The 72,089-nt window shown below is 42.7% G+C and overlaps 1 protein-coding gene and 1 non-coding gene across 3 annotated transcripts; one reads left to right on the top strand and one right to left on the bottom strand.

The window, feature by feature from the left end:
• Nucleotides 1-16,165: 16,165 nt before the first annotated feature.
• Nucleotides 16,166-71,262, top strand: zeb1a (zinc finger E-box binding homeobox 1a). Of its 2 annotated transcripts, none has more exons than XM_072363041.1 (8): nucleotides 16,166-16,255; nucleotides 53,017-53,196; nucleotides 61,728-61,880; nucleotides 62,195-62,397; nucleotides 62,855-62,981; nucleotides 63,383-65,190; nucleotides 65,282-65,441; nucleotides 67,503-71,262. In XM_072363041.1, the coding sequence occupies exons 1-8, from the start codon at nucleotides 16,198-16,200 to the stop codon at nucleotides 68,204-68,206; spliced, it is 3,393 nt and encodes a 1,130-aa protein (XP_072219142.1). In that variant the 5' UTR covers nucleotides 16,166-16,197; the 3' UTR covers nucleotides 68,207-71,262. The 2 variants fall into 2 exon arrangements, with proteins under 2 accessions (XP_072219142.1, XP_072219143.1); XM_072363042.1 differs by lacking the exon at nucleotides 16,166-16,255 and adding an exon at nucleotides 17,542-17,728.
• Nucleotides 30,437-30,519, bottom strand: trnal-uaa (transfer RNA leucine (anticodon UAA)). Its single transcript has one exon. It is a non-coding gene; the product is annotated as a tRNA-Leu (tRNA).
• Nucleotides 71,263-72,089: the final 827 nt, after the last annotated feature.

Raw genomic sequence — 72,089 nt, 5'->3', positions numbered from 1 at the left:
TAGTCATGAAAGAAAGACAACGGGGCCCCAGATTTGGTTAACTGTGAAAATTATACCTCCAGCTGTTATTATTTTATTAACATGCAGGCTAAGTTAGCCTCAGAGCTTTTGGCATGGATTTCAAATTTTCTATAGTTTCTATAGTCAAAAATCTAACTTTTCATAGAGAAACTGCTTAATTTCCAGTCAATTATTCGTGCAAAATTACACACATGATATTCTCATCACAAGTCAGTTTACATCCTTGAAGTCAGCCAGTAACTTTATTTACTATGAGCAGCATAAATAATATATTTGGATTTCCATTCCTTTCTTTGAACTCTTTCCTTTCTTTTGCCCGTGGTTATTACTGTGACAAGCAGTAAGTCTGACTTTCATCTTAAATAATGTCAACTGGGATGAGTCACAGGGACGTCTTAGCAATGACTTACACTCAGCATTGCTTCCTATCCCATCATACACTGAGGCTGAGGCAGGATGAGATCATGGCTGAGACCCCAGGGGATGGGTTAAGAAAAATATCACGTTATCCTGCCGAATCCTGGAATTAAAAGGGCAAAGAAACTTAATATTGGCGTTATACAACACCTTATACAAGAATAAAAATCAGTTTCATGCATATTTGGAATATGAAGTACTAAAGCCTGTGTATCATTCAAAGTGCATCAGTAGTAAACATGTCACAGCTGTAAGAGTTATAAAGCCACAATTCCTTTGCAGGACTGCCTGTTACATAAATCTCCACTCATATGCATGGAAATTTCATGGATGTGCGTACACTCTGCGGTAGCAGGTGGTTTAATTTGATAGAATTTGCATGCCTGTTTGCAAGAATATTTTATCTTCCCACGCATATGCCCACTGAGGTTAGACTCAAAGGCAACACAACCTGCAGCAAAAGGTTCAGCACATGGTAAAAGTAAAATGCTGGCACAGCTGTCTGTGTGTATGCCTGTGGATACAACACGTCATGCATTTGATCTGGATAAAAACGAGTTTACAATAGGAATGGTAACACACAGCCAAACACTTACAGCCTGTTGGAATAAGATAAGATGACATGAAGGAGCTTATCATTAGGTGGTAAGTTTAGGGTGATCTATTGACAGAAATCCAGTGTCATTGTATTCATAACCATGTTTTCATTGGAGCAGAATGACATATTAATAAGAACTATTCTGTATTTTCTTTCTCCTTTGAATGTATATTCAGCCTAGCCTCACCACCATGTTGCACTACGATGTTGCTAAGGTAGGCCAGGACACACAAAGCAAACACTGACCGGAGCATTCTCTACAGACTCTACAGCATTCATTTAGTTACAGTGTCACTATGTCACCACAGCCTACACACTTGACCTCTAAACACAGATATGTTTTGGCAGTTTATTGATTAAAGACACTTTTTCATATCTGCCCTTCATTTGTTGCAACAAAACAACACAGAAAGAAAACAATCCTGCACAAATTGGTGCCTATGTGTACATATGTGAACTCCTTTTGAGAATGCGCCTGCCGGCTGAGCACAGCGCCACAACGCCACTGATGCTAAGGCCAAACAGGTAGCACTTAACTAGCTGAAGCTGTCACCAATTTTCCATAAGAGCATGAGCAAAATCTCAACAAGTTGATAGACATTAAATCCCACAAGTGATAGGTTTTTATTGTTTGTTTTCTCTGCATTAATCCTTTAATCCAATGAGTTATTTTGAAAACTAATGCCACCAAATGATGGTCTTGAGGGCACAACTTATACTTATACTTATATGGACAAGCATCAAACTATAAATAGGGATACGACAACAACAACAGATGAACAAAAGTGTTCTAGGAGGCTTTGGAGGTTTAGCATCAAAATTTCATGACTAACAGCCCCAAAAAAAGTAGGTTTAAGTCAGATTTAGACCTCAGATTTAGATTTTACAACAACCTCAGATTTAGATTTTACAATCTTTGTATTTAGGGCTTATCTTATCTTTAGGGCTTAAACATATCTTTATTTTATAACATACTCAATATTACAAGATCTGTTGCAGAAAAAAAGCCTTTTTTGTTTTACTTCATCACAAATCAAATATGACAATTTTCTTTCATCATTTTATCACTTTTTAACCATGAAATTGGAGCTGAATTAAATGCATCATGCAGTAGTTTAGATACTGCCTCTTGTCTCCAAGGTAAATTTGCTTTTGCACCTTATCTTGACTGACTTTGATGTGGTTTAGTACTGTATATGTCACAGTTCATCCTTCCTGTCCCCCCCCTTCCTATCCCTCTGCCTCAGTTATTTTCCACTCACCTGCCAGCCACTCCAACCTAATCAGCCCGACTACACTCACCTGCAAGCTCAGCTGCAGCTCATTCCCTGCAGCTCATCAGCCCTGCATATAAGCCTCTCCAGCACTCTCACCTTTGCCAGATTGATCTACTGCATCCGAGACTGTCTAGCATTCATGACCTGCCTGATCTCTTGTTGCCGACCCTGCCTGTCTCCGACCTGCCCTCCCCGGCTGCCTCCCGCTGAACTTACCTGCCTTCTGTCCCCGACCACGTGCTCTGCCTCAGTGTCTCTGGCGTCGACTCCTCCGCCTGGTCCCGGCTCTTCTGGCTCTGGACACCTCGCCTCGGCTACCTCATCTCCCACAAGCCGCTTTCCTTTGCTACGGGCTGCTAAAAGAACTGTTTGCCAATTTCCCTCATCTGCTTAAGTTCCTGTTTTGCTAATATGAAAATAAAAGTCAAATCTCAACTGTTCCTGATTTCCAGAGTGCTGCTTTTGGCTCCTAAATACACCCGTTTAGGTATATACCAACACCCTGACACTTAAATTAAAGCACAAAAAGCCTACTACAATGTAAAGTGTTCTAAACTTGTTTTATCCCTGTCAGTGATGTGCTCTATTAGAATTAATTCATGAAACAGTGTAAATATACTCTGACGGGATATATTTAAATTGACCATGAAAATGAGGAATGAAGTATAAGCTTTGAACATAAAATTACAAATGTATAGAACTAGAACAATAGATTGACGGTGGTAATCACTGGTTGAGGAATATATCTTGGCCAACAGTCTTTTTTCACAGTGCAACATGTGACAAGCAATCACGAGTAGAAACTGCTTAAGTGTAAAGACTCAGAGTTTAGAGGAAGTAAAGTTTCCTTGCACAGAGCTCAAAAGGGCCACTGTGATAATAAGGTCAGCAGGGTCTGCAGCAGGAGGCTCGTGCTCCATATGGAGACGGTAGGGCCTCGTCATGTGACTTCCATGTGTCCTGAGCTGCAGTGTTGCAACAAATGAGGTCAGCCTCCAGGTTTGGGCTTGAACAGCAGGCAGCGCCTCAGGACGAGCACTGCTTCACACACACACACCCAGGCATGCAATGAAAGCACATTATTCCACACATCTATGCACATATTAAAGACTAAACCGTGATGCTCACTCTAACTGACACGCATCACACAAACACACCGACACTGTGCGTCTGGCCCCGGTGAAGATGAAGTGATGCAAAATGACATCAGTCGCTGCTCTTTCTGCATGTGACTCATTACTCTGGCTGCTCACTCCCACCGTTATCTCCGAGAGCGAGCAAACAGGCCAGGTTATCGCTGCACTCATCACCTGAAGTGGACACGAGCCTATTGATCCCCGCAATGATGTGAGGGGGGGGTGGGTTCTGGTCCCTGCACAGGAAATGAATGTTGCGCAAGAGAGGTGTTGATCTATGTGTGTTTGAGCAGCTTTGTGTGTTTTTGATCCTTCCAGCTGAAAAGTACGAACACAAACATTCCCCAATTTCTCAAAGTTCTTATATAATATTTCTGTTTGTTTGGATTTTTGTTCACAGACCCTTGAGAAAATTTCCGATGTATCTGCATCTCTGCAGCTGCCCGATGGTGTTCACCATCTATTTGCCAACACCGTTGGTCCACTGTTCGTTGCTGGGCAGGTACTTGACACATGAGTAGATCCCTCTGCACAGACATTTGATGGGAGCCCTCCCTCATAGAAACTGAAAGAGAAATGAAAAGAGCAGCCAACAAGGACATGGTCAGCATCTTTTTGTGCATTTATTTGTGTTCATTATTTCTCTTTTTGTGCCATTATGATAATCCCTTGGTGTATCTTTGCAGTCATCTCTTTGTGATTGTTCTGCATCTCTTTGGAGACACTTTTTCAGTTGCTTGTAGTTGTTCAATTGTTATCCTTTTTGTGTGCCATGACTTTTTACATTCACAGCTTGTTGGAACTGAATGAACAAAATCTTCCTTAATATATTTCTAGATTATTACAAGATTGTCCCCCAGGTCCTAACCATGTAGCAACTAATCAGATGGGATTTTGTAGGATCTTTTGAACAGTTTCTACTGTAGGAGACACTTGTTGGTATTCTTGACAGCCAAATTAAAATACAAGCATTGAATACTTGAGGCATACATTAACTTACCTAGCCTAATTTGGAAAGTGACTGTGACTGTGTTGAATTATCACAGGCTTGTGCAAAGTTTTATCACTATATAGATACTGAAGTGGCACTACAAGAGTTTCCCATAATTACAATTTTTACATTGACATGGGTTGTTCAAGGTATTTTGATGGAAATGACAGCAGCTGAGACGGAAACTTAAGTTGTCCACAAATGACAGGCTGCCCTTTCAGTCATGTTGCACACAACATGAGGTCATCCATGTCCAAAATGTTCTAACAGGACTGGCATTACTCATTTTGCTTAAGGCTTAGGGTGGTGCCTTGGTGGTGCATGCAGTAGGCAGGACCACAAAAACATGCGGCTCTGAAGCGTCCAGTTTAAGATTAGATCATTTGACATTTGTGTTGCCGCCAACGGGGTTAATTACCTTTCCTTCTTCTTCCTCACTGTTCAAAGTTCATATTCTTCCATTTTGCACCAGTTGCATGATAGAAACCTGATGAGTTGGAGCAATCAGCAGTTAGTTACCTTCTCTATTCACAAGCGGATTCTCGTCTACCACATTCAGACGGTCTGGTGCGGCTGATTTGAACATTTGTCTTCTCACATGCAGCTCTTCCAGGTGGGGTTTATAAAGTCTTGCAATGAAGTAACTTGTAGTACATGTGAGAGGGTTCCATTGGCTGTGCTTGATGTGCACTGGTAAAAGTTATAAAAACAGATTTCTTTTCATTTGCAGTTCATACACAGTGGGGCAGATGCAAATGCCAAATGCAAGTCAAGATTTTGAGGTATCTCTACATTTAATCTGCTTTACTATGTTTGAACTGTACATGCAGTAAGATGGAAAAAGTCTTGCATAACCCCTTAGTTCTTTGCATATTGTAAGGGAAATGTGAAAAAGGTGAAGTGATTTATTTGAATGTGTTAAAACATAGATGTAAATGCAGTAAATAAGGCAAAAACAGGGTTGGATACTTAATTCTAACAAGCTTGGAAGTCAGTATTTTGGTCTGAGCTCCAACACAGCCTGAACCCTCTCAGACAAGCTTTCTGTCATTTTTTTAAGGAGTCTTCAGGAATAGTTCTCCAGGCTTCTTGAAGGACATCCCAAAGCTCTTCTTTGGATGTGGGCTGCCTTTTGTTCCGTTCTCTGTCAGATGATCCCACACTGCTTCAATAATGTTGAGGTCCGGGCTCTGGGGAGGATTCATCCCTCCATAAGACCTGTTGCCACTGATTTTCAGTCCACTTCTTGTGTCATTTGGCATAGCTCAGCCTTTTCTCCCTGTTTCCCTTCCTTAAGAACGGCTTCTTGACAGCCACCCTTCCATGGAGACCATTTCTGATGAGGCTTGGGCCAACAGTAGATGGATCAGCTGAAGGATTTTTTCCTCTTTCTTAAGGACATCACTTTCAGATCCTGTTCATCTGCTGTAGATAGTTTTTAGGCCTGACACTTCTTCTTTTGTCCTCCACTTGTCCAGTTTCCTCAAATGTTTTAAGGACACACTGCACACCATGCTGAGATATGCCAAGTTCTCAGCTAATAGCTTTTTGGGAATCACCTTGTTGCTGCAGAAATCATATTAAATGTCTAAATGTGTTGTATCTGATCTCTTTTGTAGATGCAACTGAACTAAAAGGGAACAAGTTATGTCTTTTTTACAACAGGCTGCTGGTAACAAAGTGCCTAAAGATTCAAATTCAAAATTGGTTCCTTGCTAAGTAGATATTCCTTGACAAAAAAAAGTGATCCGTCTCCCTATGATTGATAGGCCAATGTTAAATGGCAAAACAAACAAACAAACAAAAAGACCTAACTGATTTCCAAAGACTGGAAATGAGTGAAAAAACAGCCAATGTCCAAAGAAAAACTTCCTCAGAAAGCCTGGAGAATTGTTGCTCAAGACCACTTTAAAAGATAAAGATTACAAAAAAGTCTGCCTGCTTGGAAGAAAGTTATACTTTTGCACAGTACTGTAGCACACACACATGAAGTATGCACACACACGCACCTGAAAACAGTGGACACACTGACCCTGGTTTACCTGTCTACAGCCAAAACGCCCCTCAGACTTTGGCCTGTCAAACACAGCTCTTATCTCAGGTAACATGCTGCAACCTGAAATCAAAAAAACAAAAAAACAAAACTCTTTCGGAAGCTCAGAGAGAGTCGACTTAGTCAGTGAAAAATTCATACAGCATGGTCTGTTAGGAACACAAAAAAAATTTAAAAACACCCAAATTTCTCTTTAACAAACACAGAAACTGAGTCTCTAAAGAATCTGTGTTTAAAGCCATCGCAAAACAAGGTTAAAGCTGAACGAAAGCTTTTAAAAAGAACCATTTAATCAATCTGTCATGATATTTACATTTTACAGTAGATACTTTCCATTATTCTGGGTTCAAGCTGACTTTTAATAATGTAATGCAGCAACCTTCAGTGGAGAGAGGGGTAGAAGAAGAGGATGAATAATATTTGTCTTTCCTCTTACCACATAAACTCAGCATTAGGACTCACCATTATCATCCCCCCCACCCCCTGACCACTCATCCTGACAATAATTTGTATCCACATTACTCATCCTGACACAAAATTGCATTGTTCATCTTTTGGTCACTGTGCCCCTCAATACTGCTGGACTAGAGGAGAGTAGAAATGAATATAATAGATTTTCCCAGAGGAAATGTTACATGTTTGGTCAGATTATCACATCAAAGACAGAGATATGCTGTACTTTTTGTCCTCTTTTTCCACGCAATAGAAAAACGCATCACACTAACTTATGTAGCACCTGAAACACATTTAAATAGAGCAGCAACAGGTATTTAGCATGAAAGAATGGATCTGCTTCAAAGGCCAAAGCTATTAGAACAAACAGGTGACATTAGAGTGAGAACAGTAACGTGTTAGCGCGGGAAGCATCAAAGGTACCAAGGTAGGTTTATTATAGTTTTACCGCTGCTTCTGTTGGGGTCAGCATTTATTATCAGCCCACCATTAGCATTTCAAAGGTGCCTGACAACTCTTGCCCTCACCTGTTGTTTTGACATGTTTCACCTTCACTGTCAGTATAGATTATAAAGCTTTACTGAAGCTGAAGAAGAAGAAGGTATGGGACTGGCATCTTTTACAGCTAGCATTGAAACGAGTCTCTGTGCCCTTCTCCAGTGACCACTTTTTATCTGATCTCATTTGCCAGCTCTATAATCAGATGAAAACTAAGAGTGCATCAAATAGAACCAGCTCCGGGTAACAAACAGGTCTTAAAGGTCTGCTGTTTCTGCAAATTCCTGAATCTAAGACATTAACATGCTCCACGTCTACCATAGTAACAATGGCTGCAGGGTTTATAGCAGTTATACGAAAGAGGAGGTAAAGGAATCAAAAGGAAAACTCAGTGTGAGTGGACCTCTGCTTAGCTTTTGACCCGACCCTGTGCAGAAATCTGTAGGAAAATAGCTAAAACACCATAAACTGCTCTGCTTACTTTTAAATTCACTGCCTGTAATAAATCCATAGCATGGGTTGTGTGCATAATGGACTCCACATAAAAATTCCTTTCTACCTCCAACCTTTAACTTTAAGATTTTTTATTATTTTTATTTCATATTGCATCAAAACCCTGGACTGCATCTGCATATCCTGGAATTTGGTCTTAACTGTCATGGTTTTTGGAGAAAAAAGTGACCGTATTTTGAAAGGAAGGTGGACCTAGAGTGACACCTGATTGGAAGAATAAAAGTTTTAAGGCCTAATATCTATTTAACAATGGAGCTGTTTAGAAAAAGAACCCAGATCCAGAACCTGCTGGGAAACACTCTCTGCTGGCTTGGCATCAACTTGGTGTCTTCCCAGAACAGCTGGAGGAGGTGACAGGGGAGAGGGAGTTCTGGGAATCCCTGCTTAGACTGTTGCTCCTGTGACCCAGGAGCAGTAGAAGATGGATAGATGGATGAAGTGATTTATTAGAGTCGTTGATGCTGGAAGTCTGTTGGACCCAAGCAAACCTCACCCTTCGGCAGTACTGCAGTTTAAAGCGACTCTTTCTTCGTAGCCTTACGTCTCTTGTCTGGTGACTGCATCTTTCTTTTATAGACAATCAATAATTAAAATACTGGTTTTGGGGAGTATGTAAAGCTCACTTCTAAACACTTGGAGCAGGGAGCAAAAAGTGACTTGGATGACCAGCGCTAACAGCTGTGTTGTTCACTGTTGCTGCAGAAATGAACACAAACATGGTGCAGGAGGTATTCTGAGAATGATACATTGTGCTTGTTTGGACTCATTTTAACACAGAGTACATATTATAACAGACATCAGGCCATCAAAAAAGAAATAAAAAGCTAATGGGAAACTATGCCATCCACTTGGAGTCCCATCAGTATGCATATTCGTTCAATGTGACCCACAACGCTCACAATGCCACTGAAGGATTTTAGCCACGTGTATCCCAAATCATTCATAAATTTGATTTCAGTGTGCATCCTGAGTGAATCCACTAATGACCAAAGATGCATGTTAATGGAAGTTATTTTTGTTTGCCTTTTGTTTATTGAAACTCTTAAAGGCTCCTTACAATTTATTTCAATAGTTTCACAAGCTCCGCAAATTCACATCAACATTTAAGGCTAAGCAAATGCACTTGGTGTCTAAAAATGTATTATTGTAGTAACAACTAATATGGGGAACCACATTGGCTGCCCTGAGCAAACGTCTGCTACCACAAAGAACACAGCCAGCCTGACAAATCAGTCAATAATTAAGAAAGTGCTGCCAACTTTATACACCTTACATAGATATGGTTCTACAGACATATTCAACAGTAGAGAAGCCTGGATTTTTCCAGCTGTTGAAGTTCTTGGAGCTGCTGTGTGGTGAAAAGATTCCCCACAGAAAAAGCTCAAAACCACACTCAACAGCCAATTTAAAGTAAAGTTAGCTGAATGGCCATGATATAAATATGCTCATATGTAGCAAACAGTACTGAGGTGGTTCACTGAGACTCTGGCACTGAAAAGATGCAGTTTTTCTACATTCAGAAAAACACTAAGAAAATAAAGGGAATTCAGACGGATCAGACAGCTTATATTCATTAATGATAATCTAGCTGTGTGCATTCATATAATGATTTAAAGATATAAGACATTGAATTGAATACTTTATTATTCTCAAAGCAAAATTGCACTGTTGAAGTGTTGATTTAAAATCAAATATTTGTAAAAAAAAAAAAAAAAAAAAGAAGAACCAAAAAAAATGCATATCTATTTCACCTCAAAGGAGTCCCACCAACATTGCCTTAGGTCTGGGTGCCCGGCCATGTCTCTGTCTGATAGGTGCAGTGGGTCTGAGCTTGTGTGTGCGCGTGTGCATGCATGTGTGTGTGTGTCTGTTTGTCTCCGTGTCTCTCTGGGTATTTATGGGGGTGGGTGGGTTGGTATGTTCTATCATTGTTGTTGCACTTTGTGTTGCTTTTAAAGTATGAAAGGTGCCATATAAATAAAATTTGATTTGATTGATCAGACAGGTAAATCATAAATGAATCAAAATGTAAGGTAAACAGAGATTTACAACTCTAATGTGTAATACCTTAAACCACAAAACTGTGCAATAACCCTGTTTTTCTGACTCATTTCTCTAGTATAACCGCTGATGTCATAATGGAATGATGTCTCCACTGGTGACGTCAACAAAAACACTTAAAGGGCCTTTTGTGGATTGCATTTTTCTACAGATTTTCACAGAACATGTCACCAGTTTGACTCCCATCATGCTTAATGGTTGCCACAGTCCTTTCATGTCATTTCTCTACTTTGCTGTCACCAGCACTCGGTTGGGGTGGGCAGTTAAAAGAATATGGTTGGGGTTTACATGTTGCCATTGTGACTCCACTGCTTTGGACAACCGTTAAATGTTGTCTTGTGAGACTGGGCTGCTGGTCCACTTGTAATCTATTAAATCTGCTATGGAGTGCCTTCAGATGCCATACTATATGTTGTGATTTGGTGCCTTTTAAAGAAAACTGAAATCACTTGAATGGAATCAACCTGCAGTGTACGTTTTTCTTTTTAAATGAGTTTGCTGCTCTGGCATTAAAACAGTTGCCACCAAATATGCATTCTTCAATCAATATGCTCTGAGAGAGTCCATAAATAGTCAGTGCAAGGTACTCGCAATCCCCTGTATATTCCACTCAGACCCATAGATTCGTAAACCTTTACCTGATGTGTGACAAAGGAAACGGTTGATGAGGAAATAAGAGGCAGTTAGCCTGAGGGCTCAACTCCTCCTCAAAGAACAATACTCATACTGTAGTCCGCTGGCAGCATAAATACAAATGAATTCACTAAAAAGAGGATAAAAACCCTAAAGCCTTTGAGCCCAGTAGCTATTCATGTCAATACTAAATTAGCATTGAATAATGGCATCCGTTTCCCCTTTCACTTCATAGGCAGCAGGACAGCGGCGGCCTGTAGAGACGTTGTGATGTAGCAGAGCAGGGCTCCCCAGATAGCAGAGTGCTCTATAGCCCTTCATATCCTGCCAGTGGGAGATTCAATTAAAGCATTACTGATGTGGTGAAGGGGGAGCTGCTGGTTGTTTGGGGGCTTAGTTCAAAATGATGGGTAGGTCAGCTAGTCACAAAAATGAGGTTTTATGAGCTGAGGAAACAGACTGTCACACACAACCTTGCTGCCTGTTCACAAGATAATAACATTAATGATGTCGTTGCCAAGTCTTCTGATCAGTTAATATTCTGTTTGAGTCATTTAAACGCGTTTTATATGCAAAGAGGTTTAAGAATTTAAATGTCTTTATATAAATGGAGGCATATACATTTATCCTAGTTTGGGTTCTTGAGTTGTTAATAGGCAGTTGTTCTGCAAAGGTCAAATGCTCACAAAGAAAAGATAGAAACAGGCACGGAAATTCTGATTTTTGTTTTTGATATGGCTCTAGATGCGATCTAGAACGCAACATCTCAATACTTTTTTGTCCCAGAAACCCCAGTTTGCAATGTTGTGCTCATGTCTTCTACCAGAGCAGTCTATCATATGTACTGAATCCTTACCTGATGTGCAAAGTGTCATTTATCAACAGCATACAAACTCACACTGCAGCTATGCTGTCAAAAGAAATTTGGGAATTTCCACCTAGCCAAAGCAAACTTCAGCATGTGGACGGGAGGGGCGAGGAAGTGAAGCACTAACTCTTCATGCACAGTATCAGCTGAGCCATGTGTGTCCCATATGTAAAAATAATTATGTTGTTATGTTTAAGAAGTACATGGGCTTGAAAATTTGAGAACACTGTGGAAGCCCTTTCTTTTGCCATTAGATATTGAGACGAGAGGCCTCACTTACTCTGACCTTACTCATAATTTACTTGTCTTATTATTTTTAGCCTGTAAAAGAATTGATGATGTCAAAAGTGGCTGTAATTCCTTTACAGTTAAGATACAAAAAAAAAAGTTTATCTGAGCAAGTGAACTGCTCAGGTGGTAAAAGCATCCATCAATCTAAAGGCTGGCAGATTTCTAACCTCAGACCCTCAACACGTCCAAGTAACACTGGCGATGACACATAACCCCAAGCCCTTAGCATGGGAGCTCTTCTGCCACTGGTGAATGAATGGGTGAATGGAGAAAATATCTTAACCACTTAGTAGAGCTTAGCCAAGTGACTCTAAATTGTCCCCAGGTGTGAGTGTGAGGGCCCAGCCACTGGGGAGCACGAGCCAGTTTATTTCTAGTGCCGATCCCAAGCCCGAATAAATGGTGAGGGATGCGTCAGGAAGGGCATCTGGCGTAAAACATATGCCAAATCAATGATGGGAGATCGACTCGCTGTGGCGACCCCTGATAAAGGGAGAGGCCGAAAGAAGAAGAAGAAGTAGAGCTTAGCCAAGTGTAGACTATCTACCATTTAATCTCAAATCCATTTGGATGGTGTGCTAACACGGTATGACACGACAACACTTTACTCAAGCACATTTTCCACTTCCCAGTTGGGTTCCGGCATTAATGTCACAAGTCAGTTACAAATCAAAACCACTTTGGTTGTGTTTTTAAAAAAAATCATGGTTGGGGCTAAAAGACGTATTTACATTATTATTACCCTTCACATGCAGCTACTGGAATGACCCACAGAGGCTGAAAATTCTATGACACATTACATTCATTTTGGTTCACCTGGACTTTAGACATTGTTTTGTTTTGTGCTTGACTTTAGTTTTCAGGCGCTGTTTTGTTAGGTTTAGATATTAAAACACGTGGTTAGGTTTATGCATTCGGAACATAACATGGCTTATCATAAAAAACAGTTAATGTATGTTATAAATCATATGAATATGAATGTATGTGCTGAAACTATCAGGAAAAAAGATACAAAACAATGAGTGACAAGAATATTGCTGTTAATAATTGCTTTATTCTGCTCGTAAATTGGTTTTTAAATGCATAATTAACAGTTTTATCAAACACTGTAAAGAGCAGTGGATTATTTATTCAGACCAAATCCTCAGGTATTTTTAAGTTTTTTTTAATCAAAAGTAGAGAAGTTTTATGAACAAAATGTACCAAGTGACAGATGGGAAAATATGCACAGAATATGCATATATGCACTGTTATTTCTCTTTTAGTTAGTGCTCTTTAAAGTCACATCGTGTGTTTGAGCAATCCTGCAGAAAATGTCTCAGTTGACTTTAAGGATGATCATGTTAAAACAGATAAGCTGCAGAAACATCAAGACTGAAGTATTTTTGCTGCATGTTTTCACTGTTTTTTCTGGCAGCTGAGTGTAGCACACCTCCCAAGCTTTCTGTCCTCCTGTTGAGCCTCTGCAGTCTGATTTCACTCACCCATCCTCCACACAGTGCCAGGACATTTAGGGGAGCTTTGCTGGGTGAGACGCGGTGTTCAGCGGCACCTGGTATGTCCGAACTGGAAACTTGATCATCGACAGGTACAAGAATAGCTTGACTAGACCCCTCTGTAAGAGCCACTCCACTGACCTGCCATAAACTGTCTCAGAGCTTCTTTCACCTGCTTTACACATATGATCAAATCTCTCTGATCTGATTGAAAATATAACGCTTTTTTCATAAACTGTATAAATCACAGACATATTGAGTTAGAGATTTTGTGTTTAACTGGGAAGTTAAACTTTTTTTTCTTATTTTCTGTTGATTTCTATGCAGTGCAAAACAGGAGAAGTTGAATTTATTTCCGTGTAAATGGGGAGAGGAGTTTAAATGGGTACAAATAAGTTAGAAACATAAAGAACCAGATTTTAGGAGGAGATATATCGAGAGAAACCTCGTTTTTGTCGACCCTTTTTGTGCTTTATCTGTATACAAACTGAAAGGATGACAACAAAAACAGTGGGAAAATCAGTGTTATTGAATTAAAGGTCTGAGACATCTTTCTCTGATTAATGACAGATGGCTGTTTTTGTATGAAAAACATCAGTGTTCCAAGAATTGTGAAAGGATGTAATTAGCTAAATATAACCCCAAGTCCCTTAAAGTTGAGACACTGTGTAAAATGTCAATTAAAACAAAATCCAATAATCTGAAGATCTCATAAACCAATATTGTATTAATGATAGAACTGTTTCATGAAAAGTATGGACTCTTTTGACATCAGTCTGTAAACATCTGGAAACTGAAGCTGGAACCTTTGGGAGAGGAATGTTGTTCCATCCTTGTCGGATACAGGTTTCCAGCTGCTCAATGCTCCTGGGTCTTCTTTGCTGTATTTTGTGTTTGAAGATGCGCCAGCTGCTTTCAGCTGGTGAAAGGTCTTGGACTGCAGGCAGGCCAATGCAGCACCTGGACTCTTCTTCTGTGAAGCCATGCTGTTGGAATAGATGCAGTATGTGGTTTAACATTGTCTTGCTGAATTATGCAAAGCATTCCCTGAGAAAGGTGTCATCTGGGTGGGAGCACATGTTCCTCTAAAACCTGTCTATACACCTTTCAGCAATGATGGTGCCTTTCCAGATGTGCAGGTTTCCAGTTCCACAGGCACTAATGCACCTCCATACCATCAGAGATGCAGGTTTTATAGCTGAGAGCTGATAACAACCTGGATGGTCCTTCTTCTTTGGTACAAAGGACACAATTTTTCAGATTTAATTTGTCTGACCACAGAACAGTTTTCCGCTTTCCTTCAGTGAGCTTCAGCCCACAGAGGACCGTAGTGCTTGTAGATCATATTCATGCATGAGTTTTTCTTTGCATGATAGAGCTTTAAGCTGCATTTGTGATGGCATGGTGAACTGTCTTCATAGACACTGACTTCTGAAAGTGTTCATGAGCAGTGATTTCCAAGAATAATATCTGTTTTAATGCAGTTCTGCCCAAGGGGCTGAAGATCACGATTATCTCTTACTGATTTTCAGCTTTTCCTTGCATAGAGAACTGTGTATGTAAGAGACAGTTTCATATAAAATGTATTTTAAAAATGTAATAAATGACATGAAAGTTAAAGGAAATCTTCTGCTTTTTATTTATTTAAAACTTATTCAGATGAAGTTATAAAAAAAATTCAATTTAAGTGTATAAAGAAGCCTCTGTTCTATGGGAGAGGGATCTGTTTTTTTTTTTTACCTGAGTTTATTTATGGTGTTAAATACTAAGCTTACAAGACAATGTTATGAATTCAAACTTTACTTGCATAGAAGTACAAGCATCATCATTTTGATTGCGTACCAAAGGCAATAGCACCTAATAATGGCATATTGATGAGTTAACATTGTAGTTTATATAGTATATATAGTTTTGCATGTAACTGCTGAAGTAAAGCTATTAAATGAGTGGAAGCACAATATTTGCCCTTTAATTGGAGATACGATGTAGCTGAAATTGAAAATCCCCCAAAAGTATTCTAATATTTAAAAATTTTTTCAGAAGGATCTTTTCAAAACCTCATATGAATGCTAAACCGTTTCAAATAAAACAATAATCAAACATGTCTTTTATAGTTATACACGACAGAAGCAATTGACTAACAACATGAGTGAAATATCATTGTTTTTACAGCACATTTTAGTGACAATTATACCTACACATATGAAACACGTGGAGCTTATGAAACAGCTATTAACATGGTGGCAATTTAAATAATACTTGAAGTAAAAAAACACATAATTTACTTTTAATTAATAGATTTTATGTTGTGTATGTACGCTTTAATACAACCTTTGCACTTTCTCCTATTGCAAATGGCCTTTTCAGCGATTTTAGGTGTGATATTTTATTGTAGTATTCTTACAGACATGAATACTTTCTCAATCACAGTCTCTTACCAAAACACTTTGACTTGTTTTGTGTTTTTATAACGTTGTTAAGCAATTTCCCCCTTTCACTGTCTTATACAGCCACGTTTCTACATGTCCACCTGCGCTAAAACACCTTGCACATATTATTATTACTTTAAAACTGATTATATATTAAAAACTGAATATCATTAAGCAGTCAGGAGGAGCGCAGAGTGCTGATAAAGAGCCGATCCAGCCACAGTTTCAGACCTTTCCAGTGAACATTCACCCATGTGCGGCCAGTAGGAGGGGCCATGCTGAGGTGTATGAGGAGCCGTAAAAGCAGCCAGTGTGTCGCAAACCAGGTGTTTTGCTAAGGGAAGGTGATGTCGTAAAGGGGTAAGGGATGGGAGGGGTGATGAGGAGGGAGAGACAGGAGGAGGAGGTGGGAGGGAGGAGGTAACTCGCGGACGGTTGCGTTACAGACTCAGCGAGAGGATCATGGCGGATGGCCCCAGGTGTAAGCGCAGAAAACAGGCGAACCCGAAGAGGAGCAGCGGTAAGTCCAAACTCCTCTCTAACCGCCGGTGGTCGAGTCCGGTAGGCTGTTGCCGAGCTTTTTAGTCGGTAAAGTTCTCCAGGAGACTTTTGGGATAGAGTTGGACCACATTTCGGGGAGTTTTTAGGGCGTGTGAGTGTGTTCATATCCCAGTGTGGTGGTGTACCGTTATACCTGGCTGGCTTCTCTCTCTCCGCCTAGCGGTACATGGGGCCGCCTGGCTGAGTGAACCGTTATCCGTCTATTATAACAGCCCGAGGAGCGCTTCACGCTGATCTGTATTTTACACTTTCTGACACTTTCCCCATCTTTGTTTCTGCACTTTTTGCCCACTTTCTCAGCGACAGCAACACTTGGCGGCAGGTTGCGGGCTTTCACATAACAACGTGGCCCGTTGAACACAGCTTGCAGTTTAGTCTGTGTGATTTTTAGGGCGAGGTTGATGCGGGGCTTTTTGTGCCTGCGAACTTGCTGCTTAACTCGGCCGGACGGAGCTTTTGCTCTCCACCGTTAGAAATGATTCAACGTTAGGAGTCGCTTATTATGTCCGGGTGGTTAATCGCGCTGTTGTTGTGAATGCGCGATATTTTACATGGGCTTTGGTGCCGTTCAGTGCCTCTCTGCTCAGGAGATTGGATGTTTATTTTATCTCCACTTCAGCCTGCCTTGCAACAACTACAGCAACATATGCTTGCTTAGGTGAGGTAAGACTGGAAATTACCATACATTTTCTCCAAATTCCTGTTTCACTTTTTCTACTCTTGCTTTGTGCGCTTGTAAACTGTTAGCGACGCTGCAAAAAAACACTTCTGCCGCATGTTGGTCATGATAAAGCATTTCTTTTAGGTTCCAGGTTACTTTAATAATGGTTTTGTTGCCACCTTACTCGGTGGTGTGCAAATACACATTTAGCACAGCAATCCTCTAAACTCACCTGGGTTTTTAATCTTTGATATGGGTAATGAAATGACCTAAGAGTAGGTGTTTAGTCGGCTGGATTATTTCTGTTATTGAGCGTGAGGAATAGAAATATAAATAAACAGTGTGGGTGTAATAACTTCAAATTTAGACATCCTTTTTGAGCCCGACTCCCTCATTGGACGGTTCCTTACCTGTCCTCTCCCCCTGTTACATCGCACCAGCCAATAAAAAAGTAAACCCATAAATTTATATATTTTCGGACACTCTTATGAAGTGTGTGAGTCGAGCGGGCTGGAAAGCACCTTTTTTTCCTCCTCCTGCTGACGCCACGACGGTGACTCGGTGCGTCTGTACAGGAGCCATCATCATCATCACCATCATCATCATGTTTACCTGAACGCGGATAACGGGGCTGACAAATGGCCTAGAAATAAACACAAATAATACCTGCGGCTCTCGAGCGTTGACGGAACAGGATCCCCTCGCCGTTTCCTGAAGGCTCTGTGTGTCGTGAGGAGCCAGGAAAACCGTTCCAAATGTCAACTTGTGCAGGTAGAGATGATTTATTTGGTAGTTTTCACCGTTTGCTTTTGCCAGCTTCGCATGGATGCTGCCACCCTTCATTCTCGCGGGATTTATCTAACCGACACGCAGTTTTGACCCACTTGTGCATGCTTTATTTCTCCCTTTATGTTTATTATGTTTTTGTGGGCTGGTTGCCTCGTTTGGTCGAGTGCACCCCGCTGCTCTCCGTGTGTGAGTGGCTCTGTGGAAAATGAGCGGTGCACAAGGTGCTTATTCCTCCGTTATTCTCCACCGCAATATCAGCGGTTAAAAGGGCTCCCCGCCAAACATCTCGTGTCCATCTATTGTGTTGAGGTGATGTGTTACACAATGTGCCGAGCGGGAGGGAATGGCGGTCAGTCCCATTACTGCAGTGAAGGCGGGGTTGCTGCTTTTTTTCCTGGACCGGAGACAGCCAGGTACGCAAGGTGATGCAACACCTATGAAGGTGTATTTTAGCCCATTTTCCACGCGCTATTCTGACCGCGTGCGGCACCGTTTCTCGACGCGAAGGTTCTCTTGTGAGTCATTTCGTTGAATTTCCTTCCATACAACGTGAAACGAGCCTTAAATGTGAAAAGAGCGCATGCTGGACCGTGTAACGAGGCGCACAATCAAGATGGCAAAAGGTGGTGTGATTCAGTGCGCAGCGCTTTCATCTGCCTCCTCTTTCCTTTCACTTTCAACCTGCCTCGTTTTCAGACGTGCGTCTTTATTAGGGCTTTTCTTCTTCTTCTTCTTCCCCCCACGTGACACAGACAGCGTGTTCACAGCTACCTTTTTGAATTTCAAAAGAGCTGCTGTACCAAACATTAGCCCGTGCTAATGCACCATGACCCCCTGCCAGCCATCACCATGATGAGGCAAACAGCTGCTGATACCAACTCTGCCCTCACAAAAGCTTTAATTTTCAGCTTGTAATCTCCTTACTGGTTCATACGCTCCCATCACTTGATATTAATAACTTTGAATTATTTAAACCCAGCCTATTATTCTGTATGCACATTAAAATGTGGATAAATCCTATTAGAAAGTTATCAGGGGGACTGTTGCAGTGCTCCTCTTTTTACATCCCCGCTTTTGCTTATTACTGACAATCCTCAGATGATTGTGGAGTCACTGCACTGCAGTTGATTGGCTTTTTAAATGAGTCAAAAGAGGCTATTCATTGTATTTTTTCTTTATCCAGTGGTACTCCTAAATGTAAGGATAGAGCCAGAGAAAGGATGCAAATTATCCCAGTGATGACCTACATTGTAGATGGTGATTTCCATCATAGCTTTTAAATGACTTCATTAACGTGTAGATTTTTCGAATGGTTGTTCTCTTAATTTTGCATCAGTTAACTTAATCAAATTAAGAAAAAAAAGAGCTTTTTTTTAGCTCTAATGCCATCTGTCTCCCTCATTTGAATAGGCTTTTTTGTTGAGTCTACAAATCATGTGCAAATGAAGTATTAGAGCATGTTAAAGTTTAACTGATGGTACTGTTGCACAAAGATGGAATTGCCTATCGGAGCGAACGCTGTATTAGTGTTATTATTACATAATTGGCATTAAATGTTGGTTATCTTTGGCTCAAAGTAAGTTGTCAAGTTGGGCTTTTGCTGATTTGTTTATTTTGTGGTTTTGGTTTCATGTTGGGGAGAGTGCTACCCACAATGGTACGCACATTCAGCCCCAGAGCATTAAAGGAGGGTCCAAAAATCTACATCTGCCACATGTGAAGTGTTGGTGGTAACTTTTAGGCTTGGACATTAAAGAAACACCAGGGTCATCGGTCATGTTGACAATGAATTATTAAAAATTCCAGCTCAAATTCAGTTTACTGTGGCCAATGTGAGACTCACTTTCCATCACACTAAACTTAATTAGATGTCAGTAAATTAAATGCAGTTTCTCAGTTTACCCTCCATCATTATTTGATGAAAAATAAAGGAAAACGCTACATTAAACTTGAGTAAAGGAAGAGAAAGTTCTGATTTTGGTCCAGCTCCGGTTGGAGCCTGGTGGTCATGAGTGGGGGGGCATAAAAACCGTCTGTTTTGGAAGAACCTCGACATTGCAGTTACGCTTCAGTGAACCATGACTGTTAACAACAACATTAGGAGATCATTATCAGACGGAGCTGTAATCTGTCATTGTTGCTGGTTGGAGGCAGAGTTGGTGGCGACTGCTTTCAGATGTTGTAATTAAGCTAATCATTGACTGCTCTTCACTGAAGTGCCCTCTTTGAAGTTTAAACCAGTGAGGGAACGTAAGTAAAGGATGGCTTCTTTGATTTGTCCTTGGGTTCTTTTTCGTACATGTGACCAGTGTTGGCAGACACTCATCCATCCATCCATCCCCTCATACCTTGTTGTCAAGCAATTTTCTGAAGTGGTGCCCTCATTCATAACGAGCGGCGTTATAGGAGGACTCGGGCTCATTTCTGGTGCCCCTGTCGTGCCACCCAACTTCAAATGGCATTGTTCTTTCCTGTCTCGACAAACTAACCCTGACCTGCCAGCTGTTAATGATAGTTGACAGAGAACCGGCCTTGCTCTAGCACCACGGAAACGATTTCCCAGCAGGCAGCAAAGATCAACATGTTGAAGTAAAAGCCTAGCAGGGACCCCCAGCAACCTCTGTTTCCCCCTCTTATTTAAATGAAACATTTATCCCACACGGCCTTCAGTAATACATGGAGCTGTGGGAGTGTAGAGTAGATATTTTACTAGGTGTTATTTGCAGTGGAAAGAGCAGGGAGACGGTATGGAGTTGTTTCTGCCAGCTCGCCTGCATGCTAATCATCTCTGGTTCTTCTGTAAATGGCAGGTTTTGGCCTCCACGCTTCTGCTGTCCCAGTCATGGCTTCGTCATCGAGCCCCTTCCCAGTGCTCCATGTTTGTATGTGTACCAGTGCACTCTCAGCTGTGCTGTAATCTTACACTGCAATTTAGGGACTACAGGAATGCTGCCTGGTGTTAACATACCTTTACAGGATAAACACAGCGGCCTACTCCCAGGCTTGCACTGCTCATACCTACAAGCCAGCTAAAAATCTGCGCTCACCACCGTCTGTCCACAGGAAGTGAAAATCTTAGATGGAGTGGGTGTTTAAAGGGTACGTTTCTGTTTAAGTTCCCATTTTTGGTCCCACTTACAGTTCTCGAGTTGATGAAACAGTGTTAACTGTCTTCCAGTCTCTATTTCAAAGGGTATTTCACTCATATTCACATGGCAGATGTGTATGTGATGAATTTAGATGGAGGATTTCTTGCTACATTGACAGCCGATTGCAGCGTTTTCAGTGACTATTTTCAGTGACTGCTGTTAGCCATCAGGTCATCAAAGCAGAAGTGTTTTGTACCATTTTAAAATAATTCTATCTTTGGCGGCAGACTGCCTGTCTGATGAGCTTGCTGTTAGATGCTCTAGTACTCTTTTTATTGCTTCCACCATCATTCCAAGGCCACAGGCCTTTTATTCAAATCTGTGCTGCACAGTTCATCGTGAAGAACACTTTTATGTTGAGGCGGTTTCCCAGCACACTTTCTTAAAGGAAATAAAAGAGTTCAAATTAAAAGCAGCAGCGGTTTCTAAACGGCCTTTTTTGGCCTTTGTATATTAAAAAAGCCATACTCAGCCTTAGGTTATCCAGTTACAGCTGTCTTACAGTGAAGAGGTGTCATGTGAGTGTCCTTCCTCTGTGGTAACGCTAAGCATATTTTTGCTGCTAACGTGATTTAGCATAGACCGGGTTCACCTAAGTACACTCATTAGCAAATGCAATTACACAAATCCAACTTGTTATTGTGGTGTTACCCTGGATTTTTCCCCTGGTTATGCTTTCCCCAAAGCTGCTCTCATGCATTGTACGTTTTTATATAACAGAAGTGCATTATGTCAGTGTCTTTTGACGCGTCCACCTTTGCTCTTTCAGTTCCAGAGAGGGAAGCGATCTGAGCGATATTTGAGGTGGTTGTGGCTAACAGTTGTTGTTAATTGATCCATAACCAGGAGTCATTCATGTGACTTTCTTGTGCTGAAAAGCCTCAGGCTGCACGTTTGTGTGCGTTTCCCTTGCACAAATGGGCCTGTGGAATGACAAAGCACTACAGGATGTCTTTAGCAAGTCAGTATTAACCCCTCCCCCTCACCTTTTATGGTCCAGAGGGGGAGGTGCGTCAGGCCTACTGATGCTGCTGCTGTGACTAATTGAGCAGTGTGTGTGTGGAGTGGATGTTAGCATGAAGGTGGGAAACTGCTACTTTCCTCTAGGCCTTGCATAACAACACAGGCCTTCTTGTTTGGATTTACATGCATTAACATGGTCCCTGTGAGGGGAAATCTGCAGCTCCCGCTGCTGCACTTGCGTTTCAATTAGATAACTTTGGCTGATAAAAGCACCTTGACAGATCAGACAAGGAACATTAACGCAGATGAGTCAGTACAGCCTTATGAAGACAGACGCCTCTGGTTTAGACTGGTTCAAGAAATGCAAGCAAGTGCACCAAACAGAGCTGAGACAATCAGTTTATTAACGGGACCACAGACTCTGAAAGTTGCATTGATCAAATGACAGATTACCAAAAACCTTCCCCAGCGCAGACGTGTCTGCAGCCGTGCAGGTGTGATTTGCCTGGGTGGCTCATGAGGCTTATTTTTAGTCAAGGTGAAAGGGAAATGGTTGCTGCCCTCTGATTTAAAATGAAACTGAGGGGAACTAATTGTGTCATTCAGGCTGCACTGCACTGAGTTGTCTACAGAAGAACGTTTTTTTCCTCTACACACACAATGATTAGTGAATGTTTATTCACACCTGAATTAATGTATCAGGTGTAAAACAAACTAGACCTATGTTAGAATACAGGTTTACTTTAAAGTAAATGAACCATACCTGCCCACTGAAAACAACATTTTTATTTTATTTAAGTTTATTTATCCAGGCAAGTCATTAAGAACAAATTCTAGTTTTGAATGTGTGCAGGATGGGTCTGTGGATTTATTTCAGAATCATCAGTAATTTAATTTCTGTTCATTTTCTAGATAATGTTGCACCTTTCAGTTGTTGAAAAATACCAGGAAGAGCTTATGAGGTATTTATTCATGTCTGTGCTGTATGGTATTCCATGTGAAATTAATCTTACGGTGGAGCCAAAGCCCTGTAAGCTGTCAAATGCATTCAAATCGTCAGACACCTACACTGTAAACAAAGCCAAATGTGGAACCAGAACCGAAATTTACCTCGAGCTCCACCGGTGCATGAAGTCTCAGAGGAACTGCCAAACGTGTTTTCTTAAAGAAGGCCGAACCCATTTGCACAGTTAACTTACTTCTCATTCAACCACCTGAATATTCATGTGTTCAAGAAGCTCCCTGAGCTGCTTACAGCTAAAGCTTTCATCTGAAATTTGCTTCAGAGGCTGATCTGTGAAAAAAGGGCATGCTGCGTCAGACCAGCACATCAAAGAGTGAATGTGTGAGTTTAAACTTATATTTCTGAGCGCATTAGTATGTCACGTGAGCGTTTGAACACAAACACCTGCGTTTACTGGTGTGAGTTTGTGTGGGATTTGTGTGCATGCAGGCCAGTGTGTGTCAAAAGAAAGGGTCCCATTCAAAGTCATTGTGAGTGGGAGAAGGGTAGAACTCTTTCACACTCAGCCGGTGGGAAAGTCCTCTCCTTCTCCTTTGGTGGTGGTGCAATTTGCATATCCTACCAAGCTCCATTCTCTTTTTCTTTCTCCTGCAGCCTGAGAGTCAGAGAGTGGCTGCCTCAGCCCAAAGCTCTGCTGCCTGCCTCCAGGCGCCGTACAGTAGAGAAGTTCTGTTTCAGTCCCGTGCATGTTGGTCACTGAAGTGGAGTGCTGCCTGCCTGTGACTGGCAACTCACTTTGATTCACTTCCATTTAAAATCGGGACACGTCTCAAAGGTAAACCTGAAAACAAAAACAGATCAGAGCGGCTGATGTGAAGTCAGAGCGGCGTGCTGAAACTCAAGCGTTGGATCTGCCTTTGTCACACAACAGAACCGTTCTGAAGCTAAACATTCATAAGTTTAGCTTCTTGATTATGCACATTTCTTATGGTTTGAATAGGAACATTTTAAGGTTTAAAGGATGCTGAATCGAGAACTGGTAAGAGGATCCTGTGAGTGTAAACACATGACATGATTCAAAGACATTTTGCTCTATTGGTCGTACTTCAAGTACAGATCAGCCATGCTTTCTCAACCATGACCCTTCCAGAAAAGATTCTTTCCCCTTAATTGTGTTTTACTGTCTATAAAGCTGGAAAAAATGTTTCTTTAGCCGTGTACCGTGGCATCGCAATTTTTTTTCCAGGTGCACCATGCTCAATTGCTTTTTCACAGGAACCAGATTCTTTTTGCTGGAACACTTTGTGTTGAAATAACTTTCCTCACCGAGTTGTTTATTCTGATGTGACATTTTACTGCTCTAACAAAAGCAAAGCTGAATAAAACTTCAAACCGCAGAATACTGTTTATATTTCAACGTGTCTGCTATTAAAGTGAACGTTCAAAACCAACCCAAGTAAGATGTAAATCTACAGGAGGATTTGGGGAGACTTCCCAGCGGTTCTCAGGAGACATAAATCAGGAGCGATGGACAGGTGTGTTAGGAGGGGTCTGACTCACTAAAGACACTCCTGAGACTGCAGAGGGAGCAGCAGCAGGACAGGTGGGAGTGGAGGAGAATTAGATTAGAGGCACAGAGAGTGATTTATTCTCAGCCTTTTACTCTGCCATCCATTTTAGTATTTTTTTTGTCACTGAAGCAGAAAATTAAAGTGGACAGTATAGGAGCCATTTTTTATTTCTTTGCTTTTGTTGTGTTTTTTTTTTCCCTCCTGGCCACCAAGTGGTGCTTTTTTGTTCTTTTTACTGTGGAGAAATGAGAAGAAAGTGGGCAGAAAGAAGGGGACGACGTGCAGCACGGGGCCTCCTGCGACGAGGACTTTCATTCTCATTCTGTACTGAACACCATGTCTGAATCTTAATTGTGCATATTGTGGTGTGGGGCTGCACGGTGGTGCGGTGGTTAACGGCGTCGCCTCACAGGTTCGATGCCCAGCTTTCTGTGTGGAGTTTGCATGTTCTCCCTGTGTATGCGTGGGCTCTCTCCAGGTACTCCACCGTCCAAAAACATGCATGTTGGGTTAGGTGTTGTCTCTAAATTGTTTGTCTCATGATAAGCTCCAGCAGGTATAGAAAAGGGACAGCTGTGGTGTGTCGTGAAAATCCTCAAAACCTTTGAAGTGTTGTCAAAGCTAGAAAAAGGTTGAAAACCAAGGCTGAGCTATCATGGATAATAAAGGTCTGATAAAGAATGAAGAAAACCAAGGACATATTGTTAGGGATGATTAGATGAATGGATGCAGGTGAGTAATGAGGAGCAGGTGGTAACATATTGATCTAACAGAGAATCAACAACTAGAAACACAAAAATTCACAATAACTCAAAGGGACATGAACAAACAGAGCAAAGGAAACTAAATGAAATATACAGAGACACATCCACTGATTACAGATCATGGCAGGCTGCTTTTGTCCTGTTTTCTAAGCAGGTGATGTTAGAGCAAATCAGGGATTTCACTGCATTTCCCACAAAGCTGTTCATCATACAGGAATAAATCTGTGACATGTTCAGAAGTCTGGAGCTACAGCTTACACAAATACTTCGCCACATCTTCTCTCCGGGGGGCTTTTCGTGCAAGGCTTCATTGGGGAAAGTGTCTGTTCACATTTGTTTTATGATCCTGCTGTTTCTGGGTGTATTTAAACAGATAGTTGTTAATTTGCACAGCTCTGATTTATTTTTTTCCCCCATTAGTGCTTTGTACTGTGAACTGATGAGTGATGACCAGGTTTTCCATGGATTCTCATCTGTGTAGTGTGTTACTATGTTAACATATTTCATATGAATGTATTTAAGGAGTATTTAGCCTTTGTGGCCACATTGAGTTCCCTCCTTCTCTACTTTCAGCCACTACAAAGTCCCTCAGTTTCAGTTCAGTCCTTGGTTTCAGAATATTAAATGTTTTTTCAATAGTTTGAGTTTTAAAAGAATTTAAAATAAGTAATTATTTGCTCCACATAAAAACAGTGAAATTAATATCTTGATTATAGGATTTATTCAATCGACTGCTTATGAGACGATTCTTTACATTTGTGGGCTGCAGTCATTGTGGATTATTTTAGTTGTGAAGCTACATTTGTTTTCATATTTGGAGGTGATGCCCCTCTGTTTTCCTCCCCCTCCGCACAGGATGGATGCAGAATGATGTTGAGGGGGAACAGAGGATTAGATTAGAAGCTGAGTGGATATGTGCAGTGTGGATTCTCTGTGTCTCTCATTCATCCTGGGTCCTCTGGGCTTGATTTGTGCTCTCTGTTAACAGTGACATGATATATGACACCAGAATAAAGAAGGGCGATTGGGTGGAAAACGCAAAATATTCAAGTTTATTCAGATCTCCTTAACTGTCGTTGTAGATTTAGATTTGTTTGATGTTGCGGGCAATTAAGATTTGTCTTTCTTAAGTCATGCTAGCTAACTCAGGGTGGAGTGTAAGAGAGGGCTGCAAGAAAGGGAGTGTTATTGAATTACAGGTGATGGCTGCTAATTGGGCCCTCCAGAGATTCTGTGTGCATGTGCTCGGTGTGAGTGTGTGTTTGGCTCTGGGGATGCAGACTTGATGAAGCTGTTAGGGTAAAGTGCAGGGCCCCAGTGCGCTCCCAGAGTGCTGTGCTTTAGAGGCTGTCCTGTCCCCACGGAGGAGCACTAATGGAGGCCACCCAGGCCTGATGAATTACACCAGGACTGGATGGATGGAGGGACGACGGGGCCGTAGGTGATGCTGCTGTAATTGAGGCGGCTTGCTAAGTGTGAAGAGTGCTTGGTGTTGGATGTGCTGCAGGCATGAAGCAACACGTTTGTACTGAAGCTGTGATGATAACTGCTTTAGCTCTCCTATGTGGTTCATTGCTGGGTGTCAGCAGTCACACTCTACAGGCTTTTACCTGAATACATGCAATCCTGCTGTCACAGAGCCTATAGCAGTTGCATGAAATAAAAAGAAAAAGCCTGATGCCCGACGTAAAAAAGTTGGGTAGATTGTGTTCTGAGTTTCGCTGCTGCAGAAGAAGAACGGGCGGCTGACACGGCAGCTCAAAGTGCTGAAACAATTCGCTGATGAACCAAAAGGCCAATTGTTTTCTGGTTTCATCTTTGGTTTGATTCAAAAACTGCATCATGGGATTTCTCACCCAGAAGACTTTATGTTTCATGCTGCTTGTGTCGTTTTCTTTCCGTTTCTACATTTGCTTCCCACAACAGATTAGCCTTTGATTGGCTGAACACGCCAGTGTTCCAGTCATAGTATTGTTGGAGCTGGGAAAAAACGGCAAATATGCAGCAGCTGAGCCCTGGGAACCAGGAATGAGCATTAAAGGGAAAAAAACAGTTGCTGTAATCTTTGAAAACGGCAGAATGAATACAGAATAACACAAAGTCAATCTTCAATAATGCTATAATTTTTGATCTAGGGCTAAAAGAAAAGATCGTCTTATTATCTCATTCAGTTTGCTATTCCTTTGTTCTGCAGAGCATTCAGGAAATGGGGCACGCAGTCTCCTCGGCTGCCACTCAGAACGCCACCCTGCTCGCGCACCTTTGTTGATCAAAGCAGTTTTAGCATCAGCTCTGCTGAGGCGTCAGTTGTTCAGTCATCACGATATGTGGGGCAGCGACAGTGTTTTCTCATCTGTCTGTTTGTGTTCTGTCTGTCATAACTGAGGCAGACCTGTTGGTGAAGACCAGAGCATCACCGGAGTGTGCGGAGAGCATGTGGGAGCACTCTGAAGTTATCAACAGCGGCTTGTGGTTTGATTGCTGTGGAAGGATGAGAATGACACTGTCAGATGCTCCTTTAAGTGGCTGCCGTCGTGGTAGTTTGTGTCGTTGTGACGATGCTGCACACATAACCAGCCGTGATAGGTTGTCTCTGCACCCATTTTCAAACCCAGTCAGTGCAGCGCAGGATTGTGGAGGGGCTGGAGCCTATCCCGGCTGCCATTGGACGAAAGGCAGGGTTTGACCTTGTCGTAAAGTCTTGGTATCAGCCGTGTTCCACCAGATTAGCTGTTGACTTTGGGAAGGAGTGCAGTGGATGGGTAAAAAGTTTAATTTCCTGCTCTCATCAGGGATGAAACCTAAGCAGGCGTCTGCCTGAGCTGCAGATTTTCTTTTTGGGGTTATTTTGCCTCAAAAAGACACAAAAAATTTGAACTCAAGGGCCATTTTAACAGGGACACTTTAGCTGGATATATTCTTGATGTGGGATTTATTGGTTAATCCACAGAAAAATTAATAAGTAACAGCTAATTTTCTCATTAGTTAATAGTTAATGTGATTATTTATCATTTCCAGCTTCATCAAACTGTCAAGTTATTGTTTTCTTTGGCTTTTATTGTTCACTATTAACCTGGTATAAACGGTTAGTTGTTAAGTGATCTACAGATTTATCAATAATGAAACATGCTTTTCTAATCTCTGTCCAACAGAAACTATGTCAAGACTTTTCAAGTTTATTTATGTAACTACAGCCCGCTCTCATCAAACGTGTCTGAAAACAGCTTTTTATACATCCAACAACAGCTGAGAACAAGCAACCTGAAGGATTTGCTGTAAGTGTGTGTGTGTGTGTGTGTGTTTATCCCCCTGTACCAGCGTAGCAGGTGTGCCTGAGCTTCAGCGCCATTACAAGTCTCATAAATACCACCTGACACGGTTACAGCAGGCAGGCTTCGATATAAAACTCTCCTCCCGTGGCGTTCAGCCCTTCAGCACAATTATATTATACCACACTTAAGGAGAGGAAAGCTACAGCCCTGCCCTGACCATCTCGTGAGATCATGCTGATGTGAGCACACAAACTTTATCTCAAACTGTGTCTCAGGACTCCAAATTTGAGCTGTTTCTGTTTCACAGTTTAATAACTTTGCTTTTTGTTTGTTTTTAATGGCTTCACGATTTAATTTGACTTGATTTGATCTTACTTGGCTCCTTTATAGTTATTTTTAAAACGTAATCCTCTTGCAAGATATAATGTGTACTGCCACATGCTCATTGGAGACCTTGTCCAAAACACACATAGTCACCTCGGTACACTCTTCCAGAGGCATTAAGTGTACATCCAGTTTAATGGTTCTTAATGGAAAAACCCACATCAATCAGGACTAGGTGTGCTGGATTTAAATACCCCTGTATCCCTTAGGTCTCCTGCTAAATGGGGTACATTAGCAGATGTGGGATGATGTAATCATAATTTTAGCGTGGAATTCAATTTGCGCTGAAACATCTCTGCAGTGTTAGCCTCTTTGGTACCTGGTCTGGATGACATTTCACTGGAGTGGGGATCTGAACCTACTTGACATTTTACTAAACTGTGTTCGGAAGGTCCGGCCTGTCCCTGTGTTTTCCTTCCCCTCCTCCCAGTATTGTGTGACTGCGTAAACAGGCAGACACACACATACACACGCACGTCTCATGCGTATATCCTCACAGACTGCCTATACATCCAGGGAGATTGCTTTGTATCGCTGTGAGCTCAGGATTATTCCTTTGTCTTTACTGCCTTCCATGTACAGAACAGCCTGATCTGCCCATTTTGTGATGTTGTCCCTAAACGCACCTTTGAATGAAAAGTAGGGTAGCATCTCATTATGCTTTCTTAACAGGGCAGTGTTCATATTCTGTGCAGGAAGGATTTCTACGGTTCAGTCTGTCCTGTGCCCAGGCTTAAGGAGCTGCACAGAGATGCCAGATCATGTGCTGTGAGACATCCAGTATGACTGATCTATTTGCATGTAAGTTAATAGACTAAAAACCATCTAAGACACTTCATGGGAATATTCCCAGAAAGAGCTGCGAGCACAAAGCCTTTTGAATTTGCACCAAACAGTGTTGTTGTGAAACACTGCTTCTGCTCTCCATCCAACGGCTGGAAGCATATGGACATAACTCCCCAGCTCTGTTTTTGTGCCACTTAGACATGAACCCAGCCCTCGGCACTGCCAGCTCTCTGTTATCTGGGCACAGTTACTCTCCCAGCTTGACACTCCCCTCGCTGACAGCTATTGAAAGCAAGCTAGCTTGCCATCCAGCGTCCAGACGGCAACGGATGGTCTTCATTTAGCGAGGATAGGACCGCGGTGCCAGCCGAGGCTACATGCCAAAAGGCTGCCTGCAGAGCTCCTCAGGTTTGTTGCCAACTCCTGACATACAGTAGATGGGAGGTATCTTGCCAGCAGTGCCAAAATCACAGTAGTTGGATTAAGAAATATGATGTAAGATGGTGGGATGGTGCGAAGTAGCCTGCTGGATATGGAAGATGGAGATATTGTGAGTGGGGAAGGGAGGGGGGAAGGAGCAGCCTTTTCCATTCTCCATTTGTGTTCAGATTATGAAATTAGCCCGCTGACTGGATACACAGAGCCATTCATAACGGCTTGATCTTTGAGGAAGGTAGGAGCACGCAGTAACAAGGACTAATACAACTGCACTATGACAGTGATGCCACTTTGAGTATTTGCATTAAGTCAGATACGAAGAGTGATGTTGTTGACTGTGCTTTTAGATCAGATTAGATTAAATTTCCCTTTTGGAAATTCACAAAAGATGATTGACTCTACCAGGAGTGGGGTTTGAACCCACGTGGGCATTTGCCCATTGGATCTTAAGTCCAACGCCTTAACCACTCGGACATCCTGGTGGTGCAGTTCTGTGTTTTTATAGTTGACCTGATTGTTCAATATTCACATTGGGAGAGACACTGTAATGTGTCTCTAGCTTCTGTGATATGACGTGTTTGAAATAGGCTTCTATTAAACCAGTTAGGATATGTGATTTCTAAAAGAGAGAGAGAGAGAGAGAGAGAGACTACCCTCCACACATAGCTGCTAAATCTGCAGTCATGTGAAAAAGTGAAAGGTTTTATGTATGCAGGTCCTGAAATGAAGTAAGCACTACCTCAGATAAGCAGCACATTACATCATGCTGTAATTTGATTAAACAAAAATCAAGCCAAATATACAGAAAAAAATAATCCCACAATTATTGCTGCCATAGAAATTAAGAGGGTTAGTAGCAGGTAGGTGCTGCTAATCATGTCCACCTGATTAACTGATCATCTGTAAGTGTGAGCAGCTCCATAAAAGCAGAAGTTCTGTCAGTTTGTTGTTCTGTCAACATTCAGGTGTGTGTTAACACGATGCCAAGGAGGAAAGACATCAGCAATGATCTTAGAAAAGCAACTGTTGCTGCCTATTAATCTGGGAAGGGTTATAATTTCCAAACTATCTGGAGTCCATCGTTCTACAGAGAGAAAGATTATTCACAAGTGGAAAACATTCAGGACAGCTGTCAATCTTCCCAGGAGTGGACGTCCCAGCAAGTTCACCCCAAGGTCAGACCGTGCGATGCTCAGAGAAACTGCTACATGTCAGACTCTACGGACCTCAATTAGCTTGTTAAATGCTAGAAAAAGACTGAACAAGGATGGCTTGTTTGGAAGGGCTGCAGGAGAAAGCCTCTTCTCTCTAACAAGAACACAGCAGCACAGCTTAGGTTTGCAAAGCTGCATCTGAACAAACCACATTTCAAGACCCGGTAAGGACCAGTTGATTTGTCTCGAGTTGTAAAAGCTGAGGATTGAAAGAAGAAGAATGCCCATAAGTTTTTAGATAAAGAGTGAAAAGAGGAGAAAAACTACAGTTTACAAAGTTGATTCCTTTTATATCCAAACTCCCACCACAGCATCAGTCAAAATAATATGCAAAGATAACAAGGAGCTGTTGTTTTATACATAAGGACAAAAAATTAATTTTAAGGAACTCCAAATGCTTTTGACATGCATTGAACATGAGACAAGAGACGAGTTCATTCAGATACACAGGACGAGATGAAAACAACACTAAAGTACTGTCCCCTCGGGGAACGTGGTCCAGAAGGTAAAACATGCTCAAGTCGGTGTCAAGGCTCATTTATCTCAGAGAACAGTGACTGAGTATCCAATGCAAACATTTTGACTGATGTTAACCTGCTTATTCCCGGACATCAGAGGTCAGCAGAGAGGTTTGACAAGACAGCAGTTATCAGCGTGTGCATGTTCACCCTGCAGCTCAGAGCAGTCCCACATGAAGCCTTGCTTGGTTTTGTGTTAAGCTGAGCACTTACTTTTGTCTAGCTTAGTCTAGTGAAGCATAGCCAGACACAGAAACTGCTCACGGCAATACACACTTCCCCCCGCGGACTGGCTTGTGTTGCAGAGGCGGCCATCTCTATCAGAGACACGGTTAAACACACAGATGTCATGTTTTGCGCGTCACAATGTTCAGCTTTTGCCGATGCTGAGCAGCTCTTTGAAACCAGCACAGTTCCACAGTTCTCCGACCCATTTCCCAACGAGTTTTCTGCCTCTGTGTGTGTGTGTGTGTGTGTGTGATTTGAATACTGAGCAGGGGAGAATAGGAGGAAAATGTGGTGGAGCTGTTGAGAGTATGAGATCATGACCACAGCAGTGCTGCAGTACCTGCTGGGGCATAAATTAGGTGAATAGATGTTATTATTGATAAGATTGAAGTGGTTTTCTTTTTTCCTGGGAAGACTCAGGTGTAAAAGGAGTGAGGAGAATAATTCTGCAGGCGCTACTTCAACACAGCAGGGAACGCCAAAATGAGAGAGCTACCAGGAAAAGAAAGTATTTGTGGGGCTCATCACTGAGTTGAATATTCCCTTTTCTGCCCCCCCCCCCCTCAAACATGCATGCAGCCTGGAAAACAGGATTTACACCCTCAGCATCTCCAGGGGGACGGGTGAGGTAGCACATCAGTCAACTGTAGTTTATTGATCAGGTGTATGATTTAGCTCGATGCCTCTACATTACCTGATTGCCTGCAGGATATCCTTTGTTTGACACAGTGAAAGAAGAATAAGGCCTAATGGATATTACATTTGTAACTGAACGAATTAAAAATGTGGCTTCATTCCTCAGAGTCCTTTCCTCTGCACTCATCTCAGTGGCTCTGAACCTCACGTTGTAATTTTATGATAATCATGATCATTATTTTTAAGACTGTGGCACCCAGGAAGAAGAGTGCTATAACAGACGATTTAAGACCAAAACTGGCATTAACCTCCACATTCCTTGAAGGAAAGGTCAGCAGAGCCGCTAAAGTCTAAACTGTTTCTCCACACTTTGCGTATGAGGAGTCTTACAGTTGTAGCTTTTCCTCACAGCTTCATATGAGCGTCTCTCCTCACTGCTCCGAGTTGGGGGTTTTACTCTCAGGGACTCTGGGCTGGGGGGATATTAACCTCGTGGCACTGAGCAGAAATTGACAAACCCCCTGCTTGCAGTGTGGAGTGACAGCAAAGACAGAGGATAGAGAAAGGGGGTTGGGCCTTGTGTCAAAGGTCAAAAAGCACCACCTGCATGGACAGTACAAGGCACACGCATCTGTCCATTGTCCAGTTTGGACCAGTCTTTTGTATCATTTTGTTTTTATTATTGCTCAGTCTAAAACATGATTGATGCCTATCAGAGGATCCCTGCTGCCGTACATTCAGGTTTCAGGTCAGGAACAGCTGCATAACGGTGTGTGTGCAAGACGATGGGCATGCTTAGTGAGATGAAGCTGTTCTCTTCACTCCACTGACCGTCTTCCCTCTAATGTGGCACCGAAAACAGGATTACAGCAAAGTTTTATGGATTAAACATTTTCCTGATGAATCGATTGATTATTTCTGACAACGTAAGCAGTCTGATGACATCATGTGGAGAAATAAAACACGAAGTATTGAAGAATACAGATGTTTTTAAAATTATGAAACCCCATCACAACAATACATTTAGGCTGTTGTATTTGTTCAATCCAGACTCAAATATGTTCAATTTGGTATCTTACTTTGAAAAAAAAGTTCCTTTTCGTGAAGCTGGGATGAGTTTATTTAGTCATTTTTACTCAAAGGATACAATAATTGAGTAAAAATATTATGTGATCTTGTTTTTTTGTTCTCAGTCATATTTCATCTGCATCAGTATCTGTCTCAGTCATTTGTTCATTTTTTTTTCAGAGCATTAGAGATGACACAGTGCTTCAACATCTGCCTGTCGGTGCAAATATGACCTCATAAACAGACCCAGGGAACAGTTAATGATGTTTGGGTGGGAGACTTTGGAGATGAATTTTAGCTTGTGTTTAAATGGGAAAATAAATGTGTTTTTTGTTGTTTTAAGCAGGTCTGTGGAGATTCTGCTCAAACTGTGTAAAAGTATCACCTTTGTTGAACTGAATTGGGCTGAGAGTCCCACATACTGCTCACCAGTCCGACCAGTTCTGGTGCGTCTTAACCCAAAGGAAGTTTACCCGGCACACGGGTTCTGTCTTACGTCCGGATGGACACATTCAGACCAGTATGATCCAGGTCCTTTCCCAGGTACTTTCTTTCCTTTCACTTGGAAGTGTAGAACATTTCGGGGGATTTTCTGAACTGTCATGGAAACACAGCTTTTAACAGGGAACTCCTCTACATTTCACTGCTTTGGAATTTACTCTGATCTCTTATAACCAGAGTCAGAACTTCAGTGACGAACTGCTCTCTAAATATTTACTCCTTTTCAGTATTTATCTCACTGGCAAGGACACGAGGGAAGAGTGGAATGTGGTTACCTGTTGGCGGCGGGTGATTAAAAACCCGACTTGCCTGATATGAGGCAGGATTCATCATCGTCTGTTGTTCTCATTGTGAATGCATTATTGCATCTTGCACTCAGCATTTAGAAAAACCAATGTGCTGGGAAACGACCGGGTCAAAAACTAATTCTGGGTCACAGCGGCAGCGTAGATTTGCTCTGAGCAGTACCTGTCACAACACGGGATCCTAATGGGCTGCAAAAGCAAATCCACAGTAGCTTCAGTGTCATTCGCTACGCGTCTGACTGTTTGTTGTTTGCTTTGTTGATCATAAGGCGCACCGTGCAGCGTCTGTTTGGCAGGAAAAGTGTTGTGTAGGCACATTTCACAGCGATCTGGAGCTGGATAATAAGCCGCTCGGAGGACTTCCTCCAGATGTGCACCAGGTCCCCTTAAATGTTTTCATGGTGAGACATTAGGCCAATGTTCATAACCTGATTGATTTAGATGAAGTTTGAGGAGCAGGAAAATCTGTACAAAAGCAGAGAGAAAGCAGGCCGGTGTGATGCAGTCAGAAACAGAATCAGCCTGTTTGGGAGGAACAAGTCAGCACAGATTGATCAGAAAATGTGCCAGGATGGATTCATGGGGATAAAACAGTGAAGTCTTCTCTAAATCTTTGGTCTTTCTTCTGATCCTACATCTGAAATCTTCACGTTCTGGTTTTGATTTTGGCCGGTTGGGGTTTTACTGAAACTGTCAACGCGCACAAACATTTTTGGCAGATTTTGTTTTAAAGGGCAATTGCACTGTTTGTTTGAGATAAGCCAGTTTACAGGATTTCCTTTCAGTCAGACAAAGTGCTCCAGGTTACTGTACAGAGTGTTTTCTGCAAATGCATTTCCACTGCAGCATATTCTCCTCCATCTAACGTAGAAGAGGTGGAGGCAGAGGTACGCTGTTAGCTGCTGAGCTGTGTAAACAGCTCCTTGACGATAATCTCTCAGAGTATTATGTTGTAGCTTCTTGTCTCCTTTACTACAGCTGGAAAGGGGCATCGTTTGTATTTCTAAAACGTTTTACTTCCCAGTTATTGAACCTATAAAGATCTTACTTTGCACTGTTTTGCTGACACTGTGTATTCAGAACACTTAGTTTATGAGAGAATTAGTCAAAACATTGTTGGATGTGTGTGTGTGGCTGTGTCGTCACCGTCTGTGCTGCTGTGCACATGGTGTGAACCATCCTGTGTCACGTGCATGGAAACTGAACCATTGCATGAACTGACATATCTTAGCGGGACCTGATCCAGCTGCTGATTTCCAGCCACCTTCAGGTAGAATCTGCACACTGCTTCGTTTTCTGTCACCGAGGAGTCAGTATTTTGAGTTTTTCAGACAAAACAAAAGCTTTTGTCCTTTTTCAAAGATTTGTCTTTTTCTGTTAATGCAAAAACATTTTAAAATCCAAACACTAATTAAGGGGAAAAACAACAATGTTCACGTACACAATTGAAAATGCTGCCTCATCTCCAGCTGTCCCTTCTTTGAGCAGGTATGTTTCTTTTGTTTCTGACATGCTTGGATGGCACATTTTACAAACTACAGCTGACAGAGCATACATGGTGTCCCACTTTTACCCCACTTGCTTTGCTTTGAGCCACTTGTGCTCTCGGGCTCGGTGGGTGGTAGCTGGGTTGTTAAACTGTGGGGAGAGCAGTAAAGCGGGAGCCCCTCAGGAAGCTCTGCTTCATACGTTAACATTAGTTCTGATGCATCCTTGGTTAAAGCGTGTTCCAGTGAGGTTCTGTGTGTGGATGTTTTCTGTGGTCTTGCATAGAAATGTTGTAATCTAAGGTTTTTGGCAGTTTGGTGGAGTCTCTCAACTCATTTTGACAGACAGCTCAGCAGCTCGGGCTGGAACAGAAATCCTCATGTGTCTGTGTGGATGCCACCCTTCGTCTCCTGCAAGATTCACTGACATTGAATTGATTCAGGAGCATTTCCAACTCTGGCATTGTTGGATTTCAGCTACAAGTTAACAGCAAGATCATGTGGCTAAAAGGCCATGTGCTCAGAGTTGCTCCTCCCCCCTCAGCACACTGTCCTGCACCGCCTCCCCTCCTCCTCCTCATCGAGCCTCCTCTTCCTTTCAGGAGGTGGCCTCTGGAAGCTTTGTCACTGTTTATTCCCAATCAGTGGGTGCCAGTCGCCAGGCAGCGACCTTTCCGACCTCTTCAGAGCTGATTGGTGCAGTATGGCCCCGCGGCTCGGCTGTTCTCTCCTTTCCAGCCCCTGGTCTTACATTGAAACAAGGCTCCTTGCTGGGGGGGTGGTGGAGGCGGTTGATGAGAGTGATGGTCACCAGAGCCAGATTGGATGTGCATTCTTTAAACTCTAACTCCTTCTTATTTGTTTATCTTGCATGAAAGGTTGAAGATTTTGTAATCTGAAGGATTTTTTTACATTGAAAACTAATCATGCTTGTAAAAAAAAGTAAAGTTGGCAACAAAACTAAAGTCCTGCCACAGTCTTTAGAGAGGAAACATGGAGGGAAAAATGCTTTGTGTGGCCCTGATAATCTGACTAAAGTTTTCAAGCTACGTGAAGACAATTTGCACCATGATAAATAGTAGAACTGTGTGTTTAAAAAAAAATAATAATAATTTGGGAAGTCTTGGGGCTGCGTGGTGATGGGGTGGTTACCACTGCGGCCTCACAGCAAGAGGGTTCCTGGTTTGAATCCCTGCTGGGACCGTTCTCCCCTGTCCAAAAACATGCATGTTGGGTTAACTGGTGATTGGAATTTGGAATTTGGCCCCAGGAGTGATTTTGTATGGTTGTGATGGACTGGCGACCTGCCCAGGATGTACCCAACCTTTTCCACAATGGCATCTGGGATAGACTCCAGCTGCCCTCCACAGCTCTGAACTGGACTCAGCAGGTACAGAAAATGGATTGGCTGATAGGAAATCCTGCTTGCACAGAGAGAAATATACTAATTTGTATCCCATTAATACAAACAAAGTCTTTGACAGCAAGATGCTGGGAAAAAACTGACCCCATTACCGGCAAAGAAGGCATCAGCCTGCCTGGAAATAAGCAGGTCTGACCCCACTGAACACATGCGTCGATGTGATGAGACTCAGACTTTCTTAATGTATGTGGGAATTTGTTTCTAATAAAGAAAGAAACCGACGCTCTGAGAAGGACTGAAACTGCTCATTCACTCCATAGAAATCCCCATTTCTTATCCCTCCCATGTCCTTAACTGATGCGATCATACCAGAGGGATGATACCACAGGGTTCTGTCTGCGCAGAATCGAGAAAATGGTAGACAGCAATAGTTTTGTTCCATGTGAGGACTCACTGACATTCTCCTGCTCTGGTTGCCAAATCTCATGAGCGCTAAAGCATAATTAGCTTCAGCTCTTAAACAGTGTTTCCAGTAAACATGTGGCAGGTGGCGTCTGGACTGTTTAGTGGCCTTAGTGTCGGAAGTTTCATGAAGCTGGGACTCGTCCTATGTAATTGTCAAGTGAATGTAAGGCAAATACAAATGAAGACAATACACTAAAATACGAACACAAGACGATACGCTCACTAAAAAGAGAAGACGGAACCGGCACAGTTCCATTCACAGGATGCCATGCATCATAGTGCTAAACATTACTTTTAAACAGGGCATCTTGTGGTTATACTCTTATGTCAGCTAGATTTGGTTTGGCTTCTTCTCTCAATGTCGAGTCAGTCATCAGTCATGTTTTTAGTCATGGGAAAAACAAAGAGAACTTCTCAAAGATCTGATAAAAAACCTAGATATGGGTTTCAGAGAAGCAGCCTTAGGTGAGTCAGCCTGGTAAAATAAAGGTTTGAGTTGTTGAGAGACTCTTGCATAGCTTTGTATGGAAAAGAAATAAAAATAGTAAGTGGCAGTGTTAACAGTCCTCACTGGCATCACCCCCTTTATTCCTTCTTTTCCCCCATATTCAAGCTCAAAAACCTGAATTAAGTCTGAGCATTTTAGCCAGCGTGACCTTAAGACCAGATGCTGAAGATGTTGAACACCACATTTGTAATTCAGTGCATGAATTGTCTTTTCTATTTATTCCAAACCCTGTTCATAAGCAGCTTTTCTTGGGCCCAAGCCAAGTACATTGTTATATGAGATAAGTGATGGGACGCTGCCAGAAGTGCAGATATCCCTCCAAAAATGGATCAGCAAGAACAAGGTGTACAGTAAGCTGTAATGAGAGATGTCTTTTTAATTGGCGCTGTGCTCTTGAACAAGCTGGCGATATCTGAATTCCTCTAAATAAAAGTTCCACGTCACCACAGCGAGCCTTTCCAGCTCTGTGTGAGGAACTTTTCTGCCGCAGGTCATGCTACACATGTGGTGCAGTCTATTTGTGCTCATAATGAAATCAAAGAGTCACATGCAGGTGATGCATGGATGATATATCTCCTGTCATGCGCCTGAGCACTGTGAAGGAGTAGGAGCGCAGTATTTTAACAAGCCAACAGGATTTAATGTCTTAGTGTCGGGTCTCATGACTGCTGAAGTGGAGACCCACATAAAATGGAATTATTAAAAAGGAGAGAAGAGGGAAAGTGCTAGAGTAGCACTTTTTTTGGCGTGTACACACACGCACACACACCTCTTTCTCTCCGTCTCTCTCAATAACAGCTGGGCTTCTTAGGTAAATTCAATCAGTTGCTCCCCGGTCGGTCAGGCTCTTGTGTGGCCCCTGGCATGGAAACTCAAGCTATTAAATTGATTTTAGCTCTCTCGTGGTCGTCTCCTTCCCCCTTCTGCCTGGTGTTTCAGGGATGATCTGAATAGTTAACCTGATCCCGCAGAGTTGCAGTCGGAGGAAGGCTCTGACTGCTGGTGTCTCTCCATATTTTACCACCATGCCCTCCTCTTGCCACCACAAAGCCTGTCTGTACAGTCAGTCTTTGTGACGGTTACACTGTATGTCTGAGAGACTTCTGGTTGTATTGCTTATGTAACCAACCAAGCCTTTTATCCCCGTGGGTCTCCTTCAGAGACTACAAGAAAACAGGGTTGACTCCGATTAATCGCTTATTCCGGGCAGGAGAGCCTTGAGAGACACACACACTCATATACCCTTGAGCTATTTTCTGCCTGCCTTTCAGGCCTTTCCCTCAAACCTGTCCTTCATCTCAGCCTTCAGACTCAGAGGGCTCATAAAATGAGATTTCACCAGGATCCAGCCTCTTGTTCCCCTTGCTTTTTGCTGCACCACAGGGAAGCAGGTCAGACAGTCGGACAAACTGCATCTCCGTGATTAGCCTGCTTGTCTTTTACTTATCAGTGACTGATGTTTGACAAGCAGCCCATCAGTTACAGAGTTTGTCCTTAATAGTATTTTTAAGGTGCCCTTAGACTTTGTTCAGCATCACAGCTGTCAGGGGACACAATGGTCTAAACGTGTTAAAAATCTGTAATTGCACTGCTCTCCTTAATTCCTCGACCTCTTTTCATTGCAAGTGTAATTTTTGTGGGTAATGCAGTGATTTTTCTTGATGTGTCTTGACTCAGAGATCGTATTTTGATCATTCGGTGTAAGAAAAGCGTAGGTTTTATATAATGAAATGAATGAAAGGGGTCTGTTTTGGCTCTAAGTCGCGGTTTCTCTCTGTCACACCTGAATACAACAGAGATGTGACATGTCAAAATGTCTGCTGTAGGAAAGGGCTGAAAGAAGCAGAAAGACCTGTCTCCGTGCCTCATTCATAATAAATGGCTGATTAAGAATGTGAGTGCAGGTTTGAAGTCAGAATTATTCGCATCCTGCCTTAGTGCATTATGTTTACACACCTGCCAGGAGGGTTTGTGTGCCTCCTCCGGCCAGTTTGTGAAAATAATTTGTAGGAAATCATTTAACAAAAGGAAGAAGTCTGAGGTTAAGAAAAAGTGAGCCACTCTCTGCTCCCCAACATGAATATTTATAAGAAATGGCTTTGAATTCTCTAATGGAACAACATATACACGCTGAAACCAGATTATAAGATAAGAGCTGCTCTAAAATGTAGCGCTGTTAAGATTTTCATTTTCGGTTAAGATGCTGCTTATTTATGTTCTGAATTCTCAGGATATGTTTTTGTCATTGCCTCTTTCTGACAGTAGGATGTAACGTGCTAATTTATGAATTAGCTGCAATGAATTCATCTTAAAGTCGTCCTGAGTGGGCTGTTTTCCTGTTGGGATGTTGGTATTTTTCTGATATTTTCATGGCTGAAAAATTCAATAAAGGGGAAAAAGTATACTTTCATCAAATGAATTGAACACTTTATATAAGAGCAGAAGTATTCTGACCCTGTGCTGTTGTCGGTGGTTGTCTCATTGGTTCGGACCTGTTTGGCCTTTGTCTGCAGCTCTCCTCTGATCACTGCCTTAATTCAGTGTCCAAACTGTAGCTGTGTGCAATAAATATTCCATGTCGGATTACAGTAGGAAACCATTTCATCCAGGTGTTGATCTGATATGGATGGCCTTCTGAAAGAGTATATTATTTGTATGTATGTGTGGCTCCTGATGCGGCACAGACTGATACTGAGTTCAATTTGAGCCGTCCTCTGCAGCCTTGTGGTGAAGGAAGATGGGACACGCCCTGCCAGACTGTTCAAGTGAGGAGGAGTGTGTGCTCCAGAGTGTGTAGGCAGAGAGAGAGTGCGTGTGCACGAGGTGGGAGGGGGTTTATGAGCGAGTATGACGGTGCAGGTTCTGTGATTGAAGGCCTGCTTCTCTCACGCACACACAAACACGCAGCGATGGGCCGTAAGGTGTTCATTGTTTTGAAGTGAGCACTCCTTCCTCCCGTGTGTTTAGAAAAGCTGGACCGGCAGCAGGGAGTTTCCACCGGCAGCATATACTGTTTATGTTTCATAGATGTGAGTCAGAAATGAGCAGGTGACAAATGAGGCTGGAAATCAGTCAGAGACCCTCATCCGCTCTGTCATGTCAAGTGATGATGAACTGATGCAAACTGACGTGTGGATTTACTGAGCTGTCAACCATAGCAATTAACCAAAAGTGGTTTCTTCTCAAATGTGTTTACAAAGAGTGTTATTTCATCAAAGAACAGGCAACAAGACTGAGAATCTGACCAGACTTTTGCTCAGTTTTTGGATCCGCTGACAGAGATTCAAACCCAACCTTCAGCATCTTTTGTTTTCATTGCTTTCTCATGTGTTCACGTGTTGCTCCTCACTTGTAAATCAGACTTTGTTTAGTTGACACCGCATTTTAGTCGCAGGGGGGAACACGCCACAAGATTTTTCATCAGACTTAACCCCTGACTTGTCTGCCTGATCTTTATCAAGCAGTTCTGGCTGTCAACGTCTCTCTCATCTTTAATGTTCCACTATGATCAAGTAGCTCCTGGTGATTCCGTCTGTTTTGCTCTCCTGGTTGTTGAAGCGAACTGACAGCTTCTCTCCATGGCTTCTCTCTCGAGTCTGTCATCATATCGCACACTGAAAACTTCAAAGAGGTGAGGGAGCTCTTGCCAACGCTGAATCAGATTCTGCTCAGTTTTCCGTAGTTTCCTCACCCTCTCCCTGTCACATCTGTTGTATGTTTATTATTTTTCTTTTTTTTGCTTCGCCCTTGTCTTGTCTCCTGTCCCCGCGTCTCGGCTGTCATTGGCTGTTGCTCCTCATTCATCAACTCCCGAACATCAAGCACGCTCGATGCTCGGTCGCGCATTGGCACGCGTCTTAAATCTCATCCATGGAGTGTTCACACACAGTGATTAATGACCGCTGGACTTGCAACATGAAAATATTGTAGCGTGAACTTGGCTTTAAGCAGCTGAAAGGTGCCATAGTTATAGATATATGGGGACATCACCGTCCAGTGACCGTTGGAGTTATAAACAAATGAGGTAACACAAAAAACTCAGACAGACACCTGACACGCACCAGTTTCCTTATCGTTAAAAATACACACAAAACACGTGCACCAGTCTCATTCAGAACGCTTCTACAGCGGATGATGACTTAAAACTTAATGCGCTGCGTGAAATGAGTGATCCACAGTAAATAGTGGGATTGTGCCTGTTGACATGATCAGTTATTTGATTTAGGCTCAAAGGGTTTAATTAGGCGTTTAGTGCTTCCGTCGTCTCTCTGAGTTAAACTCTTTGGTGTTTGTTGGTACAGAAAACCTGAGCTTTAGTCTGAGAAATGAAGTCGTTCACGTGTTTCTCCACACTGACGTGGAATATGCTTAAATGTTACTGTTGTTTTACGTGAGCAGCTATTCGGTTTGTGCCCACTTGAATCCTAATTTTAGGACTTTCACATCTCTTTTCAGTTTAATCTGGCTTAGCGGTTATTAATCCATAGTCATGTAAGGAAATGTATCTGCTTTGCTGAAAGAAGAGGATTGGGTTTGTTTGGGAAGACAGAAATATAATAAGGTAAACAGGAAGTGACCACTCACCGTCTCCCCGTCACTTCCCACTAAGCGTGTGCACGTTACATTTGAAACTGTGACATGGAGAACAGAAGAGAGATATGTGGCATGTTATATTATACATGACAAGGTTACGCTGATGTTGATATGTAGGTCAAAGCTGTGTTTATGCTGCGCATCTGAGTGCATGTGTGGGTGAAAATTCCCAACAGCGTCGCGTTAGCAGTTGACCCAGTTGTTGTCAGACAGAGTTAAATCCTGCTGAATATACTCTTGTCACATGCACACAGTGGGTTGTGTGTTTGTTAGGTGTGCAGCAGTGAGCCAGTGTGGCAGGTGAATGTCAAAGATGCATTTCACCGATTTACAGCCTCAGTGGGGCCGTGAGCTCCACTCAGGGTCCGGTCGCATCGTCTCTTCTCTGCCTAGAAAGGTTCCAAACTGAGTCAAATGACCTGGAAACATCTCAGCCACGATAAGAGCTGTTCAGATTCTCTAAATGCTGAGGAAAGGCGCTCCAAAGCCTCCTTTATTATCTCCTTAAACATACCAAACAGATGGGGCATCCTTTAAGAAAGAAAGTCCCCAAATTCTTTGACTCTCACTTTTATTCATCCGGACTTTCTAACTGTGATCGTTGTGGATAAATATGAGGACAGGAGGGTGTACAGTTTTCTTTCCTTTTTTAAAAAAGAACCTCAATGAGAGAGTTATGCTTTTATATCTTATTAGGCTAATGTGATTGTGTAATGTTGTGATATAACCCCATGATGTTTTCTAACAGAGAAGGAAAAGAACTCAAGAAAAGACAATAGGAGGAGGTTTTTTTTAAACTTTTACGAGCAGACCTCCCTTTTTTTTCTTTTGTCTTGCATTCCCCCGGTAGGGTCAGAGGTCAAAGTGCAGGGATGTGTGCAGAAACATAACTTCTGAGTGGGCTGCATGCACATTTTTGACCCATTTCACCAGACAAAAGAGTAAAGCATGACTTGAAGATGAACAGCGAGCACCCTAACTTAAAATGTGTCCGTGGTTCAGCTGTTTCAGAGACCTTTTTCAGTCAGTGAGATCAGAACGCTCCACTAACCCTTACCCTCTGTTATGAACTCAGGCCGCAAAGCTTACATTTGTCTTTATGTTTATACCACAGGTTGTATAGTATAAATGCGATAAAAGTGAGTTTCTAGTGTGCATGAAACCTTCTAACATCCAAACTATGGAGACAGGCCTGCTCTAAGTCTTTCTGTCTTTGCTTTTCTGTGACTCAGATGGTCGTATCTTCTCTGTTCCCACAGTGTGTCAGTGTACTTTTTTCATGCCACTTGATCGTTGCAATAACCTGTGAGGGGTGGTTTAGTAGCAGATTATGACTTCCTGTACATACCTAATTTGGTTTGTCTCAGGCTGTATTTTAGTTTGAGCTGCAGAAATAGAACATTTGGCTTTGTGGTCTTAATGATGCAACATATTCTGATATGGAAAGCTTTCTCTCAGAAATAGTGAGATCAGTCCAGCTCTCAGTAAACCAGAGCGTGTGTACAGTGCTGTTTAAAGCATGACTTTTAATTTCCTTTACGAAGCACGTTTGACTTCTACTTTGACGTGGAAACACCCAGAGGCGACAAAAGACTTCACCTTGGAAAAATATCAACATTTTGGCTTGAAGCCTCACGTTAAGGAGAACAATGAGAGAGGAGGGCTTTTTGTATGTATAAAGTCTCACCTCGGAGCAGCTTCGGTCCACACCGCCTCACTCACCGGTGTTGATGTGATTCTCTGATGAACTCCAGCTGATTAGACATATGACGATGATGATCATGAGGAGCAGAGGTGCAGTGAAGTTTTTTCCGAGCAGCTGTAGGAAGACTGAGCTCAGAGCTGAGAATGGTTATGTAATGCCCCGGTGTACTGCCACCCCCTGTCGGGCATGACTCATTACACACGGAAATACACCGTGTACCAGTGTGTGCGACGTCATTAACCTGATGCACATTGACACTCCCAAAATGGACTAAATCTCTAACAAAATGCGACAGTCACATCTTTATTTTGTTGCTGGATTTCTGTAAATATTGTACATGTTTGAGGCACTAGATCTGCTGTTCACTGTTCTTTTTGAGTGTTCAGAGCAAATCTAAAAGGGAAATGCAGACACTATTAGAAAGAACTATGCAGTAAAGAAATAAATGACCTGTTTTTGATGGCACAGCCACATCTGGAGACTTAGCTTGAATCCTGAGATCTGAATTAAGCTAATTATAACCGAGCTACTCCAATGTTTTGTATCATGGTTGATTTTTCTAATTGGAAATAACGGAGATAAAGTTTGTGAACCTGCTGAGGTTATATTCAGGAAGATGGTTTTCACTGTAGAATTTCACAGATTTTGTAATTGCAACAGCGGTGACATATTAGTTGTTTTTTTTTTACTCCATAGTTAGATTCACACTGAAATGAGTCTTAAGTCGACCCTTAACTTCTACACATTTGCCCACGCGGACCTCAGCGGTGATGTCGGATGAGGTGTCGGCTCATGAGTCACAGCCCCGTCACACTTGGCAGAAAATGGTGATTCTGAGGGGGAAGTTGCATCACCCACTCTTTAGCACCACCTTTTACCTTCAAGTCACCCGGCAACCTCTGTGGAGTTTGAAAATGATGTTAGAGCCACTTTAGGGCTGCACCTTTTTCTTTTAAAACAGCTTGTAAGAAACTCTGCCAGAATAGTTTCATTCCCACATGTTTGGAGACATTAAAATGCACTTATTGAAAGAAATAAGTTACATTTTGTCCTTTCAAGTCGGGATATGAATCACCCCAGAAACACCTTGTTATATTAGAATTTATCCATCTGGTATCTCTCAGTCTGTTGTATATTTAATGCTGACATTAAACATTGATTGATTTTTGAATAGAGATTAAAGCCTTTTTGAATAGGACTCTCTCTACAGCCTCTAATTTTATGGAGGAAACAGATGCAGTTGGCTGATAATACTCAAGGATAACGTAAACTCTGTTTTCCCTTTAATTACTATTAAGGAGATGTCTTCTAAAGTTTTGCATAGCAGCCTTATTTTGAGTAGCTTATTATCTGTATCACATGGGGAAGCACCATCCAGCTGCTTTATGTCATTTCTGGACCCAGTTTTATGTTGGACTCATTCACAAAGTGTCTTTTTTGTGTTTTGTCTTGTTTTGAATTGCTCTGATGGTGCGATGCACAAAGAGAATTTCACTTAACTTGTTCTCTCGATGATTATTGTGAACAAAGCATTCATACACTTTGCTAAACGTCTGACTGCATCATATTCGTTCAGACAATGAGATTTTGATCACATGGCTTTTTGTTCCCATAACAACTCTATGTAAAGTCTAGCCTAGAATATGAGGTGGAAGCTTTATGAAATGATTATTTTTGCAGGTATCATTACTTTACTATCACCAACGGTTTGTTCTTTAAAGGTTTTCTGGAAACATTTACTTTTTAGTTGAGAAGATGCCAGTTTGTACGCTGAATACAAAGGCTTAGCATAAAGAAAGAAATGGGATTCAGTAGACTTATCCTGGTTTGCATCATCTCTTACTGCTGTATTGGACACTTTTTTATTTGTATTGTGGAATTTACAAGCGATAAATGTGCATATTCAGAACTGTGATAGTCTGAATAAGCGCTCACACTAGAAGCACATTGTACATAAATAGTACAGGTTTTGATTTGGGACTCATTACTAGAATGGAACTATTTGCAGAAATGGGAAACGATGCCTTTGAGGAGCTTCAGAGTACTAAGCCATCCTTTGTGGTATTTTAAGTCCATGTCTTTTCTCTCTTTGTAGTTGCAGGTCTTGTGCAGAATGAGGGAGGCCTGTTAGCCTTTCTGTTTCTCCTACAATTGCTCCTTGAAAAAGAAAGAAAAACGTCTGATTGAGCACCTGGGCTGAGCAGGAAGCAGCTGGAGAGTTCTGATTAATCTGGAAACACACGTACACACACCCTCAGTCACAAAGCCTGAGACACGTTAACCTTCGGTCACTTACCTGGGTGAATTATAGAGCTTCTCTGAGAAGTTATTAATCACACGCATGCACTTTCTCACTGTAGCGAAAACACAGCACACGTGGCAGATGCTCAGTATTTCTGGGGTTGTTTCCTGGCCTGTGTCTTACATTGTTGGCTGCAACCAGAGGGGCTTTCCTGTGCATGTGTGCGTTTACAGCTCTGCAGTGTGTGCTTGTCCAGAGGTTGTCAGCTATGTTGAAGTAAGATGGGCATGGAAACGCAGTGTGGTGTGCCAGGGAGAGAAGGGACCACACCTCCCGCTGTTTTTGTGGATGACGCAGCTGTACTCTTACCTCATGATGCCCATATTTAACAGACACCTCAGGAATATGACTCAGTGCTACATAGTTAACAACTTCCAGTCGTGCAATTAGAGCTGCTTTTTTTAAACCTGGGAAAGTTCTGAGACATTTCAGCTCGGCTGACTTCTGTTCTTATTCACAATCAATGCAACCGCACACGAGAAAGTTCAGCCGCTTAGCTGCATGTGGTTGTTTTACATCAAAAAGCAGATAGTTCTGTTCTTTGACTTTTGTTGGAGCAAAAGTTTATTGAAATATCGAGTCATGTAATCTGCTTTAGTGCAGGTTGTAACAGTTATACTTTAGCAGCAATAAGCAACAGGATTAATGGAAACATCATCTTTGAAGGGACACACTCAACAGATGCTACATTTTTCCCAAACCCAAATTTACTGATTGTGATAGCATCCAAACCTGGTAAAACCTGGCATTTGAGAGCCTGCAAGCAGAAAATGTCGCTATGTTGCCTGATCGGTCTTTTATTGCCTCTATAAACTTTTGTTGCACCTGTTTTTAAAGACGCAGTGAGTTACGTGTTTCCTTTCAGCTCCCGTGTTAACAGATCAGAGCATCCACACTGGCTGCGTGAGATGCGAGGCTCAGCCGTGTGGCGCCTGTTTTTCACATGTGAGGTAAGCATCAGGGAGGCCGCTCTCAGGAAACTACACAGTAAAATGCGCGTGTCATCATACTAACCTCATATTGGTCACAGCACACCTTTCACCACAGTTTCGAGGGTGTTGACAGACTCATGCAGTCGTGACGCAGCGTTTCAGCAAAGAACACTCGATGCGTACGCCACGTTCCCGGTGTGAATGTTCAGTAATAAAAAGGATTAGCTATGTGTGCATGCATATGTTGCATCTTAATGCATTAGATGTTGATTGGTTTGTTTTTCCTGGTTTCTCCTTTTTTTAAACTGTTAATTGGAGGAAACATCTTGAAGATCCAGAATATTTTACATTCTTGGTACAACTTTACAGGCTAGAAACAGAAAATATGCAATAACTAATGCCAAAGTAAGCAGGAGAGAAAATGCGTGACTGTCCCTTTAAGTGTCCAACTGGGTGCAGCTGCTCACCATGTTAAAGTCTGGTCACATCTAGTAGCAGACAGGCAGCTTTGGTGATGTACACTCCTCTGTTTGGCTGTCAGACACACACACACACACACAGTGGGGTAATTGTCTGTTAGGGGTTTGGCTGAGGTCCCATGCTGCACAGCTGCACTGGGTACACACACACATGCTTAAAAAAAAACAAGCTGTGATCTCATCATACAGGCTGTTGTTACGCTCACATGTCTGTCTGTAGTCGGGACTTCTCAGAGGTGAATCCTAACTAAAACGGGTTCTCATTCATGTGCAGTGTGATGAATGTTTGCTCAGCTGGAGGGAATAATCATCAAGTCTTCAGTTAATAATTGATGGTGATGAATTATGGACTGGTTGTTAGTTGTCTTTAATGACTGAAATATGCAGAGCTGATTGAGTCATCTGTGGCCACAGAGTGGTTCTTAGTTCTTCTTCTTGGTCAAGACTGATATATATTAGCTGCTTTGTTGGGACTTCCAGGACATTTTGCCAGGCGCTGTACCCCGTGTGACCATCTAACTTTTACTATAGCACCACCATGAGGTTGATATTTTCTTTTTTTTAAAGTGTCGCTTATGAAAGTTTGAGCTGACATTCATGTTCCCCACACGAGAGTAACTGCTTGATTATTGAGATAACAACTATTTAGCATGATTATTCATGGCTTTAAGCTGAACTAAACATGCCCCAGCTGGACAGGGAGTGAGTTTGGGCATTTGTGGAGTAAAAAAAGTGCATCCCTGCGTGTGCCATTCTTCTCTTTATCTCTGAAGAGGCACTGAACATAGAATGATATAATTACGATGAGCCCTGCTGATCATCTTCGTTGCTGTGAGCCTTTCTCTCAGCGTGATGCTGCGCCTCAGCACAAGATCCAGTAACACGGCTCTTAAACTTGTCATTAAAGCCAGCGTAGCCCTGACATGCTCTATGTGGACACTGATAGTAGTCTATTTCGAGCCCGCTCCCTTTCCCTCCCCCACTCCACTGCACAACAGCTGACCTTTGACCCACATGGCAGACCATGTGGTCCAGCGAGGGTTGTGTTATGGTGCGTCAGATCCACATGATTTCCTCTCCAGTGTCACGTGTCCTCATGTGGGTCTGGCTGTCTGATAATTTGCTGCTCACACTGAGCTGCTGCCTGTTTTCCTGAAGGAGCAGTTTGGAAAAATGAGTCCTGTCCTTGTTTTTTTTTTTGTTAAAGACTAAAAGCAGCGTGAAGCTTATTTACTATGCTTAAAGTCTCCTTGAGCTTTGCAGTTTAACTTGTGCCATGTTTGGTTACAAAATGTTCTTGTGTGGGCAGATTAATTTGGTTTTGAGAGGTGGAAGACACCACATGAAAAGTTAGTCTTTGACTCGGTCTGCCAAGAGTTTAGTGAATAAAGTAACGAGGCGGACTTTCATTCAACGGGAGAACACGGGCTAAAGTAATGTTTTATGACAGATCTCAGACTCCAAAAGCCAGGAGAACAAACAGAACAAACATAAGGTGGGAGTAATAATGATGAGGCCTGTTATGAAACAGATTCTTAATCAGTGAGATGGATGGCAGGAAGGGAGGAATGCTTTTGTCTAGACTTTCCTCTTCCTCTCTTCGCTGGCCTCCCTCTTTGCAGCCCTCCAGATGGAGAATTAACAGTTCACTTGACGTATTGTCATGATGATGTGGACAGGTCTCTCCGTCTCACTTGCTCCGACGCAATAACTCTAAGTTTGCCGTCGTCTTCTTGTCTTTGCTCCTTCACTCCCTGCTGCCCCCTGTCCATTGCCATGGTAACTGCCCTCTGTAACAGGCAGGAATTATGAATCTGCATCACTTTCATTCAGGACGCTTGTGTGCCATTCATCATTAAGAGGTCTTATGATTGTGAGAAACTGCGATATGAAAGCTGCAGCAGTGTCCGCTTCTCAGCATCGCAACAAGAGACTACATTACCCAGAAATCCTCCAGTATAACACAATCTGCACATCTGCTCCCCTGATAAGTCTTGAAATAGAATCCAGTGAAGAAGGAGAGGAAGAAATGGAAAGAGTTCTGGTTGTTTTTAACGCTTTTTGCCTCTTCTTTCACATTTTCTTGATATTTTCCTCAGAGCTGAATTTTATTTGGGCAAAGAGGGGAAAAAGTATTGTAGCTTGGGATGAATTGCATCTCTTAACTTGTTCAGCACAGTTTTACACGGATGACACTGAGATCAGTAAATTTACTTATTGTTACATGTGTTCTTTAAGCGCTTTAACGTCGGATGCAGCACGCTGTCCAGAGACCTGGGTAAACATATTTGTGTAGGAAGCTTTCATCAGAACTCATTTTCATGTGGAGATCAGCTGGCTGCGCTTCCCTCCAGCCGGCGCCGTAAGGGGTACCAATTTGCAACAGGCAGCCTTTCCATTATTGGCTCTGCCACAAGCTTGCCTGCTTAATAAAGTGTCTGAATGAGACAGTTTTTTGGTTTTCAGGAACTCGCTGCCTGCAGCTGGGGTGTGTTCAGGGCGACTGTCTGCAGAGCACTATTAATCTGCATCTGGCTAAACCACAGTAGTTCACTCAAATTACCACTTTGGTTTCTGGTCTAACCGTATAAACTGTACGGAGGAAAATATAAGCAGAGACTATGTAGCAGCTAGCTAAGCTAGCTAGTGACAAAATTCTTTCTATTTCACAAAGTTTGTCAAGTTTTAGGGGTTTTTTTCCCTTTGAGCCCAGTGCTCTTTTGAGATGGTTAGAAAAATGCTTGAAAACAGCTGGTGTCCACCCTGTTTACTCATGTGGGAGCTGTGTCATGTGCAGCCAGACTCTTTTAGTCTAACCAAACTCTGAGTAATAAATTGATCAGGTGACTTTCAGGAAGACGCTGCTATCCACAGGCTTCAAAGTGGTTATTTATGTTCATTTCACTCAAATGTAGAGCTGATTCGCTTCAACTCAGTTAACCAAGTTGGCTATTTTGGCCGGTGATTAAAGAAGCTAAAAACTAAATGATCATCCAAACAAACATTGTCTGAGTAGCTAAAGCCTAAAATATGCCCTTCTTGGTCCTTTATGGGTTACAGAAAATCAGACGTTTTCTCAGTATGAGTCCCGACTCCCAGCCTGAGAATCACAGTCTAAATCATTTAAATGACACAAAAAGAAAGACCTGGAATCAGTTTGTGTGTTGATTCCAGATGTGGGTAATGTTGTAAAGTTAATTCATCTCCTTTTACACTGACTCACTTTGAGTTTGAAACGTTTGATCAGATTAAAAAAGCGAATTTGGGAGACTGTGAAAAAAGTTTATTGTTTTTGTAGATTTTCTTTCCCTCCATCCTCTGTCGCACCAAACTGCCTGCAAATGATTAAACTCCTCTTACTATTTGATTTTATCACTCGCACAGTGACTTTTTAATTGATCCAGACATGCACTGACGTGAGCGCACACACATATGCTCAGTCCGTCTGGAGCGGTGACAGAATTGGAGCCAGAACACTTCACATCACTCCTGAGGGGTCGGAGTCGCTGTGTGTGTTCGTCTAACATGTATGATCAGGATGAGTGGAGTGTGTGTGTTTATAGGTGAGCGACTGTCGTTACCTGAGCTACAAATGCATGGAGCTTTCGTGTTTGTGTGCACCTGTCACCTGCGAACAAGCAGCCTCATTAAACGTCAGCAGCACCTTTGCCGATATGTTCAGGTTCCCTACAGAGAGCACACGCACACTTTTCTTCCTCACCTATTTGCACACACGCACACCTGCTGACACTGAAACAGCAATTAAAGCATAGTGCTGATCATCACCTAAATCCCAGTTTAGCTCAATTTCTCCAGCAGCTACAACTTATGTGCAGAACACGTATAAAACACACACACACACACACCAGCGGCTGTGCCCCACAGACAAACTCACTAACTGAAACAGAGCGAAATAGATTTGCTTTCTGAGGCTGAGAAACAAGTGATCAGTTTCCTCTCCGTCTTCTGTGTGTGTGTGAGGAGACTGATTGATTATTTAGATTTTTCACAACATTTAGTCCCGCTCACCATCATGTTTGGCAAAGAAAATAATTATATCCTCATCTGAGAAGCTGGAAACACAATCAATCTGCCTTTGGGCTCTTTGTTGCTACTCGACCTGGTTTCCTGTGTAAAGATTAATTGAATTCATATTTTCTACCTTTCAATATATTCTTCAAATTTACTGATTTATTGTGCAACCTGACAGTGGTGTACTTGAACAAGAAGCTTTGTTTGTAGCAGAGGAAAGTTTAAATGCACAGTAGCTACAGATCATTTGCGAACTGTAATGTGCTTTCTGTTCCTTTCCAGTTATCTTGGTAGTCCCTCATCTTCATTTTAAAAATCAATAAACCTAGCATAAGCTTATTGATCACGGCAGGATATACAAAACAAGCATCAAATATCAGACAGTTGCACTCTGAATTTGTCTTCAGATTGAAACACACAGACTTTGCAGCCTGTTGGGTTAAACATGTCATCTTTGCTTGAAATGTATGAATGAGTGACACCTTCTACCATGTAGCGCAGTTATTAATATGTTGGCTTTATTTTTTGCATCCCAGACGTGAAACAGAGTGTCCGTTCCTCAGTTTTGTGGTTGAGAACACTTTTCACATTAAGTGGTATGCATCGCTTCATTCTAATGTCTCCATCTCTGTTTTTTCTCCAGTGACAAACTTCAACAATGGCTTGGAGGCCAGTTCAGACTCTGATGACGAGGACAAGCTACATATTGTGGAGGAGGACAGTCTGCAGGAGCCTGATGCCACGGACGCTGATGGGACCGCACTGCTGGACAGCCATGATGCCACCATAACAGTATTACCCCACAACGGCTCTTGGAACGGAGGTGAGGTGCCACCATGAACACGGGCAAGTCAGCACAGGGAAAATCGGGGTTTGGGTATGAAGGTTTGGGATGCATTTATGTGTGGTAGGCTGATGGCTGGGGAAAGATCTGCGAACCACAGCAAAATAAGTCAAACTTTCATTGTAACTGCAAAGATTTTGTCTGGTAATAAATCTACAAATCTGGACAGAGACCTAATTCTAAGACATTGGGAAAAAAACATTTAGGAAGGTGTCCAGATATATGGCTCGTTTAATTTATATCCATGAAGCTTTCAGATGTTTTGATGATTGTGTGTGCCAGCTCACTGTGGCAGCACTCTCATCTATATATGATGATGTGTCTGCCAGCAGCAGGCTTGTGTTTTAGTCTATAAAAGCTTCACTGGTTTGCTGATCACAGTCGCAGCTGGGGTCATATTTTCACAACAGCAGAGAACTAAGGAGCAATCAGAGGGCGGAGAAATTTTACTGGTGAGAGCTTGCAAACGAGGAAGAATGTGAAGCCGAGCGAAGGAAAAAGAAGGATGGAAAGTAAGCACATCTGAGGAATAGACCTGTCTCATTAATGCCTGCAGTAATGCATCTAGCTGGAAGTCATGCAGAGGTTTTCCTGTATTATCTCCGGCTGTCACACCCTGCAAGCTTTTAAAAAATCCTGTACATTCTCCAACGTGCCTTGTAATAACAGCTCTCTGCTGTTCTTAAAAGGCAGTTTCTGCACCAAGCTCAGCAGTCACACACCAGTCATACCGTAAGCAACACCTCATTTGTTTTTTCAGTGTCTCCTTTTACTTTGAACTCACACTTTGGGGTTACAGCAGTTTAAGATTTATTTTAATCCCAAACTTACTCATCGTTTGGTATGAGCGATCTATTTGAGGCAACCATTTACCAGCATGCAGCACGAAACGAACACAGCAGATGTTATTCCTGAGCTGTGGCTCAAGTAAAAGTGATGACCTGTGAAGTGAAATCAGAGGGAAACCAGTCCAATCCATTTTCCTGCCGTCACAACCAAACTGAGCTATATGGCTGAATCTCTGCTCGTTCATGCAAAACCGTGTTCCTGTATCTCACAGACATTTCCACTAAAGGCCATTTCAGACACCCGTGGTCTCACATTGGCTCCATCAAAATTGTCAAAAGAGTGTGAGACACTCAGGGCTGTAAGATTAGGATGAGTGGAGGGTGTGTGTTTGTAGATGAGCGACTGAGGTTTCCAACAGTTGGTTTGTACACGAGATGCAACAGCAGAGTCCAGATTCACTCAGTATCCTTCGCTCTGTGTGGCCCACCTAAACACCGACATCATACTACTAACAAGACTTGTTTAGCATGCAATTAGCCAGCAGTACTGCTGATGGTTTAGAGCCCAGTACTATATAAACTGTTTATCTGTGTACCGCTACACTGCTCTCCCTTTGATCAGATAAGCTCATCCTCCGCTCAGCCTCAGGGAGTACCTCTGCCACGCCTACAGGGCCAGATGTTCAGCCCTTTCTGTCAGTTTTAGGTCTGCCTGTAAAGCACCACATCCTAAAAGCTCATTTAACTACAACACACTCACTTCCCTTTGAATCAAACCTTTTTCTTTCCCTGGTCATGGATAGTGTAGTGGTATGATTGCCACCTTTCGTGTGGGAGACTAGGGGTCAAATCCCCTGCATGACACGTACCACCTCTAGTAGGGGCAAGACCCCCTTACCCTATCTGCCTACCTGTAAGTTGCTTTGGATAAAAGTGTCTGCCAAATACATAAACATTTGAAGGCTTTACACTGATCTTGTTAAGATGGTTTGCAAAGAAATTTCCTTTCTAAACTGTTGCCTTTGAAGTCTTCTGCTGACCACTGACAGGTCAGGTGACAAGCATGGCTTATCTCGCTGGGAAACCTGGGTTCTGGTATTCATGTGGAAGCTGCTTTGACATGTACGACCACTATAAATGCGGTTCCTGAAGTCCTGAGCAGGACAATGCACCCTGCCATTGTCAGGGTTCCAGGCACCACATGCCTCCCGCTGTGGTTGCACGTTCAAGCTCCAGTGGGTTAGTGTCAGACTGCTGGTTTTATTGTTGTGACTCATCAGTTTATAAGCACCTTTTATGTAGCTACAAATTGTACATTGAATTGTCTGTCAAACTTCTGTTGAATTTGGGCTGACTACTGTCAATTAAGACGTTAGAAAATAACAATTTACATTTGAAATGCAGGTTAATTAACTTTTTCTTTTGGAAAAGGATTGAAATTATTGCTTGTAATCCCACCTACCGAACATGCTTTGTGGAGACAGGAGTGTTGACAGATGAATTAGTGAAACAATGATAATAGTGTGCTGTAATGAGTTTGTTCATTAGCACTGCTGAGACGGTGTGGGACTGTGGGGAGTTGAGTCAGCTGCACTGCTTCTTGTTTGTATTTGCAGACAGGTTTGTCTACATTGCAGGTCCACTTGTAGATGATTGCATAGCAGGTTTAGTCATGAAGGACGTGTCTGCTTTATTAGACACTGTTTGACCTCATGATGCATATCAATCCCTCGCCCGCTGTCTTCCATCCTTCTCTACACACATATAGAGTTTCAGAGGTCTCCCCAGTTGCAGGAAGAGCAGACAGAAATAGTCTTTTTGTTTATTTTTTTGTTTCGCTGTTCACTCGCAGACAGAATCCAAGAACTCTTTGCAAGTATCAATTTCAACCTCCAGATACCTCCAGTAATTACCCCTGCCAGCACTCTTTGAAAAAGACACCTTAAAGTGCAAACAAAAGAGCTGAAGTTCCACAGGAATTAACAAGCAGCAGCAGAACTAGGTCTGCACTCACCAGCAGAGTTTGATTGGCTTGTGTTTGCACCGATTCTCTGCGCCCTTTTAATCTTCAATTCCTCGCTTACACCTCAGCCTACGCAAGCATCTGCCTTCATCTCAGCTGCAGTTAGTTACAGCCAAGCAGGAAATACTAAAACCATGGAGACGGCGAGAATGTGACACTTGGAGATATTGCTCTCAAGGCTTGTTTCATTGTTGCTGAATAAAGCCTTACATGGTGTGAGCAGTGCTCACGAGAGCAGCTCAGACTCATGCTTTGTTTCTCTCCCTCTGTCAGCTCAATCCTTTCTCCTCTGTGTACTCACGACAAATCTAAAGCAGTGATCCCTTTTCATTTTTCACCCAGGCTTTCCTCTGGTCTCTCCTGCCTTTTTTCCATCTGCAGATATGGGAAGTCTCACTCTGGGTGTCATTAATTATCAGTGGAGGTTTGCAAAGCTTGTTGTTCTTTTACTTTACCATCACTTATTGAACTTTGTCAAGTTTATCCTCTAAACAACTTGGGCAGTGCAGTTATAGCTTTTGGACTGACATCAGCTCACATCTATCAGCCACAACATTAAAACCACAGATGTGACTAACAATGATTATTTTGGTGAACACATGAAATGAAATGTTGAGCACACACCTCAGCATCATGTTTCCAGTACCCACTGCAGCTGTGCTCCAGCTTGACAAGTGTTGCCTCTCAGTGTTTGTTGGGATCGGATCGATGAGCTTTAGACTCTGGTCTAAAAAATGAAGCCAGTGCAAAAGTACCAAAACCTGGGTTTCAAAGGATTTCACACATACTGTGGTGGCGCCCAGCTGTGCCTGTGCCTATTTGGCAAATCCTGACATTCATATATTTAAAGTTTACACATCCGTTGTTCTCTGCAGTTGGCAAACAACTGGATTAGAAATCTAACATATGCATAACATGCTGAAGCTCTGTAGCCTCAGAGCTGGTTCTCTCTGCTTCCTGGTTCTAATCTCAGCTGGAGCCTCTCTGTGTGGCTTCCTCTCACCATCCAAAAACATGCATGTTAAGTTAATTGGTGATTCTAAATTAACCGTAGTTTGAGTTGTTTGTCTCTGTGTTGCTTCCCCAGTAGCCTGGCGACCTGTCCAGGGTGTACCCGATAGGCTCCAGCCCTCCAACGACCCTGAATAGGATGAAGCGGGCATAGAAAATGGATGGATGGATGAAAAGAGTTGAACCTGTGATAATTGCACCAGTTTATTTTTTACTGTGCTACACTGTGATTGGTTTGACACGTCGTTGTTCGGTTAAATTTGCCAGCCTTTGTTTATCATATCTACAGATGAATGCAGAATGGAAACTGGTCGTTTCTCGTGTTGCTGGTAGTCAAGTCAAGTTGCATATTGAGTATTGAGCAAAGAGAAATGATCTGTTTGTTGATTGGCTGTTCCTTGTCAGGTATTTTTAATGGTAATTATGTCGGAGAGTAATTGCATTACTGGCTTAATTTAAATGAATCCATGGCATGTATTTGCATGTATAAATGTCAATAAAAGTGTTGTAGGTGAGGACAGAATGCATCTATTCGGACCATATTCATATTCAAAGCTAAAGTCAGTCATGTGTTCTCTGGTGGTATTCAGGTCATTTGGTTTCAGCATATTACGAGTTAAACATGGTGTTTTAGGAAGAGTAAAGTATGAAGAAGTCTGTAGCCTTACTGGCAGTAAAAAGCAGTCTGTTAGAAAAACATTAACAAACCAGGAAGGAGTAACAGTTTTAGTATGTGGAGGAGCTCTGACGGTGTTGGAGGGAAGTCGTGGAAAAGTCATGAAATGCTGCCGTGCTGTAGAGCCACAGTGGGAACGCTTCAAAGGCTTTGCCTGATGTTTTTGGATTGTCATGACTTTCACTTCTTTTTTCCTGCCTGTCTGAGGCGAGAGCAGAGAGCAGGGAGAGCAGCTGGTGTTGAATCGGTCCTCTGGTGAGAGATTAGTGTGCGCTACTCCCCCTGCAGTCTGGGCCGCACTGCAGCTCCAATCCATCCTGCCTTATAAATTCACCACGGACTCACAGTGACAGGTCCTGGCAAGGTATACGAATGTGGTGTGTGTGTGGGTAGAGACTGCATGTGCCTGTGAATAGCTCCCCTGGTGTGAGTGTGTGTGTGTGTGCTGATAAGTGAGTATTTATATATGCGTGGACCACATGATTTCCTGTTTTCATTCCATTCTGATATTCCACATGTGTGTTGAGGAGTTCTGGTCGTCATTAGCGTGTCGCTCTTTGCGAGACATTGAGTGTAACTGTAGAGTGTTGTGGGAAAATATGCAGAGAGGTGTAAGGAGGGAGGGAAGGAGGGAGGAGTCAGAGGGAGGAGAGAAGAGGGAAGAGAAGCTAGTGAAGGAAGGAGGGAGATGAAATTTGACAGATGTGACAGAGGTGAGGAGTGTAGAGATGGAGGAAGAAGTTAGTTGCTTACATGGAGGAAGAGCTTTAGAGGGAAGCCCACTTTATAGCACAAGATGATGATTTCAGGTCACTTCGGTAATGTCCTCATAGATCGTTTGGCTTTTCCAAAAGAGGAAAAGCTGTAAATCACAACTAAAATCTATGAATCATGCTTCAGCTGACAGAAAAGGAACAGCTCGTCCCTCGACTCTCATGCTGTGCCACAGTTCCGTGCCTTTTGTCGACATGCTGAGCAGAGGCAGCATAACCCCAGTCTGAGTTTTCAGAAAGCATGTCATGGTTGAGGAATCAGAGGAGTCACAGCAGCATCTACAACGCTGTTTCTCATCATGACACAGATTCAGCGCTGCGACAAACAATTCCACCACCGTAACTAACAAAGAGCATGTCGGGTCTCAGCATAGGGCTATGAACGGTTTAATGCATTTATGACTAAGTCAACAGGAAGTTGCACCTCCATGTGGAGCTGAGAGTGCAAACACCTGCAGTCGGGCTCAGTTCTGGTACTTTCAGTTAGATCCTCACATTTTCCCCGGAGACTGTTTTCAACAAGTTTAGAGCTCAATTAGGACTCAGGCCAGCCCCCTTTAGCGCTTCCCCTGAGTTATGCTGTCTGTCTGTTTTTTAGGGATCAGTACGCGTCATCTCGTCTTTCATCTGGGGCTTCAGCTGCCCTGATGATGGCGGGAGAAATAGTGATTTGCCTTAGACACTAAATTAAATCCTTCGGTTTCTTCCATTTAAAGAGATTTAATCCAAATAAAGGGTTAAACCGCAGAGGGCGCTGAATACGCCGCATGGATGGAGCTACTTTACAGGGAAAAAAACAAATAAAAAAATCAGATAAACAGAAATGAGGAGGAGGAGGGAAGTCGAAGGAATGAGTACAGAGCGGTAAAGAAAGAGGCCTGAAAGGTAGACTGAGAGTGTCTCAAAGAGAAATTTGGAAAGCTGTGGAATGAGATCATGGGAAGCTAAGATCTGTGTTTAAAATGAGGCTTAACAGGGGTCGCTCTGGGCCCGCCTCTTCTTTATGAAGACACACACAGAGTTCAGCGAAGACTGGGTCTTTCTTCTTTTTATGACTGCTTCTGTGATTGCAGATCCTGCAGACTAACACAGCTGCACCTGTCCCTGACACAGCTCAGCAGGAAGAGGCGTGGCCTTTGGCACCAGTCCTGCTTGCATTTCAAATGCTTGGTCTCCTTGGCAACACTGGTCATGGTTTCACCTCGCTGCTCGTTCTTATCAGTGTTTTCATACACAGAAAGTGAAGTAGTGGCTCTTCCCCAGTTCCATTTATTGCTGTTGTTGCAGACACCAGTTGGTAACAAACAGCAGATCTTATCACGGCAGCAGGCGTAAAGAGAGCGGGTCTTCCCTGAGGAGTGATGACATCCTCTTAAGAGCGATGAGCAACAAATGCTCTGTTGTCACTGATAAGAAAGTTTATTTAAACCGCACTTTCTTTTACAGTATTTGATCAAGATTAACACTGAGATTAAGAGAAAGAAGACAGAAAAGCTTCGATAAAAGTCTCATTAATGACGACAAGAAAGTCATTTATGCCTTTGCTGGAGCCGCATTCACCTTAAAGACACATTTCTCATATTCATCAGATAAGAATAATGTGTATTTGCAGATGTGGTCATGATGGAGACTGAGAGCTGGGTTTAAGGACGTTGTCCCTTGCAACTCCCCCAACGACACAAAAATCCAGTCCTGATTGCGTATGTAAGAGTCATAACTGACCGTCCAGCTCAACTGTGATCACAAAAGGGTGCATATCACGGTTGGAGGGTAAACGACAGTTGGTAACGTGTCACCATAAAGCTTGATATATTCAAACAGGTTGTTGTGTTAAATGCGAATGCAGCCTCGTCTCACCACGGCTCTGTAAGCGTTCCAGCTTTGTTCTTCTTGTTTATGACGTTATCTTTTCAAAATGCATCAAGTGTAAAATTTTGGGGGTTTTTTTAGACAGAAATGTTTACTTTGCAGTTGGACATTTATGAGCTGAATAGCCCCCACGTCTCGTGCTCGAGCTTAATTTGACTAAAGAAAAGCGTCGGCTTTAATGAGGAGTGCTGGGAAGAGCACAGGCTGTCAGTGTGAAACCACAGTTGCATCCCCGGGTCACTTTCCTCTGAAGTGCTGCATTTAAATCGAGCCAAAGGCTGTAATTATTCTTCGTACGACTTGTTTTCCTTACAGAGGAAAACATGCTGCCTTTTGCACTGCAAACCAGCTGCTTCAACTGATTTCAAGCATCAGAAACAGATCTTATCAGCTCAGGTGCTACAGTAACGTAAGCTTCAGGTCGCTGTACACAAGGATGTTAGTTATGAAATAGTTTTTGGGAATAATTTCATACCAACAGGGATCATTTTGAGAAGTTGTTTCCCCAAATTAACTGCAAAGACAAGTCAGAGTCAGGAGCAAGCTGGGATTTCAGTGGAATATTAGTGTGTGGTTCTGAAAATGTAAAAATGTCAGTTTTCATCCCAAAATTTGGTCATGAGGAGTTATGTCGGCGCTTTGTCCTGATGGTCTGAACATGTGATCACATTCAATGACTCATTTAGACAGTTTTTTTTTTTAAAAGTACTTTTTTGGGCTTTTCAATGCCTTTATTGATAGGACAGTGGAGAGAGACAGGAAACAGGGCAGAGAGAGAAGGGGAATGACATGCAGCAAAAGGCCGTCCAGTTCGGAACTCAAACAGGGGCCAACTGCATCGAGGACTAGCCTCTGCATATGGGACGTCTGCTTAACCCACTAAGCCACCGACCACCCCATTTAGACAGTTTTTGACCTTTTTTTTGTGCTACACTTTGACTTTAGGCCTTATTAAACGTGACATCTAAATGTCTCTGCAGCTCACTGATGATGATGTGAAAACTCTGTGGAAGCACTGGGATTATTAACAAACCAATCGTTTAACTTCAGAAAAGTCCAAAGAATTTTCACATCCTTTAGGTAAAATGGTGCCTCTTCTTGTAGGAGTTAGAAAGCTGTTCAGCTAACAAGGAGTCATGATGAAGTCATGTGGCGCTCCCTAGTGGTGACGCGTCAAAATGCAGAAAATGATGTGATGATTATATAAAGTAACAAATACTTGATGGAGAAGTCAGTTTATCTAAGAAGTATTCTGAGTTAACTTTTATCGTGTATGAGGTTTGTAACCAAGCCAAGAAATAAATGATGGGACGGGTGTTTTCTCCTCCTCAGCTGGAATGATCCTTAACTTTGTGTGTCTGTGCTTTCAGTGAAGGAGGAGTGTATCTCAGAGGAAGAAGAGGAGGAGGTGAAGGATGCTCTAGTGGAGGAGATTCTCCAGCAGGGCGACACAGCCATCATTTATCCCGAAGCCCCAGAGGACGAGCAGAGTCCGGCAGAGACGGGAGGTGCTGACGAAAACGGTAACACAACCCTTTGAAACTCGATATGAGTGTGAATAACTGGCCTTAGAGATGGGAAGCTGCAAAGCTGATTACATACCAGGATAAGAGTCTCTCGGGTTCGCTCTCAGGTTTTCACAGGGAAAAGTGAGGGGGTTAATAAGTTTATTAACCCTCTCACAGCTGTCCTAAGATGAGAGAGAGAGCTGAAAGCTCCATAAACACATGAAAGGTGTGGGAGCACCACTGCAGTTTGTAGGCGGCTGAATCCGATGACAAATGGCAGATTGAGGCATCATCCATCACGCTCCTCCTCCCTGCTCTCTTCTCCACAGGCACACCTGACTCCTTCTCCCAGTTGCACACTTGCCCATACTGCTCCCGGGGCTACAAACGCAACGCTTCGCTGAAGGAACACATTAAGTATCGCCACGAGACCAGCGAGGACAACTACAGCTGCTCGCACTGCAGCTACACCTTCACCTACCGCTCCCAGCTGGAGAGGCACATGAACCACCACCGGGGCAGCAGGGAGCAGGTAACACCTCACAGCCCAAAGGTGTAAACTCGCACCTTTTCACAACCATGCACCAAAGTGCGAGCGCAATCAGCTGATGTTTTAACCATGACCGGGTTCAGGGAGACTCGAGGGTCATTAAAGGGTCTGAAGTGAGCAAATTATTACCCCGATTTAGAGCCCTTCATCTAGTTGTTCTGTGTCTTAGGTGGGCCGCGGGTTCACTTGTGCATTTCTTTTTATATGTCTGCAGGTTTTTCTTTAAATTTAGTTTTTCTTTCGTACACCTGGATTAATAATTCCTCCAAAATCTCTGCAAAAGTAAATTTCTTTTAACCTTTTAGCTATATTTATACTGAACAAAATTAGAATCGTTACTATAACCTTTACCCCTTTATCCTATATATTTATTAAGCATTGATGAAGGAGCATAATAGCATCTATGTCAGCCGTTAATAAGGACTTTTCTCTTTGTCAGCATCACGTTTCCCAGTCGACAGGAGGATCAGGAGGAACAGGCGGTACTCGCAAGTTCAAGTGTAACGAGTGTTCCAAGGCCTTTAAATACAAACACCACCTGAAGGAGCACCTGCGCATTCACAGCGGTGAGAGCCTTACCCACATGCATGTAGATGCACCTCACAGACAGTCTCAACACAATCAGAGCTGGTGCTTAAGACTGCAGGCTACTCACATCTCTGATCACGGTGTTTGTGGCTGACCAATAGTTATCCAGTCCACACATTCATCCTGTAATTTCTGCTAGTTTGCTCGGTCCATATGGTGTGAAAGTTGGAACATTGATGTGACAGAGCAGCCTGGGGAATGATGAAGAAGTCAACTATAAAGACATTTTGGTCCTTTGTTTGAGGGTGCCTCATACAGCTATACTTTGGATGATCAGCCCATAAAACTGACAGATGTAAACTATAACAGATTATTAGTTTGTCTCTAAGTGAACTTCTGTTTGAAAGGTTGATGTAATTTCTCTGTCTGCCCCTTTTAGGTGAGAAACCATATGAATGTTCAAATTGCAAGAAGCGATTCTCCCACTCAGGCTCCTACAGTTCCCACATCAGCAGTAAGAAGTGTGTTGGTGCATCGCCCCCTAACGGCGTCACGCGAATTGCAATTAAGTCACCTTCCCCCACCGTGCAGACCAGGCCTGTTGCAATCGCTCCAGCCCGCATGATTCTTAAAGAGAAGACTGAGAGCAAACCCCTCCAGGAGCAGCTACCTGTCACCCAGATCAAATCAGAACCTGTGGAATACGAGTGCAAGCCTGTGATGGCGGCACCAGCTACTTCACCTGGTAGCAATGGAGTAGTAAATGGAGGGACGGCACAGCCGGCTGCAGCCCCTGCTGCAACCCTGCCTCAGGGCATGGCTATGGTGGTGCCAACGGTCGGCCTTATGTCGCCTGTGAGTATCAATCTAAATGACTTGCAGAATGTGCTTAAAGTGGCAATGGACGGAAATGTGCTCAGGCAGGTGCTGGGTTCAGCTAACGGGGTGGTGACGCAGGGGAAGCAGGGAATTGTAGTCCAGCAGCCACAGCAGCAGATCATCAGTCTGCCGGCCTTCGTGGATCACGATGGAACCACGAAAATCATCATCAACTACAGCATCAGCCCTGCGGCCGGCACCGCTGCCACTACCCAGCCCACATCACTTGTTGTCAAAAATAACCCTCTTCCCACTCCCACAGTCACGACCCCTGCTGCTTCAATCACCACCCAGACCCAAACGGATAAATCCCAAACCCCAGAGGTGGCTGACCTCACTATTGTCAAGAGAGAGCCACAGTCAGAGCCCACAGAAGACATGGAGACAGAGAACACAACAGAGAAAGAAGTGGCACCTATTAACTTGTCAGAATCGGCTCGGACGCCAAAACCCAGCGGCATCAGTACATGTTTACTATGCGACGACTGTCCCGATAACCTCGAGGCGCTGCATCTCCTCCAACATCGCAAAGCAGCCAACGGAGAGGCCGTGGACTCTGCTGCTTTGGACCCTTCGTTCGCCGCTCTGCTTAGCGAGGCAGGGGTGACGCTGGAGGAGCCGCCTGTGGACGACCTTGTCGCGCTCCTCAAGACCTACTTTGCTTCCAATGCCAACCCCAGTGAGAAGGAGCTGATGAAGATCTCAGAGTCTGTCAGCATTCCGGTGGATGTGGTTAGAAAGTGGTTTATCAAGATGAACTCTGGGAAAAAAGTGGACAGATGCCACAATGAGGCTAAGACAGTTTCTAAAAAGACTGCGACCACAAATTCCAGCTCAGAAGACACCTTAAATGAGATCGATGAAGAGGACGACACAATGCAGGAGGAATCCAACAAAGCCTTGTCAGACTCTGGTAGTGACTCCCCATCTGACTCACTCAGTCTCAACAATGGGGACCTTGTTATTGTTAAAAGTGAGCCAGAGGACCCGGAGGCATTGGACTCCCAGGCAGAGCCCCTGGACCTCTCTCTTCCCAAACATATCACAGCAGCATCTGAAAACAAAACGGCCGCACCTCCCACCAAGCAGCAGGAGCAGCCTCTGAACCTGACCTGCCTCAGGAAGGAGCAGCTCGATGGTCGAACCATCTACGTCACCACACCTCAGACCGGAAGCCCTGTCAACATCGTCACTGCCGCACAGCTGCCCACCTTAGTGGCCATTGCCGGTCAGGGTACGGTGGGCTGCCTCAGTGCCATCAACACCACAACAAAGCGCACCATCCTCATCCCCCAGCTCACCTATACCTACGCCACTACAGCCGGCAACGCCACTGGAGCCAAGACTGTTGTTCTCAATGGCCATAAGGTTGGTTGTGTTGCAGTTTCTAATGTTTCATGCCCAAATAATACGTTCTCTTTTGGCATTAAGATTAAGAGTTTTCTACCATGTAACGCAGGAGAACCGTTCAGAGAGCAGCTCTGATGGTGTTCCCACCTCCGAGGAGCAGAACGAAGCAAAGAAGCGGCGGCTGGAAAACGGCGTGTATCCCTGTGATCTGTGCTCCAAGGTCTTCCAGAAGGGCAGCTCCCTGCTCAGGCACAAATATGAACACACAGGTATGGCTTGATGTGGAAACAAAACAAGTTCTTTTCATTCAGTATTTGATATTATTTACGATATATCCAAAGACCTGCAGAGTTTTTATGTTTTCTGGTGCCAAAAGTTACCTCAGGTTTAACAAGGTCGTGATTTGACATGTGACATCATTTCTCATTAAATACGTGGTAATCGAACTTTTACGGGTCGCCTGGCCTGTGAAATGATCGGCTCGAAAATGGAAAAAAAAGGACATCCTCCCTGAAGCTCCGCATAGTGACACGTTGGAATGTGGTTTCATTAAAGTCTGCTGGCAGTTACCTGCACACCGCACCGCTGTGTACATGCATGCTGGTTCAGGATCATCAATGCAAACACAAATTGCACTCCTTGGCGCGGTTCTTGTGACACGTGAGCTTTGTTAAGTTACAATCCTCATGGGAATTTTGTTCAAAGTGATGAAATTTACTCTAAAAGGACTAAAAGGATACTTGTTCATTTTTTGATCTAATCAGTAAACATCAGTAAGGTTTAATGAGTTGTGTTGTCCTACCAGTCGCTTCGAATTTCAATATCAGCTTCCTCACATTTTGTAAGATTAATACACCAAACCGTAACTGATATGTAGAGAAGGGTCTGCCTGCTGGCTGCAAAAGAGACGCAGCCCAGAGGGGGCGTAACATGAAACCCTCCAAGCCAGAGAAATAGCAGATCTTACAGACCAGGGATGTCCAAAGTCGGTCCTCGAGGGCCGCGTTCCTGCAGGTTTTAGATGTTTCCCTGCTTCAACACACCTGATTCAGATGAAATGGATCTCTTCAAAAGATTGTTAAGTTCTGCAGCGGCCTGCTAATGATACGTTGATCTGAATCAGGTGTGCTGAAGCAGGGAAACATCTAAAACAACTCAAGGCCCAGATGTGGACGTCACTGATTTAGCCACAAAACACCATAATCATGATAGAGCTCCAAGCAGTGTGACCTAATTTTATAACCAGTCCCTGCGCTTTCTTTTCTTTAAATCCTCATCAAATATGTTTTTAAGTCACCTGGAGGGAGTGAGATCATGACAAAGTGGTGTAGGAACAATGCAGGTGGTGTACCTGTGTCTGCCAGCAGTATGTCGGACACAGAATTCAGTTAACCCTTAACGGTCTAAACATTTTTAGGTGTCACCTCAGGGTAAAAGTATCTAAATACTAACCCTCTTGCTGCACAGAAGAAATGACTCGGGTAGGTTTACCTCCACAAACTTTTACCATCAGACGGCACAGTCAGATGAGCAGCGCATTAAAGGGTCAATCAGTCTCCAGAAGAGTTTATTACATGAAGATCAAAGCCATGACATCCACACTAACCGCGTTGTAAAGAAAGAGCTTCCGTCCTCTGCATTCATGCAGCACATTTACAATAAAAACACACTTACATTCTTTCTTTAAAAGAAGAAGTTCAGTTGGAAAAAATGTTTTGTTAAAGGTTTTTTTTTTCAGAGTTTGTCAGGATCATCGGATTAATCGTAGTTTGTAGGATGTTGATCAGTTTAAATGTATTTCAGTGGGTGAAATTACGTCCACAATGAGACACATTTAATATTTACTGTAAAATGTGCTAGATATGTAACTTTCAGAAGCTGCTGAAAGCTAAAAGCCTCCAGGACATTGTAATGGAAGCAGTCGTATACTTTAATGTTAAAATGAAAATGCTCTTACAGCTAAGTACTGAGCTGCACCAAAACCAAGCCATTTGACCTTTGAGTAACAATGGCACAAGTATGTAGAGTCTCCTGAAATAACCATCGTAATTCATTCATTGTAGTTGCTTCTCGGTACTGTTAGTGGAATGTTGTCAAATCAAATCACCCCGTTACCAAATATTCAGGTTCAAACTTGCAGGCTGCAGGTGGAACGTTTGTTTCTATCAGGTGATAAGAAATGTGGAACTCGCACCGGGAAATGTTTCTCATTTTGCTTCCGAAATGACTTTGACCAGTGATTATCTTCCAGTAAGTCCTGAAAGTATTTTGAATGAATGTTCGGTTTGAGTGAACATTTCCCACTCTGTCTGTCTGCGTGTTTCCTGCAGGAAAACGGCCCCATGAATGCAGCATCTGCAATAAGGCTTTCAAACACAAACACCACCTGATCGAACACTCGAGGCTGCACTCCGGTGAGAAACCCTACCAGTGCGACAAGTGCGGGAAGCGCTTCTCTCACTCTGGGTCGTACTCCCAGCACATGAACCACCGCTACTCCTACTGCAAGAAGGACGGGTCGACCCCGAGCGCCGCCTTGGGGTCGCGTAGGGTTCAGCTGGATCTCGGCAGCCCCGGCACCGGGCCACAGTCGGACAGCCGGACCACGACCCCGCCCTCCCAAATGGACTCTGACGAGAGGGAGAGCGAGGTAGAGGAGGACGAGGACGATGAGGCTATGTGCATGGATGACATCCGGGTGGTGCAGGTGGACGACGGCGAGTGCGAGATCTACGAGGGTAATTTCGATGACGACGAAGAGGAGGAGGAGGTATTGGCAGAGGAAGAGGCGACTGCAGACGAGGAGACTGAAGGAGGGAGGGGAGAGGATGAGTTTGCTTGTGATGTAGTTGAAGTGGAGCTGGGGGAAGACCACATGGGGGACAACACGTTGGAGGAAAGAACCGAAGAAAAGGAGGAGTCAGCAGGTGCTGAAGCGGAGAAAACGGCAGACTGTGAAGCGGATCCAGACAAAAGCATCAGGGAGGGTTCGGACAGCACCGAACCACCAGAGGAAGGAGTAACAAACGAATAAAAAGAACGGACTTCTTCAGGACGGTTCACACGCATCAGTCATCAAAGTTACTTTAGACAAAACCGCACCTGAAGCGAGTCTCGGAAGTTGCCTAATTTTAACGGTCCACTACTGTGTACAAAAACCCAGGTGTGCCTGAACTTCAAAGAGAAAAACAAGACAGAGACTTTTTATTTGTGAGAAAATGAAATATCAGTGTTTAAACCTGTTTATAGAAGTACAGATTTTGAAGTAGAAGCCACCCATCAACTTCTTAGACTTGTTACTGAGACATCCCAGGACGTTTTGTTTCGTTTATTCAGCCAGTCAGTGTTACTAATCTTTGTCTTGTTTGAAAACATTTTAACCTGTAAAGATGAGAAAGATTTCTATACCTTTTTATTGCCAATGAAGTTTCCTAAATCAGTATTTTATTGAGTTCTACGAACAAAAACCTCTGCACTACAGTATTCCTGGTTTACCTATGGATACATGCCTCATGCATTGTATGCCCTTCAGTGTTATATATGTACACTAGCTAGCAAGACATTGTTTGTGTTAGTATTAGCCTGTGCTAGCTAGCATTACTTTTGTTTTCAGTTTGACTGTTAGCCTTAAGGAAAACAAAGTATTCCTGGGGAGGGTTGTGGGCGGGACGGGGAGTCCGGGGATGAGAATGCGGCTTCTTTACGCCATAACCAAATTTGTCCTATCAGGGAAGGTAGAATCACAACCTCAGAGCCAGCATCCGGCGCCTTTGTTTTGCAACCCAGCACAGCTTGCAGGGGCGGAGTCTCCAGAACGGACTCCGACCTCCAGGCTCAGCCTCGGCTCCAAAACACACGCGCTTTATCTTTCCAAGCTTCTCCTTCTTTTGGTTGACTTTAGTTCTCAGTCAGTGTTTCAGTATTATTCGCTTATCTATGAAGTCAAACTGTACGTGAAGGATCGGGGCTGTTCCCTGCCCCACCCCAATGCCTCCAGCCTTATGCAAGACCTGTGTGCTGTTTAAAGTGCCATTGAACAGTGTTATTATTTCTTCTTCACACATGTAGCCAGTATTATGTCCCTCTGTTACTTACACAGGACCCATGTTGACTAATGTTTGTTGACTTGCACAGAACAGCAAATTTGTCACCATTGAAAGATACTTCCTGTGAAATCAAGTAAATCTGAGGCCTTTTTGGAGGACGCATGAAAGTTAGTAAACTAGAAAATATTCAGTCTGTAATGTAATCAATCTGCAGAGTTGTCTCTCTTGTGATCAGTTTACACTGATGTGAAAAAGAGAAAAACTGCTAATTTTCACAAAGGAAGAGCTAAAACCGGACAACATTTTGCATTTTTTTGCTTGAAAAACAACTGAAACGAACATCCAGTTACATTTTGTCAGCTATCAGGTCAATTAACCGGCCTGTTTAACCCATTGGGACTGATGCAACACTCAGTACACGTGCTTATACCTTTAAAGCCTGATGCAGCACGAGTCTCATCTCCTCCATCCTTCTACCAACTAAGCCAAAAACTGAGACTACAGGATCTATGAGCAAGTTTCAGCGTATGCTTTTCCAGAAGCATTAATCCTACCTTATAAACTGAATTAAAGATAAATGCATACATTGTCAAAACATTTAATGGCCAATTAACTAAAATCATGAAGTACAGTGACCTGATCTGAGAAAACAGGGGTTAAGTGCTGCTAAACCAGTCAGACACTGGTTTTAGACAATGTCTCATTTTGATAAACACCTGTAACTACTTTCCTTCTTGTGCCTCTTAGCTTCCTCTGCTTGAATCTCGGTTACTAATTGGGGTTAAAAATACGTTCAAGCCGCATCATTCTTTCATGAGAAGCACACAAACATTGCACCTGTTTTAAAGGAAATACGTGCACCGACACATCTTGCATCCAGTCTTAATGGGTTGAGCTAAACAGGCCCAGAAACTCAGCAGCATCTCAGCAGTATCTTTGGATATTGTAAAAGTCACAACTTTTGAAGCACAGAAATGTGTTCAAAGAGTTTTCCTGTGGATTTAAAAACCTTGAGATTATCGGTTTAACACGTGTTTACCGCCCTCAGTACACGGGGAGGGCTTTAACGCTCAACCTTCCCCCACCGGGTTGGTTCGGGAAGAGACAAAACTGACAAAATCCTGATGAAGTGGAAAGAAAAACGTGGAACTTCGGCCACATTTGTGCACTTGTTCTCAATCAGTTTGGAATAAAAGATGAAATCGTGACAAGCTGTCCCGCACTTCAGGTAACAAGCGTTAGTGAATGTGGTTTCTGAAGAATTTTAGTTTTACCGAACAGTGTTGATAGTGTGAGTCTTTGATTTTTTTTTTTTTGTTTCGTGTGTCCGCTGTATGTTTTTGTCAACAATGGCAGTATTAGAACCCTTTTCACAGAAAAAAAGACAAAAAAATTAATTCCTGTTTAGTTTTTAGAAAACTTTTTTATATTTATGTGTCTTATTTTTATATTTTCTTTTATGGTTATTTATTACACATTGTAGTGTACATTACTGTAGTTTGAATTGATACAATAATATATTTTAGTATGAAAAATAATCTCGAGACATACAAAAGATCCCAAAATGTGGTTCTGGGAGCTGTTTGTTTTAACAAAACAACTACAAAAAAACAAAAGAATTAATAAAAATGATAAAAAAAATTAATAAACATGTATTCTGTCGACTTGACTTCTGTTTTAAGCTAAAAAAAAAAAGGAATGAAGTGAGAAATAGAAACTGTTACATGTGCATCCGCTCTTTGCGTCGTTATAAAGCTACTGAAATCTAAAACTCTGTGACGTTAAAAGCATGAGTCGTCGCCGTTTTAATGAAGGATCTTGTTATGAAGTCGTTATTCCTCCCTTTTTACTTTTGAAGCCAAATTTGCATCGTCCCGTCGCCCTGTCTTCTGTTCTGTGCCAACTTGTTCCATTGTACTGTTGAAGGCTGCATAATGTTTGTCTATACACACCCTTTGTAAATCCACTGTCTTTTTTTGTATTGTTTTTATCTTAGTTTGCTCCATTTTTATGACTCCCCATCACAATAAAATGTAAGACAGCAGTTCTGAGTGGCTTTATTTCATGTAGTGTCTCTGTGCCGGAATAGAAATGTACTTTTTAGAGTTGTTCTGGCAGATTTAACAAGCCTGTAACAGCTCTGATCTGATCTGATCTGATCTGAAGTGTTCAGACCAAACATGACTCGAGTTAGAAGCCTTTTCATCAGTTTCTTCCCTCCTGCTGTGGATTCTCTGATCAATAAACGACACACGAAACACAAAGAGGGACGGACGTGAGAGGAAGAAATCAGGTTGGCAGACATGCAGTAGCTGTTCAGTGTGCAGAGAAAGAAAGAAGAAGTAGAGTTGCAGGATTTGGAAGAATAATAAACGCGGATTAACATCGGCATCACAACAAAGGAAAAATGCAGGGGCTCATGACAGCTGATTCCTTTATACAGTGAGTGCAGAAGAGTTGGTGTAAACTTGCTGATACACACGTGGACAAAATTGTTGGTACCCCTCAGTTAAAGAAGGAAAAACCCACAATTCTCACTGAAAGCACTTGAAACCTACAAAAGTAACAATAAATAAAAATTCATTGAAAATTAAATAATCAAAATCAGCCATTACTTTTGAAATGTTGATTAACATAATTATTTAAAAAAAAAAACTAATGAAATAGGGCTGGACAAAAATGATGTTACCTCTATAAAAGATTGAAAACTATTTGACCAGAGTGACATGATTAACTCAGGTGTGTCCTTTAATTGACATCACAGGTGTTTCCAAACTCATAATCAGTCAGTCTGCCTATTTAAAGGGAGACAAGTAGTCACTCTGCTGTTTGGTGAAAAGGTGTGTACCACACTGAACATGGACAACAGAA

The sequence above is a fragment of the Leuresthes tenuis genome, unplaced genomic scaffold, assembly GCF_036924035.1.
Source record: "Leuresthes tenuis unplaced genomic scaffold, fLeuTen1.0.hap1 SCAF_14, whole genome shotgun sequence".
Classification (NCBI taxonomy): Eukaryota; Metazoa; Chordata; class Actinopteri; order Atheriniformes; family Atherinopsidae; genus Leuresthes; species Leuresthes tenuis.
The sequence above is the reverse complement of the archived record's forward strand: the minus strand, read 5'-3'. Positions and strand labels throughout refer to the sequence as shown.

Coding starts and splice junctions, on each gene's coding strand:
- zeb1a (XM_072363041.1), top strand. CDS start 16,198: ATGGCGGATGGCCCCAGGTGTAAGCGCAGAAAACAGGCGAACCCGAAG. Junction 61,881..62,194: donor GGGAGGTGCTGACGAAAACG/GTAACACAACCC, acceptor TCTTCTCCACAG/GCACACCTGACTCCTTCTCC. Junction 62,398..62,854: donor ACCGGGGCAGCAGGGAGCAG/GTAACACCTCAC, acceptor TCTCTTTGTCAG/CATCACGTTTCCCAGTCGAC.